Below are 72,089 nucleotides of genomic sequence, written 5' to 3'. Positions count from 1 at the left end.
CATGGCCTATTGGCCCTGTTTCGCTATGCAACAGGGGAATTGAAGATAAAGCACAGAGAGGGAATGAAGCATCTATTAGTGAAAACGAGTGTTTGAAATGGCTTGATTCCAAGAAACCCAATTCTGTTATCTACATATGTTTTGGAAGTATGGTCAACTTCAATGCATCTCAGCTTATAGAGATTGCAAGGGCTCTCGAAGCTTCCAAACAGGAATTCATTTGGGCAGTGAGGAGAGACAAGAAAAATCAAGAAGATGAAGAAGATTGGTTACCTAAAGGATTTGAAGAAAGAATGGGGGGGACAGGACTCATAATAAGAGGTTGGGCTCCACAAGTGTTGATTCTAGATCATGAAGCTATAGGAGGATTTTTGACTCATTGTGGATGGGGTTCTGTACTTGAAGCTATAACTTCAGGGAAGCCAATGGTGACATGGCCAGTATTCGCCGATCATTTCTACAACGAGAAGTTGGTGAGTGAGGTTTTACAGATTGGGATAGGTGTGGGCGTTAAGGAATGGGTTCTTTGTGCATGGAGAACATTTTAAAAGCGAAGATATAGAGACGGCAATTATCGAGGTCATGGTGAGTGGCCAAGGTAAGAAATGAGGAGAAGAGCAAGGAAGCTTGGAGAAATGGCAAGAAAAGTCATGAAGAAGGTGGATCCACATACTCTAATTTGAATGATTTGGTTGAAGAGTTGAGGACTCCTGTGCATCGCCCTAAGATAAGGGCAATAAAAACATAATAATCAACATTTACAACTAAATCAAGTATATATCGGTTTCACTATTTTATTTTTATTGTGACTTGCATTTATAGTTCTTGCAATTTATTTTTTTAAAAACAAATATTACAATAAGTCAAATTATTTATTGTTTACTTATAGTATATAATTAAATTTCGAGCTCAAAGTATCATTACACAATTATTTATGTTAAAAAAATTATGCAATTATATTCATTTATAAAAATTTTCAAAATGAATAAATTATGGCAATATTAGGTTGGTTGAGATAAAAAGTAATTTTTACTTTAAAAGTTAAAAAAACCATTATTTACACATTTAACATGGATTTTTCAACATAAAAATAAAAATTATTTTTTTATAAAAATTACTAATAATCTATTTATTTATCTATAATTTATAATGTGTTAAAAATATATATAATACTATGAATAAGTGAATGAACTTGGGAGGAACAAAAACTTCCTTTTATGTTTATATTATTTATAATATATATATATATATATATATATATATATATATATATATATATATATATATATATATATATATTAACTAATATAAGAAAATTGACATTATAGTGCTATATTAAAACTATTTCGACATCTATTAAAGATACTATTTTATAATATATACTCTTAATTCTATAATAAAAAGTACATATTAATTATATATATAAATACTTAAAATTATAAAATTTATTACTATTTCTCTTCTTCATCTTTCCTTTTCATTATATTCAATGATATTTAATTTACTTGTATCTTTGCGTTTCATTCATATTTCTATTTATATTGCATTCTTATACTATATTTTATTAATTATATTTATTCTAATTTTATTTTAATTTGTATTAAATTTTTTATATTTATAAAAAGAGTTTGATCAATCATATTTTGATTTGAATTAATCCATTAATTCTAATTCTATTTAATTTGTATCAATCCTATTTTAATTTGATTAAACTATTAATTATAATTCTATTTTAATTTGTATTCAAATAACATGTCTAACATGTCTATAAAAATATCTCTTTTGCTAGTTTTTATGCTTAATTTTCTATATTTTAAAGCAATTATAGCATTAAAAATCAAGTTTTATCAACAATATCAAAAAATAAAAAATCAATTTTAGTAACTTACTAAAATTGATCGTTAATAGCAATAATTTTATAACCAATTTATAATTTTAGTTTTTCTAAACTTAAATAGTTAATTTTTAAAAATTTAATAACCTATTTAAAATCAATTGTTATTAACAATTATTTTACAATGATTGTTAAATCGATTGCTAATTTATATTAAAAAAAATAAACTTGAATATTCGATTAGCGATTAAGAAATTGATTGCTAAAATTAGTTGTTATTAATAACATATTTAAAAAATCATTTGCTAACATAGGGAATCAGTTTCTAAATTAAGAATTATTTTAACTCACTCCAACATTTAGCAACTGATTTGTAATCTATTACAGAAATTAATTGCTATTAGCAACAGATAAAAGTTGATTGGTTGCTAACAGTTACTAAATTTAGAGCCTTTTTTTTTTTCAAAGGTTTCAAATTTGCAATCAATTTTTTTGTCGATTAAAAGCCTTTTTTTTTTAAATTTGTAACCGATTTGTGAATTGATTGCTAATAGTATTAAATTTTTGTAACTTAATGAAATCGGTTGTAATTAGTAATTGATTTTGCAACCAATAGGGAATCAATTGCAAAATTTCCTCCAGAAGTTCCCACCCAACTAATTTTTACAACCGATCGAAATTGATTATTATTAGCAGCCGATTTTACAACTGATTGCGAATCGGTTACAAAATTTTCTGTCAAAAAATTTTTGTCTAATTCTTTTAAAAAAAATTAGCAATTGACAATCCATTGCAAAAATAGATTGCTAATTCACAAATATAAATCACTACTTATTTTCTTTTTTCATTACTCTTTTTTTTTTTTTTCTCTCTTTCTTCTCTTTTCTCTCATTTTTTTAATTATTTTTTACTTTCTTATCTATTTTCTCATTCATTATCTTTTTTTTTCCTTATTTTTCTTCTTCATCAACTTTTTTTTTTCATCTATTATCTTTTTCATCATTTTTTTCTTGCTTATTTTTCTTCTTCTTCTTCTTTTTCTTTCTTATCTAATTTCTTTTTCATCCTCTTTTTTTTCTTAATTATATTTTTTATTTTTTTTATTATAATTTATTTTTTGTTTGCATATTTTTTTTAGTAAATTATTTTTAGTAATAATTAATTTTTTCTTAATTTTTGTTATAGTATATATATGTCAATTTTTTTACTAATTTGTCTTACAAATTTGCTTTTATATTTAATTTTTTATTATTATTTTGACTAATAATTATTAATAGTAATTTGTTTTTATAATATTTTTATATTAATTTTGTAGTACTAATCTTTCATTAATAAATTAATATTTTAGATAATTTTTAGAATAATTATTGAGAATTTTTATTTATTGTTTGAACATTTATTTTTTTTTTTAAATTATAGCAACTGACTTACAAAGCAGTTACAAAATTGTTAAACTAAAGGTACCATTTTTTTTACAATTGATTATGTATTGATTACTATTTAGCAATTGATTTTAGTTGCTAAATCGATTGTTAGTAGCAACAGGTAATTTTTAATAAAAAAATTTTATTTTTTAAAATTTAATTATTTTAATAATTGATTTGGTTTTTGATTGCTATTTGATTTATCAACCAATCTCATTGTAATCGATTTGGTTGTTTGCTAATCCACTTTTTCTAGCAAATTTATTGTGCAATGTAAAATTTAAATTTTAACTTTTTATTTATTTTTACCGATTATGTTAATTACACAATAATTTAGATTTTTTTAATATCAATAATGCATGAATGAGGAAGTGAACTTGTGAACAAACAAAAAATATTCTTATATACTTATATTATTTATAAAAAATATATTAACTAATTAAATTAAAATTTTGATACTATTTTAAAAGTAATTCTACTTATAAAGAATAAATCGATTTGTAAGTCTATAAACCTAATCCTAAAAACAAAAAGTTCATATTCAATTTCTTATATTTATAAAAAAAATAATAAAATTATAAAATCTATTACTATTTTTCTTATTCACCTTTCCTTTTTATTATATTTAATTTAATTTTACCTTTATATTTCCTTCCTCATTAGTATTTTCTATTTATAGTACATTCTTAAGTATATTATACGTTGATAATCATGTTTATTTTAATTCTATTTTAATCCTATTTTAATTTGGTTAAACTATTAATTATAATTCAATTTTAATTTGTATTCAAATAATATGCCTATAAAATATCTCTTTATTAATTTTATGACTAATTTTCATTATTATCTTTAAGCAATATTATAATATTAAAAATCAAGTTTTATAAACCATTTATTGTGCAAGGTAAAATTTTAATTTTCAATTTTTTAGTTATTTTTATCTGTTGAGTTAATTGCGTAATTTTTTTTCTTTTTTCTTTTTTTTTTTTTTTTAATCTTCATCATATACATTAGCATGATTCCAATTGTGCTATATGTAACTAGAAGACTTTTTTTTTTGTCTTTATATTTTTACTAGCGAAATACAATGTAATGCGGTAGTATATATATAGAGAGAGCAAAAGAACTAGAAGAAAATTTATACTAGATTTAATTAGATTATTAAATTATTATTAATTTAAAAAATATAATTTTTTAATTAAAAAAATTTTAATATTGCTATTTAAAATATTAAAATTTTAAAATATTAGCAATAAATTTTAATAAAATAAGTTGATTTTTGCTCTTAAATCAATCGCTTTAATAGCTATAAGATTTTTTTTTAATAGCCATAAGTTATTCTTTGTTTATAATAATAATAATAATAATAATAATAATAATTATTATTATTATTATTAAATCATTTTAAAATAATAAAAATAAAATAATATTAAAATAAATTAAAATTTATTAAATAGATAAAAGGAAGGAAAAAAAATTATTTTCCTGATTAATGGAAAAACTAAATCATTTTTAAGGAAAATAACTTCCTATTTTTAAAAGACAAAGAAATCAATTTTTATTTTTAAATTTTAATAATTTTATTGAAATGTGAAAAACACTTGTACATATATAATATAAATACATATCATTAATTAAACTTTGCAACCAAATAATGGAAATATTTTCATGGAAAACAAATTTTTAGAAAACATATTTCATAAAAAAAACATTTTTTCCATATATAATTATTTCCCACAAAACAAATGGGGCATGAAATTAAAGTTTTTTTCCGAAGTTTTTAGTGATTTTCACAATATAAATCTGATACATTTTAAAAATTTAAAATAGTTTTTTATTTTCAATGAAATTGAATCTAGTTTATTGATAAATTAAGAGGCTTCCATCTTTACCTTATTAAGTGGGATTATTAGAGAAACTTATTTACATCTGATTTATTATGGATTCAAAATATAAATATTTAGATTCTATTTATTTAATATATGAGTTAAAATATTATGTTTTAGGTTTACGAGAGTAAAGTTTAGATTAAAATTTCTCCAATTATTTAAATCTAAAATACATTATGTTGAGGCAAAAATTTCTTAAATTATCAAAACTTAAATAACAAATAAAAATGAAAATACTTCTTTCCTTCAACGAGATTCTAATTACGTTTTATAGAAATATAAAATATTTACAGCTAGTACTTAACATATGGGTCTTTTTATATATTTATGTCTTATATTTATAATAAATGAATTATATAATTTTCCCTATTATGGAAGGGGTGGGTAAGAATTTCCACTTCAAGAAGAACGTATCCAATTTAGTACTTGCCATAAAAGCTAGCTTGAAATCGCACATAGAAATATAGAACCAACTGGCCATATATGCCCAAGAGCCTGCATGTAAATAACACCTTCATTTGAGTACATTTGGTCATACCAGCATAGAAAAACAAAATCATATCAAACAAAATGCTTCATCTTCATTGATCATTCTCTGTCTCTCTTCTTCTACAGCACCAAGTCGTCTCGGCATTAATCAATCAATGGATAGTTCGGGTCATCAGCTGCATATTTTTGTCTTTCCCTACATGGCTCATGGCCATATGATTCCAACAGTGGATCTGGCCAAGCTATTTGCTTTGCGAGGCCTAAAGGCTACCATTATCACCACTCCCCTCAATGCACCTCTTATCTCCAAAACTATCCGAAGAACTAAAGGTTTGGGTGTCGACATTGATATTCGAACCCTTAAATTCCCTTCCGTGGAGGCTGGACTACCAGAAGGATGTGAAAACGTGGATTCTATCACTTCCCATGATAATGGTAGTTTCGAATTGATTTTCAGGTTTAACAAGGCGACAACCATGCTCCAAGAACCTCTTGAAATGCTCCTGCAAGAGTGCCAACCTGATTGCCTTGTTGCTGATTTGCTCTTTCCATGGGCTACCGATGTCTGCCAAATTTGGGATTCCAAGGTTAGTGTTTAAAGGCACTTGTTTCTTTTCTTTATGCACCTTAGAATGTATCAGGCTGTATGAGCCGCAGAAGAAAGTCTCCTCGGATTCAGAACCCTTTGTCCTGACTAATGTTCCCGGCGAGATAAAGCTAACAAGAAAACAACTTCCAGATGGTTTGAGACAAGACTTTGATACTGACTATAGCAAATTAATGAGTGAAATTGTAGAATCAGAGTTAAAGAGTTTTGGGATCGTTGTCAACAGCCTTCTATGAGGTCGAGCCACCTTACGTTGATTATTACAGGAAGGTCTTAGGCGTATGGGCATGGCCTATTGGCCCTGCTTTCGCTATGCAACAGGGGAATTGAAGATAAAGCACGAGAGGGAATGAAGCATCTATTAGTGAAAACGAGTGTTTGAAATGGCTTGATTCCAAGAAACCCAATTCTGTTATCTACATATGTTTTGGAAGTATGGTCAACTTCAATGCATCTCAGCTTATAGAGATTGCAAGGGCTCTCGAAGCTTCCAAACAGGAATTCATTTGGGCAGTGAGGAGAGACAAGAAAAATCAAGAAGATGAAGAAGATTGGTTACCTAAAGGATTTGAAGAAAGAATGGGGGGGACAGGACTCATAATAAGAGGTTGGGCTCCACAAGTGTTGATTCTAGATCATGAAGCTATAGGAGGATTTTTGACTCATTGTGGATGGGGTTCTGTACTTGAAGCTATAACTTCAGGGAAGCCAATGGTGACATGGCCAGTATTCGCTGATCATTTCTACAACGAGAAGTTGGTGAGTGAGGTTTTACAGATTGGGATAGGTGTGGGCGTTAAGGAATGTGTTCATGTTCATGGAGAACATGTTAAAAGCAAAGCTATAGAGACGGCAATTACCGAGGTCATGGTGAGTGGCCAAGCAGTAGATATGAGGAGAAGAGCAAGGAAGCTTGGAGATATGGCAAGAAAATGTGTTGAAGAAGGTGGATCCACATACTCTAATTTGAATGATTTGGTTGAAGAGTTGAGGACTCCCAGGCATCGCCCCTAAGATAAGGGCAATAAAAACATAATAATCAACATTTACAACGAAACTGTTATATATCGGTTTCACTATTTTATTTTTATTGTGACTTGCATTTATAGTTCTTGCAATTTATTTTTTTTTAAAAAAACAAATATTACAATAAGTCCAATTATTTATGGTTTACTTATAGTATATAATTAAATTTCGAGCTCAAAGTATCATTACACAATTATTTATGTTAAAAAATTATGCAATTATATTCATTTATAAAAATTTTCAAAATGAATAAATTATGGCAATATTAGGTTGGTTGAGATAAAAAGTAATTTTTACTTTAAAAGTTAAAAAAACCATTATTTACACATTTAACATGGATTTTTCAACATAAAAATAAAAATTATTTTTTTATAAAAATTACTAATAATCTATTTATTATCTATAATTTATTATGTGTTAAAAATATCTATAATACTCTGAATAAGTGACTTAACTTGTGCGGAACAAACAATTCCTTTTTTGTTTATATTATTTATAATATATATATATATATATATATATATATATATATATATATATATATATATATATATATATATTAACTAATATAAGTAAATTGACATTTTAGTCCTATTTTAAAAATAGTTCTACTTATATTAAAAATTCAATTTTATAATATATAATCTTAATTCTATAATAAAAAAGTACATATTAATTATATATATAAATACTTAAAATTATAAAATTTATTACTATTTCTCTTCTTCATCTTTCCTTTTTCATTATATTCAATTATATTTAATTTACTTGTATCTTTGCGTTTCATTCATATTTCTATTTATATTGCATTCTTATACTATATTTTATTAATTATATTTATTCTAATTTTATTTTAATTTGTATTAAATTTTTTATATTTATAAAAAGAGTTTGATCAATCATATTTTGATTTGAATTAATCCATTAATTCTAATTCTATTTAATTTGTATCAATCCTATTTTAATTTGATTAAACTATTAATTATAATTCTATTTTAATTTGTATTCAAATAACATGTCTAACATGTCTATAAAAATATCTCTTTTGCTAGTTTTTATGCTTAATTTTCTCTATATTTTAAAGCAATTATAGCATTAAAAATCAAGTTTTATCAACAATATCAAAAAAGAAAAAATCAATTTTAGTAACTTACTAAAATTGATCGTTAATAGCAATAATTTTATAACCAATTTATAATTTTAGTTTTTCTAAACTTAAATAGTTAATTTTTAAAAATTTAATAACCTATTTAAAATCAATTGTTATTAACAATTATTTTACAATGATTGTTAAATCGATTGCTAATTTATATTAAAAAAAATAAACTTGAATATTCGATTAGCGATTAAGAAATTGATTGCTAAAATTAGTTGTTATTAATAACATATTTAAAAAATCATTTGCTAACATAGGGAATCAGTTTCTAAATTAAGAATTATTTTAACTCACTCCAACATTTAGCAACTGATTTGTAATCTATTACAGAAATTAATTGCTATTAGCAACAGATAAAAGTTGATTGTTTGCTAACATTTACTAAATTTATAGCCTTTTTTTTTCAAAGGTTTCAAATTTGCAATCAATTTTTTGTCGATTAAAAGCCTTTTTTTAAATTTGTAACCGATTTGTGAATTGATTGCTAATAGTATTAAATTTTTGTAACTTAATGAAATCGGTTGTAATTAGTAATTGATTTTGCAACCAATAGGGAATCAATTGCAAAATTTCCAGAAGTTCCCACCCAACTAATTTTTACAACCGATCGAAATTGATTATTATTAGCAGCCGATTTTACAACCGACATGACGGTTACAAAATTTTCTCACAAAAATTTTTGTCTAATTCTTTTAAAAAAAATTAGCAATTGACAATCCATTGCAAAAATAGATTGCTAATTCACAAATATAAATCACTACTTATTTTCTTTTTTCATTACTCTTTTTTTTTTTTCTCTCTTTCTTCTCTTTTCTCTCATTTTTTTAATTATTTTTTACTTTCTTATCTATTTTCTCATTCATTATCTTTTTTTTTTCCTTATTTTTCTTCTTCATCAACTTTTTTTTTTCATCTATTATCTTTTTCATCATTTTTTTCTTGCTTATTTTTCTTCTTCTTCTTCTTTTCTGTCTTATCTAATTTCTTTTTCATCCTCTTTTTTTTCTTAATTATATTTTTTATTTTTTTTATTATAATTTATTTTTTGTTTGCATATTTTTTTTAGTAAATTATTTTTAGTAATAATTAATTTTTTCTTAATTTTTGTTATAGTATATATATGTCAATTTTTTTACTAATTTGTCTTACAAATTTGCTTTTATATTTAATTTTTTATTATTATTTTGACTAATAATTATTAATAGTAATTTGTTTTTATAATATTTTTATATTAATTTTGTAGTACTAATCTTTCATTAATAAATTAATATTTTAGATAATTTTTAGAATAATTATTGAGAATTTTTATTTATTGTTTGAACTTTTTTTTTTTTTAAATTATAGCAACTGACTTACAAAGCAGTTACAAAATTGTTAAACTAAAGGTACCATTTTTTTTACAATTGATTATGTATTGATTACTATTTAGCAATTGATTTTAGTTGCTAAATCGATTGTTAGTAGCAACAGGTAATTTTTAATAAAAAATTTTATTTTTTAAAATTTAATTATTTTAATAATTGATTTGGTTTTTGATTGCTATTTGATTTATCAACCAATCTCATTGTAATCGATTTGGTTGTTTGCTAATCCACTTTTTCTAGCAAATTTATTGTGCAATGTAAAATTTAAATTTTAACTTTTTATTTATTTTTACCGATTATGTTAATTACACAATAATTTAGATTTTTAATATCAATAATGCATGAATGAGGAAGTGAACTTGTGAACAAACAAAAAATATTCTTATATACTTATATTATTTATAAAAAATATATTAACTAATTAAATTAAAATTTTGATACTATTTTAAAAGTAATTCTACTTATAAAGAAAAAATCGATTTGTAATTCTATAATCCTAATCCTAAAAACAAAAAGTTCATATTCAATTTCTTATATTTATAAAAAAAATAATAAAATTATAAAATCTATTACTATTTTTCTTATTCACCTTTCCTTTTTATTATATTTAATTTAATTTTACCTTTATATTTCCTTCCTCATTAGTATTTTCTATTTATAGTACATTCTTAAGTATATTATACGTTGATAATCATGTTTATTTTAATTCTATTTTAATCCTATTTTAATTTGGTTAAACTATTAATTATAATTCAATTTTAATTTGTATTCAAATAATATGCCTATAAAATATCTCTTTATTAATTTTATGACTAATTTTCATTATTATCTTTAAGCAATATTATAATATTAAAAATCAAGTTTTATAAACCATTTATTGTGCAAGGTAAAATTTTAATTTTCAATTTTTTAGTTATTTTTATCTGTTGAGTTAATTGCGTAATTTTTTTTTTTTTTTTTTTTTTTTATCTTCATCATATACGTTAGCATGATTCCAATTGTGTTATATGTAACTAGAAGACTTTTTTTTTGTCTTTATATTTTTACTAGCGAAATACAGTGTAATGCACGGTAGTATATATATAGAGAGAGCAAAAGAACTAGAAGAAAATTTATACTAGATTTAATTAGATTATTAAATTATTATTAATTTAAAAAATATAATTTTTTAATTAAAAAAATTTTAATATTGCTATTTAAAATATTAAAATTTTAAAATATTAGCAATAAATTTTAATAAAATAAGTTGATTTTTGCTCTTAAATCAATCGCTTTAATAGCTATAAGATTTTTTTTTAATAGCCATAAGTTATTCTTTGTTTATAATAATAATAATAATTATTATTATTATTATTATTATTATTAAATTATTTTAAAATAATATTAAAATAAATTAAAATTTATTAAATAGATAAAAGGAAGGAAAAAAAATTTTTAAGTATTGATTTTTCTTCAAAGTAAACATGGATCTTAATTTTACTACCATTAATATTTTCAAATTAAAAATTATAGAATATGATAATGTGTAATAATTATATTTAGTAATTATATGTTATAGCTATTTAGAAAATACATAAAAAAATTTAATGTTGATTTTTATTTTTTTTAAAAAAATTAAAAATTAATAAATATACATTACCTTTAATAATTAGAGATGTTTAAAAGAAAATTCAATCATTAGTTTCTCACAAAAATTCAAACATCCCTTATACTTGGTATAATCACAAAAATTCAATTTCTCATCTTAAATTTGTTTTACAAAAATAGAAATCACCACATTATCAGGAAGCCAAAATAGAATATATACAAAGTTAGCATATGTGTTTGTTGGGTATGATTAAAAAATTAGTCTAATTAACTCTTAATTTTTTTTATCTTTAATTAAATTGAGCTTTTTATATATTTGTAATAATTAAATAATAAAAGTAATAGCTACTTACTATAGTATTAAAGTGTAATAATTAAATAATTTATAACTTATATATTCATAATTAAGGAATTAATAATTTAATCATAATTTAAATAAATTATATAATTAATTAATAAAAAATAGAGAGAATTTAATAAAATTACTTGGCATATATATATATATATATATAAAATTTAAAACTTTTTCTAAATAATACTAAAACAATATAACAAGATTAATATTAACCAAAGTAATAATATTAATTATTTATTAATTATACAACAAAAAATATTAAAAAATAATGAAAATTGAATATTAATATAAATTTCTTGTTTACTATGACTGAAAATAAAATTTTATTTCATTTTTCCATAATTCATTTTATATATATATATATATATATATATATAATTGAAAATATATTTTTATTAAATATACATTAAAATTAGATAAATAAAAATAAAACATTAAAGTAAATTAAAATTAATTAAATATATAAAAAATAGAGAAAATGTAAAGTATTTAACTCCATGTGATTACTTTTATAGTATAATTTTAAATTATTTTATTAAATTTAAGATATATAATTATTAAATTTTTATGATCAAATGAAATACTTAAAAATTTGAGAATCATTAAATAAAAATTTTATAAAAATATTAAAATATATCTAATATTTTTAATTAGTCATGAAAATTATAGTAACAATGGTAATAATAAAGATATTTAAAAGAAAATTAGAAAGAGAATTAAATAAAAAATAAAATTAAATATTTAACATAAAATATAATAATTATTATAATTATAAAATATAATAATTTCTAAATAGTAAGTTCTATGTGGCAAAATTAAGAAAAAATATGTTTATATGGCTAACCCTTCTCTTAGAATATAACGTGGCAACACTAAGTGAAAATCTTCCTACTTATATATATATATATATATATATATATATATATATATATATATATATATATATATATATATATATATATATATTATTGAATAAATGAATTTAATTTCTAAATTTTAATAATTAAGTTTATTAATTTACATTAATAATAAATAAATTGATTAAATAATTTTATAAAATCCATAAAATAAATATATTATTAAAAATATAAATATTTAAATTTAAATTTATTAAAAATGTATAAAATTTTTACTTCAACTGCGCGCCAAAAATTCAAATTTCCTTTCTTTCGTGTCAACCAAACATCTAATTTTAAAGTCAAAATCTCTTTTAAAAATTTTAAAATATCATTAAAAAATATATAAGCATTATTAAAATTATAGATAATATTTTATATGTAAAATAAATAATGAAAGCCACTAAAATAATTAAAATTTTAAATTTAATTTTCCTTATAGATATGAGATTAAAATAATATTATAATGGAGAAACAAAGAAAATCTAAAGCCATTTCTTATAATTTAAATTTTAAATATATGGCTTATATATATATATATATATATATATATATATATATATATATATATATATATATATATATATATATATATATATATATAATTTGAATAATATCTGTAAATTTTTTAATATTACTTTAAAAAATTTTAAAACAGATTTTGATATTAAGATTTAGTTGATTAATGAAAAGAAAGGACAATTTGAATTTTATTTTTTTTATTTAGTTAAAAAAAGGAATTTTTATATATTTTTTCGCACTGTTTCAATTGATTTTATTTTTCTTTGTAACTTTTTTTATACTCTTTTTTTTTTTTCCTAAGCAGCTACCATATACATATTTCAACTATAATTAAAACCAAATTGTCATTAAAAAAATGACATAATTAAAAAATTCAAAAAATGTTTAGAATTTTTTTATCATTAAGCCTTTCAAAATTAATCATTTTTTTTTAATTTACTTTGAAGATATCAAAGTCAACTTATGCACATTAAGACTCCGTTTGTTTCTTGCCTAGAATATATTTTTTATATTTTTTAATATTTAAGACACTCAGGAAAATGAGTCAATAAAAAATATTTTCCTGATTAATGGAAAAACTAAATCATTTTTAAGGAAAATAACTTCCTATTTTTAAAAGACAAAGAAATCATTTTTTATTTTTTAAATTTTAATAATTTTATTGAAATGTGAAAAATACTTGTACATATATAATATAAATACATATCATTAATTAAACTTTGCAACCAAATAATGGAAATATTTTCATGGAAAACAAATTTTTAGAAAACATATTTCATAAAAAAACATTTTTTCCATATATAAATTATTTCCCACAAAACAAATGGGGCATGAGATTAAAGTTTTTTTCTGAAGTTTTTAGTGATTTTCACAATATAAATCTGATACATTTTAAAATTTTAAAATAGTTTTTTTTATTTTCAATGAAATTGAATCTAGTTTATTGATAAATTAAGAGGCTTCCATCTTTACCTTATTAAGTGGGATTATTAGAGAAACTTATTTACATTTGATTTGTTATGGATTCAAAATATAAATATTTAGATTCTATTTATTTAATATATGAGTTAAATATTATGTTTTAGGTTTACGAGAGTAAAGTTTAGATTAAAATTTCTCCAATTATTTAAATCTAAAATACATTATGTTGAGGCAAAAATTTCTTAAATTATCAAAACTTAAATAACAAATAAAAATGAAAATACTTCTTTCCTTCAACGAGATTCTAATTACGTTTTTATAGAAATATAAAATATTTACAGCTAGTACTTAACATATAGGTCTTTTTATATATTTATGTCTTATATTTATAATAAATGAATTATATAATTTTCCCTATTATGGAAGGGGTGGGTAAGAATTTCCACTTCAAGAAGAACGTATCCAATTTAGTACTAGCCATAAAAGCTAGCTTGAAATCGCACATAGAAATATATACAACCAACTGGCCATATATGACCAAAAGCCTGCATGTAAATAACACCTTCATGTGAGTACATTTGGTCATACCAGCATAGAAAAACAAAATCATATCAAACAAAATCCTTCATCTTCATTGATCATTCTCTGTCTCTCTTCTTCTACAGCACCAAGTCTTCTCGGAATTAATCAATCAATGGATAGTTCGGGTCATCAGCTGCATATTTTTGTCTTTCCCTACATGGCTCATGGCCATATGATTCCAACAGTGGATCTGGCCAAGCTATTTGCTTTGCGAGGCCTAAAGGCTACCATTATCACCACTCCTCTCAATGCACCTCTTATCTCCAAAACTATCCAAAGAACTAAAGGTTTGGGTGTCGACATTGATATTCGAACCCTTAAATTCCCTTCCGTGGAGGCTGGACTACCAGAAGGATGTGAAAACGTGGATTCTGTCACTTCCCATGATAATGGTAGTTTCGAATTGATTTTCAGGTTTAACAAGGCGACAACCATGCTCCAAGAACCTCTTGAAATGCTCCTCCAAGAGTGCCAACCTGATTGCCTTGTTGCTGATTTGCTCTTTCCATGGGCTACCGATGCTGCTGCCAAATTTGGGATTCCAAGGTTAGTGTTCAAAGGCACTTGTTTCTTTTCCTTATGCACCTTAGAATGTATCAGGCTGTATGAGCCGCAGAAGAAAGTCTCCTCGGATTCAGAACCCTTTGTCCTGACTAATGTTCCCGGCGAGATAAAGCTGACAAGAAAACAACTTCCAGATGGTTTGAGACAAGACTTTGATACTGACTATAGCAAATTAATGAGTTAAATTGTAGAATCAGAGTTAAAGAGTTTTGGGATCGTTGTCAACAGCTTCTATGAGGTCGAGCCAGCTTACGTTGATTATTACAGGAAGGTCTTAGGCAGAAGGGCATGGCCTATTATTGGCCGCTTTCGCTATGCAACAGGGGAATTGAAGATAAAGCACAGAGAGGGAATGAAGCATCTATTAGTGAAAACGAGTGTTTGAAATGGCTTGATTCCAAGAAACCCAATTCTGTTATCTACATATGTTTTGGAAGTATGGTCAACTTCAATGCATCTCAGCTTATAGAGATTGCAAGGGCTCTCGAAGCTTCCAAACAGGAATTCATTTGGGCAGTGAGGAGAGACAAGAAAAATCAAGAAGATGAAGAAGATTGGTTACCTAAAGGATTTGAAGAAAGAATGGGGGGGACAGGACTCATAATAAGAGGTTGGGCTCCACAAGTGTTGATTCTTGATCATGAAGCTATAGGAGGATTTTTGACTCATTGTGGATGGGGTTCTGTACTTGAAGCTATAACTTCAGGGAAGCCAATGGTGACATGGCCAGTATTCGCTGATCATTTCTACAACGAGAAGTTGGTGAGTGAGGTTTTACAGATTGGGGTAGGTGTGGGCGTTAAGGAATGGGTTGCCGTGCATGGAGAACATGTTAAAAGCGAAGCCATAGAGACGGCAATTACTGAGGTCATGGTGAGTGGCCAAGCAGAAGAAATGAGGAGAAGAGCAAGGAAGCTTGGAGAAATGGCAAGAAAAGCTGTTGAAGAAGGTGGATCCACATACTTTAATTTGAATGATTTGGTTGAAGAGTTGAGGACTCCCAGGCATCGCCCCTAAGATAAGGGCAATAAAAACATAATAATCAACATTTACAACGAAACTGTTATATATCGGTTTCACTATTTTATTTTTATTGTGACTTGCATTTATAGTTCTTGCAATTTATTTTTTTTTTTTAAAAAACAAATATTACAATAAGTCCAATTAGTTATGGTTTACTTAAAGTATATAATTAAATTTCGAGCTCAAAGTATCATTACACAATTATTTATGTTAAAAAATTATACAATTATATTCATTTATAAAAATTTTCGAAATGAATAAATTATGGCAATATTAGGTTGGTTGAGATAAAAAGTAATTTTTACTTTAAAAGTTAAAAAAAAAAAGAAACCATTATTTACACATTTAACATGCATTTTTCAACATAAAAATAAAAATTATTTTTTTTTATAAAAAATTACTAATAATCTATTTATTTATCTATAATTTATAATGTATTAAAAATATATATAATACTATGAATAAGTGAATGAACTTGGGTGGAACAAAATTTCCTTATATGTTTATATTATATATATATATATATATTAACTAATATAAGTAAATTGAAATTTTAGTCCAATTTTAAAAATAGTTCTACTTATATTAAAAATTCAATTTTATAATTTATAATCTTAATTCTATAATAAAAAAGTACATATTAATTATATATATAAATACTTAAAATTATAAAATTTATTACTATTTCCCTTCTTCATCTTTCCTTTTTCATTATATTCAATTATATTTAATTTACTTGTATCTTTGCGTTTCATTCATATTTCTATTTATATTGCATTCTTATACTATATTTTATTAATTATATTTATTCTAATTTTATTTTAATTTGTATTAAATTTTTTATATTTATAAAAAGAGTTTGATCAATCATATTTTGATTTGAATTAATCCATTAATTCTAATTCTATTTAATTTGTATCAATCCTATTTTAATTTAATTAAACTATTAATTATAATTCTATTTTAATTTGTATTCAAATAACATGTCTAACATGTCTATAAAAATATCTCTTTTGCTAGTTTTTATGCTTAATTTTCACTATATTTTAAAGCAATTATAGCATTAAAAATCAAGTTTTATCAACAATATCAAAAAAGAAAAAATCAGTTTTTGTAACTTGCTAAAATTGATTGTTAATAACAATGATTTTATAACCAATTTATAATTTTAGTTTTTCTAAACTTAAATAGTTAATTTTTAAAAATTTAACAACCTATTTAAAATCAATTGTTATTAACAATTATTTTACAATGATTGTTAAATCGATTGTTAATCGATATTCAAAAAAATAAACTTGAATATTCGATTAGCGATTAAGAAATTGATTACTAAAATCAGTTGTTATTAATAACAGATTTAAAAAATTATTTGCTAATATAGGGAATCAGTTGCTAAATTAAGAACTATTTTAACTAAATCCAAAATTTAGCAACTGATTTATAATCTATTAAATAAATTAATTGTTATTAGCAACAGATAAAAGTTGATTGGTTGCTAACAGTTGCTAAAATTAGAGCCTTTTTTTTAAAGGTTTCAAATTTGCAATCAATTTTTTGTCGATTAAAAGCCTTCTTTTTTTTAATTTATAACCGATTTGTGAATTGATTGCTAATAGTAATAAATTTTTGTAAGTTAATGAAATCGGTTGTAATTAGTAACTGATTTTACAACCAATAGGGAATTAATTGCAAAATTTTCCCCAAAAGTTCCTACTAACTAATTTTTACAATCGATCGAAATTGATTGTTATTAGCAGCGATTTTACAACTAATTGTGAATCGGATACAAAATTTTCTCACAAAAATTTTTGTCTAATTCTTTTAAAAAAATTAGCAATTAACAATCCATTGCAACAATAGATTACTAATTCACAAATATAAATCACTACTTATTTTCTTTTTCTATTACTCTTTTTTTTTTTCTCTCTTTCTTCTCTTTTCCCTCATTTTTTTAATCATTTTTTACTTTCTTATCTATTTTCTCATTCATCATCTTTTTTTTTTCTTATTTTTCTTCTTCATCAACTTTTTTTTTCTCATCTATTATCTTTTTCATCATTTTTTTCTTTCTTATTTTTCTTCTTCTTCTTCTTTTTCTTTCTCATCTAATTTCTTTTTCATCCTCTTTTTTTTCTTAATTATATTTTTTATTTTTTTATTATAATTTATTTTTTGTTTGCATATTTTTTTAGTAAATTATTTTTAGTAATAATTAATTTTTTTCTTAATTTTTGTTATAGTATATATATATGTCAATTTTTTTTACTAATTTGTCTTACAAATTTATTTTTATATTTAATTTTTTATTATTATTTTGACTAATAATTATTAATAGTAATTTGTTTTTATAATTTTTTTATATTAATTTGGTAGTACTAATCTTTCATTAATAAATTAATATTTTAGATAATTTTTAGAATAATTATTGAGAATTTTTATTTATTATTTGAACATTTAATTTTTTTTAAATTATAGCAACCGACTTACAAAATAGTTATAAATTGTTAAACTAAAGGTACCATTTTTTTTATAATTGATTATGTATTGATTACTATTTAGCAATTGATTTTAGTTGCTAAATCGATTGTTAGTAGCAACAGGTAATTTTTAATAAAAAATTTAATTATTTTAATAATTAATTTGATTTTTTATTGCTATTTGATTTATCAACCAATCTCATTGTAATCGATTTGATTGTTTGCTAATCCACTTTTTCTAGTAAATTTATTGTGCAATGTAAAATTTAAATTTTAACTTTTTATTTATTTTTACCGATTATGTTAATTACACAATAATTTAGATTTTTTTAATATCAATAATGCATGAATGAGGAAGTGAACTTGTGAACAAACAAAAAATATCCTTATATACTTATATTATTTATAAAAAATATATTAACTAATTAAATTAAAATTTTGATACTATTTTAAAAGTAATTCTACTTATAGAGAAAAAATCAATTTGTAATTCTATAATCCTAATCCTAAAAACAAAAAGTTCATATTCAATTTCTTATATTTATAAAAAAAATAATAAAATTATAAAATCTATTACTATTTTTCTTATTCACCTTTCCTTTTTATTATATTTAATTTAATTTTACCTTTATATTTCCTTCCTTATTAGTATTTTCTATTTATAGTACATTCTTAAGTATATTATACGTTGATAATCATGTTTATTTTAATTCTATTTTAATCCTATTTTAATTTGGTTAAACTATTAATTATAATTCAATTTTAATTTGTATTCAAATAATATGCCTATAAAATATCTCTTTATTAATTTTATGACTAATTTTCATTATTATCTTTAAGCAATATTATAATATTAAAAATCAAGTTTTATAAACCATTTATTGTGCAAGGTAAAATTTTAATTTTCAATTTTTTAGTTATTTTTATCTGTTGAGTTAATTGCGTAATTTTTTTTCTTTTTTCTTTTTTTTTTTTTTTTAATCTTCATCATATACATTAGCATGATTCCAATTGTGCTATATGTAACTAGAAGACTTTTTTTTTTGTCTTTATATTTTTACTAGCGAAATACAGTGTAATGCACGGTAGTATATATATAGAGAGAGCAAAAGAACTAGAAGAAAATTTATACTAGATTTAATTAGATTATTAAATTATTATTAATTTAAAAAATATAATTTTTTAATTAAAAAAATTTTAATATTGCTATTTAAAATATTAAAATTTTAAAATATTAGCAATAAATTTTAATAAAATAAGTTGATTTTTGCTCTTAAATCAATCGCTTTAATAGCTATAAGATTTTTTTTTAATAGCCATAAGTTATTCTTTGTTTATAATAATAATAATAATAATAATAATAATTATTATTATTATTATTATTATTAAATCATTTTAAAATAATAAAAATAAAATAATATTAAAATAAATTAAAATTTATTAAATAGATAAAAGGAAGGAAAAAAAATTATTTTCCTGATTAATGGAAAAACTAAATCATTTTTAAGGAAAATAACTTCCTATTTTTAAAAGACAAAGAAATCAATTTTTATTTTTTAAATTTTAATAATTTTATTGAAATGTGAAAAACACTTGTACATATATAATATAAATACATATCATTAATTAAACTTTGCAACCAAATAATGGAAATATTTTCATGGAAAACAAATTTTTAGAAAACATATTTCATAAAAAAAAACATTTTTTCCATATATAATTATTTCCCACAAAACAAATGGGGCATGAAATTAAAGTTTTTTTCCGAAGTTTTTAGTGATTTTCACAATATAAATCTGATACATTTTAAAAATTTAAAATAGTTTTTTTATTTTCAATGAAATTGAATCTAGTTTATTGATAAATTAAGAGGCTTCCATCTTTACCTTATTAAGTGGGATTATTAGAGAAACTTATTTACATCTGATTTATTATGGATTCAAAATATAAATATTTAGATTCTATTTATTTAATATATGAGTTAAAATATTATGTTTTAGGTTTATTTAGAGTAAAGTTTAGATTAAAATTTCTCCAATTATTTAAATCTAAAATACATTATGTTGAGGCAAAAATTTCTTAAATTATCAAAACTTAAATAACAAATAAAAATGAAAATACTTCTTTCCTTCAACGAGATTCTAATTACGTTTTATAGAAATATAAAATATTTACAGCTAGTACTTAACATATGGGTCTTTTTATATATTTATGTCTTATATTTATAATAAATGAATTATATAATTTTCCCTATTATGGAAGGGGTGGGTAAGAATTTCCACTTCAAGAAGAACGTATCCAATTTAGTACTTGCCATAAAAGCTAGCTTGAAATCGCACATAGAAATATAGAACCAACTGGCCATATATGCCCAAGAGCCTGCATGTAAATAACACCTTCATTTGAGTACATTTGGTCATACCAGCATAGAAAAACAAAATCATATCAAACAAAATGCTTCATCTTCATTGATCATTCTCTGTCTCTCTTCTTCTACAGCACCAAGTCGTCTCGGCATTAATCAATCAATGGATAGTTCGGGTCATCAGCTGCATATTTTTGTCTTTCCCTACATGGCTCATGGCCATATGATTCCAACAGTGGATCTGGCCAAGCTATTTGCTTTGCGAGGCCTAAAGGCTACCATTATCACCACTCCCCTCAATGCACCTCTTATCTCCAAACCTATCCGAAGAACTAAAGGTTTGGGTGTCGACATTGATATTCGAACCCTTAAATTCCCTTCCGTGGAGGCTGGACTACCAGAAGGATGTGAAAACGTGGATTCTATCACTTCCCATGATAATGGTAGTTTCGAATTGATTTTCAGGTTTAACAAGGCGACAACCATGCTCCAAGAACCTCTTGAAATGCTCCTGCAAGAGTGCCAACCTGATTGCCTTGTTGCTGATTTGCTCTTTCCATGGGCTACCGATGCTGCTGCCAAATTTGGGATTCCAAGGTTAGTGTTTAAAGGCACTTGTTTCTTTTCTTTATGCACCTTAGAATGTATCAAGCTGTATGAGCCGCAGAAGAAAGTCTCCTCGGATTCAGAACCCTTTGTCCTGACTAATGTTCCCGGCGAGATAAAGCTAACAAGAAAACAACTTCCAGATGGTTTAAGACAAGACTTTGATACTGACTATAGCAAATTAATGAGTGAAATTGTAGAATCAGAGTTAAAGAGTTTTGGGATCGTTGTCAACAGCTTCTATGAGGTCGAGCCAGCTTACGTTGATTATTACAGGAAGGTCTTAGGCAGAAGGGCATGGCCTATTGGCCCTGTTTCGCTATGCAACAGGGGAATTGAAGATAAAGCACAGAGAGGGAATGAAGCATCTATTAGTGAAAACGAGTGTTTGAAATGGCTTGATTCCAAGAAACCCAATTCTGTTATCTACATATGTTTTGGAAGTATGGTCAACTTCAATGCATCTCAGCTTATAGAGATTGCAAGGGCTCTCGAAGCTTCCAAACAGGAATTCATTTGGGCAGTGAGGAGAGACAAGAAAAATCAAGAAGATGAAGAAGATTGGTTACCTAAAGGATTTGAAGAAAGAATGGGGGGGACAGGACTCATAATAAGAGGTTGGGCTCCACAAGTGTTGATTCTAGATCATGAAGCTATAGGAGGATTTTTGACTCATTGTGGATGGGGTTCTGTACTTGAAGCTATAACTTCAGGGAAGCCAATGGTGACATGGCCAGTATTCGCTGATCATTTCTACAACGAGAAGTTGGTGAGTGAGGTTTTACAGATTGGGATAGGTGTGGGCGTTAAGGAATGGGTTGCTGTGCATGGAGAACATGTTAAAAGCGAAGCTATAGAGACGGCAATTACTGAGGTCATGGTGAGTGGCCAAGCAGAAGAAATGAGGAGAAGAGCAAGGAAGCTTGGAGAAATGGCAAGAAAAGCTGTTGTAGAATGTGGATCGAAATACTCTAATTTGAATGATTTGGTTGAAGAGTTGAGGACTCCTGCACGCCCTAAGAGAAGGGCAATAAAAACATAATAATCAACATTTACAACGTAACTGTTATATATCGGTTTCACTATTTTATTTTTATTGTGACTTGCATTTATAGTTCTTGCAATTTATTTTTTTTTAAAAAAACAAATATTACAATAAGTCCAATTATTTATGGTTTACTTATAGTATATAATTAAATTTCGAGCTCAAAGTATCATTACACAATTATTTATGTTAAAAAAATTATGCAATTATATTCATTTATAAAAATTTTCAAAATGAATAAATTATGGCAATATTAGGTTGGTTGAGATAAAAAGTAATTTTTACTTTAAAAGTTAAAAAAAAAAACCATTATTTACACATTTAACATGGATTTTTCAACATAAAAATAAAAATTATTTTTTTTTATAAAAAATTACTAATAATCTATTTATTTATCTATAATTTATAATGTGTTAAAAATATATATAATACTATGAATAAGTGAATGAACTTGGGCGGAACACAAACTATCCGTTTTGTTTATATTATTTATAATATATATATATATATATATATATATATATATATATATATATATATATATATATATATATATATATATATATATATATTAACTAATATAAGTAAATTGACATTTTAGTCCTATTTTAAAAATAGTTCTACTTATATTAAAAATTCAATTTTATAATATATAATCTTAATTCTATAATAAAAAAGTACATATTAATTATATATATAAATACTTAAAATTATAAAATTTATTACTATTTCTCTTCTTCATCTTTCCTTTTTCATTATATTCAATTATATTTAATTTACTTGTATCTTTGCGTTTCATTCATATTTCTATTTATATTGCATTCTTATACTATATTTTATTAATTATATTTATTCTAATTTTATTTTAATTTGTATTAAATTTTTTATATTTATAAAAAGAGTTTGATCAATCATATTTTGATTTGAATTAATCCATTAATTCTAATTCTATTTAATTTGTATCAATCCTATTTTAATTTGATTAAACTATTAATTATAATTCTATTTTAATTTGTATTCAAATAACATGTCTAACATGTCTATAAAAATATCTCTTTTGCTTGTTTTTATGCTTAATTTTCACTATATTTTAAAGCAATTATAGCATTAAAAATCAAGTTTTATCAACAATATCAAAAAAGAAAAAATCAATTTTAGTAACTTACTAAAATTGATCGTTAATAGCAATAATTTTATAACCAATTTATAATTTTAGTTTTTCTAAACTTAAATTGTTAATTTTTAAAAATTTAATAACCTATTTAAAATCAATTGTTATTAACAATTATTTTACAATGATTGTTAAATCGATTGCTAATTGATATTAAAAAAAATAAACTTGAATATTCGATTAGCGATTAAGAAATTGATTGCTAAAATTAGTTGTTATTAATAACATATTTAAAAAATCATTTGCTAACATAGGGAATCAGTTTCTAAATTAAGAATTATTTTAACTCACTCCAACATTTAGCAACTGATTTGTAATCTATTACAGAAATTAATTGCTATTAGCAACAGATAAAAGTTGATTGGTTGCTAACAGTTACTAAATTTAGAGCCTTTTTTTTTTAAAGGTTTCAAATTTGCAATCAATTTTTTTGTCGATTAAAAGCCTTTTTTTTTTAAATTTGTAACCGATTTGTGAATTGATTGCTAATAGTATTAAATTTTTGTAACTTAATGAAATCGGTTGTAATTAGTAATTGATTTTGCAACCAATAGGGAATCAATTGCAAAATTTCCTCCAAAAGTTCCCACCCAACTAATTTTTACAACCGATCGAAATTGATTATTATTAGCAGCCGATTTTACAACCGACATGAATCGGTTACAAAATTTTCTGTCAAAAAATTTTTGTCTAATTCTTTTAAAAAAAATTAGCAATTGACAATCCATTGCAAAAATAGATTGCTAATTCACAAATATAAATCACTACTTATTTTCTTTTTTCATTACTCTTTTTTTTTTTTTCTCTCTTTCTTCTCTTTTCTCTCATTTTTTTAATTATTTTTTACTTTCTTATCTATTTTCTCATTCATTATCTTTTTTTTTTCCTTATTTTTCTTCTTCATCAACTTTTTTTTTTCATCTATTATCTTTTTCATCATTTTTTTCTTGCTTATTTTTCTTCTTCTTCTTCTTTTTCTTTCTTATCTAATTTCTTTTTCATCCTCTTTTTTTTCTTAATTATATTTTTTATTTTTTTTATTATAATTTATTTTTTGTTTGCATATTTTTTTTAGTAAATTATTTTTAGTAATAATTAATTTTTTCTTAATTTTTGTTATAGTATATATATGTCAATTTTTTTACTAATTTGTCTTACAAATTTGCTTTTATATTTAATTTTTTATTATTATTTTGACTAATAATTATTAATAGTAATTTGTTTTTATAATATTTTTATATTAATTTTGTAGTACTAATCTTTCATTAATAAATTAATATTTTAGATAATTTTTAGAATAATTATTGAGAATTTTTATTTATTGTTTGAACATTTATTTTTTTTTTTAAATTATAGCAACTGACTTACAAAGCAGTTACAAAATTGTTAAACTAAAGGTACCATTTTTTTTACAATTGATTATGTATTGATTACTATTTAGCAATTGATTTTAGTTGCTAAATCGATTGTTAGTAGCAACAGGTAATTTTTAATAAAAAAATTTTATTTTTTAAAAAATTTAATTATTTTAATAATTGATTTGGTTTTTGATTGCTATTTGATTTATCAACCAATCTCATTGTAATCGATTTGGTTGTTTGCTAATCCACTTTTTCTAGCAAATTTATTGTGCAATGTAAAATTTAAATTTTAACTTTTTATTTATTTTTACCGATTATGTTAATTACACAATAATTTAGATTTTTTTAATATCAATAATGCATGAATGAGGAAGTGAACTTGTGAACAAACAAAAAATATTCTTATATACTTATATTATTTATAAAAAATATATTAACTAATTAAATTAAAATTTTGATACTATTTTAAAAGTAATTCTACTTATAAAGAAAAAATCGATTTGTAATTCTATAATCCTAATCCTAAAAACAAAAAGTTCATATTCAATTTCTTATATTTATAAAAAAAATAATAAAATTATAAAATCTATTACTATTTTTCTTATTCACCTTTCCTTTTTATTATATTTAATTTAATTTTACCTTTATATTTCCTTCCTCATTAGTATTTTCTATTTATAGTACATTCTTAAGTATATTATACGTTGATAATCATGTTTATTTTAATTCTATTTTAATCCTATTTTAATTTGGTTAAACTATTAATTATAATTCAATTTTAATTTGTATTCAAATAATATGCCTATAAAATATCTCTTTATTAATTTTATGACTAATTTTCATTATTATCTTTAAGCAATATTATAATATTAAAAATCAAGTTTTATAAACCATTTATTGTGCAAGGTAAAATTTTAATTTTCAATTTTTTAGTTATTTTTATCTGTTGAGTTAATTGCGTAATTTTTTTTCTTTTTTCTTTTTTTTTTTTTTAATCTTCATCATATACATTAGCATGATTCCAATTGTGCTATATGTAACTAGAAGACTTTTTTTTTTGTCTTTATATTTTTACTAGCGAAATACAGTGTAATGCACGGTAGTATATATATAGAGAGAGCAAAAGAACTAGAAGAAAATTTATACTAGATTTAATTAGATTATTAAATTATTATTAATTTAAAAAATATAATTTTTTAATTAAAAAAATTTTAATATTGCTATTTAAAATATTAAAATTTTAAAATATTAGCAATAAATTTTAATAAAATAAGTTGATTTTTGCTCTTAAATCAATCGCTTTAATAGCTATAAGATTTTTTTTTAATAGCCATAAGTTATTCTTTGTTTATAATAATAATAATAATAATAATAATAATAATAATTATTATTATTATTATTAAATCATTTTAAAATAATAAAAATAAAATAATATTAAAATAAATTAAAATTTATTAAATAGATAAAAGGAAGGAAAAAAAATTATTTTCCTGATTAATGGAAAAACTAAATCATTTTTAAGGAAAATAACTTCCTATTTTTAAAAGACAAAGAAATCAATTTTTATTTTTTAAATTTTAATAATTTTATTGAAATGTGAAAAACACTTGTACATATATAATATAAACACATATCATTAATTAAACTTTGCAACCAAATAATGGAAATATTTTCATGGAAAACAAATTTTTAGAAAACATATTTCATAAAAAAAAACATTTTTTCCATATATAATTATTTCCCACAAAACAAATGGGGCATGAAATTAAAGTTTTTTTCCGAAGTTTTTAGTGATTTTCACAATATAAATCTGATACATTTTAAAAATTTTAAATAGTTTTTTTATTTTCAATGAAATTGAATCTAGTTTATTGATAAATTAAGAGGCTTCCATCTTTACCTTATTAAGTGGGATTATTAGAGAAACTTATTTACATCTGATTTATTATGGATTCAAAATATAAATATTTAGATTCTATTTATTTAATATATGAGTTAAAATATTATGTTTTAGGTTTACGAGAGTAAAGTTTAGATTAAAATTTCTCCAATTATTTAAATCTAAAATACATTATGTTGAGGCAAAAATTTCTTAAATTATCAAAACTTAAATAACAAATAAAAATGAAAATACTTCTTTCCTTCAACGAGATTCTAATTACGTTTTATAGAAATATAAAATATTTACAGCTAGTACTTAACATATGGGTCTTTTTATACATTTATGTCTTATATTTATAATAAATGAATTATATAATTTTCCCTATTATGGAAGGGGTGGGTAAGAATTTCCACTTCAAGAAGAACGTATCCAATTTAGTACTTGCCATAAAAGCTAGCTTGAAATCGCACATAGAAATATACAACCAACTGACCATATATGCCCAAGAGCCTGCATGTAAATAACACCTTCATTTGAGTACATTTGGTCATACCAGCATAGAAAAACAAAATCATATCAAACAAAATGCTTCATCTTCATTGATCATTCTCTGTCTCTCTTCTTCTACAGCACCAAGTCGTCTCGGCATTAATCAATCAATGGATAGTTCGGGTCATCAGCTGCATATTTTTGTCTTTCCCTACATGGCTCATGGCCATATGATTCCAACAGTGGATCTGGCCAAGCTATTTGCTTTGCGAGGCCTAAAGGCTACCATTATCACCACTCCCCTCAATGCACCTCTTATCTCCAAAACTATCCGAAGAACTAAAGGTTTGGGTGTCGACATTGATATTCGAACCCTTAAATTCCCTTCCGTGGAGGCTGGACTACCAGAAGGATGTGAAAACGTGGATTCTATCACTTCCCATGATAATGGTAGTTTCGAATTGATTTTCAGGTTTAACAAGGCGACAACCATGCTCCAAGAACCTCTTGAAATGCTCCCGCAAGAGTGCCAACCTGATTGCCTTGTTGCCGATTTGCTCTTTCCATGGGCTACCGATGTCGCCAAATTTGGGATTCCAAGGTTAGTGTTTAAAGGCACTTGTTTCTTTTCTTTATGCACCTTAGAATGTATCAGGCTGTATGAGCCGCAGAAGAAAGTCTCCTCGGATTCAGAACCCTTTGTCCTGACTAATGTTCCCGGCGAGATAAAGCTAACAAGAAAACAACTTCCAGATGGTTTGAGACAAGACTTTGATACTGACTATAGCAAATTAATGAGTGAAATTGTAGAATCAGAGTTAAAGAGTTTTGGGATCGTTGTCAACAGCTTCTATGAGGTCGAGCCACCTTACGTTGATTATTACAGAAGGTCTTAGGCGTATGGGCATGGTTTATTGGCCCTGCTTTCGCTATGCAACAGGAATTGAAGATAAAGCACGAGAGGGAATGAAGCATCTATTAGTGAAAACGAGTGTTTGAAATGGCTTGATTCCAAGAAACCCAATTCTGTTATCTACATATGTTTTGGAAGTATGGTCAACTTCAATGCATCTCAGCTTATAGAGATTGCAAGGGCTCTCGAAGCTTCCAAACAGGAATTCATTTGGGCAGTGAGGAGAGACAAGAAAATCAAGAAGATGAAGAAGATTGGTTACCTAAAGGATTTGAAGAAAGAATGGGGGGGACAGGACTCATAATAAGAGGTTGGGCTCCACAAGTGTTGATTCTAGATCATGAAGCTATAGGAGGATTTTTGACTCATTGTGGATGGGGTTCTGTACTTGAAGCTATAACTTCAGGGAAGCCAATGGTGACATGGCCAGTATTCGCTGATCATTTCTACAACGAGAAGTTGGTGAGTGAGGTTTTACAGATTGGGATAGGTGTGGGCGTTAAGGAATGGGTTGCTGTGCATGGAGAACATGTTAAAAGCGAAGCTATAGAGACGGCAATTACTGAGGTCATGGTGAGTGGCCAAGCAGAAGAAATGAGGAGAAGAGCAAGGAAGCTTGGAGAAATGGCAAGAAAAGTCATGAAGAAGGTGGATCCACATACTCTAATTTGAATGATTTGGTTGAAGAGTTGAGGACTCCCAGGCATCGCCCCTAAGATAAGGGCAATAAAAACATAATAATCAACATTTACAACGAAACTGTTATATATCGGTTTCACTATTTTATTTTTATTGTGACTTGCATTTATAGTTCTTGCAATTTATTTTTTTTAAAAAAAACAAATATTACAATAAGTCCAATTATTTATGGTTTACTTATAGTATATAATTAAATTTCGAGCTCAAAGTATCATTACACAATTATTTATGTTAAAAAAATTATGCAATTATATTCATTTATAAAAATTTTCAAAATGAATAAATTATGGCAATATTAGGTTGGTTGAGATAAAAAGTAATTTTTACTTTAAAAGTTAAAAAAACCATTATTTACACATTTAACATGGATTTTTCAACATAAAAATAAAAATTATTTTTTTATAAAAATTACTAATAATCTATTTATTTATCTATAATTTATAATGTGTTAAAAATATATATAATACTATGAATAAGTGAATGAACTTGGGAGGAACAAACTCTTACTTTTATGTTTATATTATTTATAATATATATATATATATATATATATATATATATATATATATATATATATATATATATATATATATATATATTAACTAATATAAGTAAATTGACATTTTAGTCCTATTTTAAAAATAGTTCTACTTATATTAAAAATTCAATTTTATAATATATAATCTTAATTCTATAATAAAAAAGTACATATTAATTATATATATAAATACTTAAAATTATAAAATTTATTACTATTTCTCTTCTTCTTCTTTCCTTTATCATTATATTCAATTATATTTAATTTACTTGTATCTTTGCGTTTCATTCATATTTCTATTTATATTGCATTCTTATACTATATTTTATTAATTATATTTATTCTAATTTTATTTTAATTTGTATTAAATTTTTTATATTTATAAAAAGAGTTTGATCAATCATATTTTGATTTGAATTAATCCATTAATTCTAATTCTATTTAATTTGTATCAATCCTATTTTAATTTGATTAAACTATTAATTATAATTCTATTTTAATTTGTATTCAAATAACATGTCTAACATGTCTATAAAAATATCTCTTTTGCTAGTTTTTATGCTTAATTTTCTCTATATTTTAAAGCAATTATAGCATTAAAAATCAAGTTTTATCAACAATATCAAAAAAGAAAAAATCAATTTTAGTAACTTACTAAAATTGATCGTTAATAGCAATAATTTTATAACCAATTTATAATTTTAGTTTTTCTAAACTTAAATAGTTAATTTTTAAAAATTTAATAACCTATTTAAAATCAATTGTTATTAACAATTATTTTACAATGATTGTTAAATCGATTGCTAATTTATATTAAAAAAAATAAACTTGAATATTCGATTAGCGATTAAGAAATTGATTGCTAAAATTAGTTGTTATTAATAACATATTTAAAAAATCATTTGCTAACATAGGGAATCAGTTTCTAAATTAAGAATTATTTTAACTCACTCCAACATTTAGCAACTGATTTGTAATCTATTACAGAAATTAATTGCTATTAGCAACAGATAAAAGTTGATTGGTTGCTAACAGTTACTAAATTTAGAGCCTTTTTTTTTTTCAAAGGTTTCAAATTTGCAATCAATTTTTTTGTCGATTAAAAGCCTTTTTTTTTTAAATTTGTAACCGATTTGTGAATTGATTGCTAATAGTATTAAATTTTTGTAACTTAATGAAATCGGTTGTAATTAGTAATTGATTTTGCAACCAATAGGGAATCAATTGCAAAATTTCCTCCAAAAGTTCCCACCCAACTAATTTTTACAACCGATCGAAATTGATTATTATTAGCAGCCGATTTTACAACTGATTGCGAATCGGTTACAAAATTTTCACAAAAATTTTTGTCTAATTCTTTTAAAAAAAATTAGCAATTGACAATCCATTGCAAAAATAGATTGCTAATTCACAAATATAAATCACTACTTATTTTCTTTTTTCATTACTCTTTTTTTTTTTTTCTCTCTTTCTTCTCTTTTCTCTCATTTTTTTAATTATTTTTTACTTTCTTATCTATTTTCTCATTCATTATCTTTTTTTTTTCCTTATTTTTCTTCTTCATCAACTTTTTTTTTTCATCTATTATCTTTTTCATCATTTTTTTCTTGCTTATTTTTCTTCTTCTTCTTCTTTTTCTTTCTTATCTAATTTCTTTTTCATCCTCTTTTTTTTCTTAATTATATTTTTTATTTTTTTTATTATAATTTATTTTTTGTTTGCATATTTTTTTTAGTAAATTATTTTTAGTAATAATTAATTTTTTCTTAATTTTTGTTATAGTATATATATGTCAATTTTTTTACTAATTTGTCTTACAAATTTGCTTTTATATTTAATTTTTTATTATTATTTTGACTAATAATTATTAATAGTAATTTGTTTTTATAATATTTTTATATTAATTTTGTAGTACTAATCTTTCATTAATAAATTAATATTTTAGATAATTTTTAGAATAATTATTGAGAATTTTTATTTATTATTTAAACATTTAATTTTTTTTTAAATTATAGCAACCGACTTACAAAGCAGTTATAAAATTGTTAAACTAAAGGTACCATTTTTTTTTACAATTGATTATGTATTGATTACTATTTAGCAATTGATTTTAGTTGCTAAATCGATTGTTAGTAGCAACAGGTAATTTTTAATAAAAAAATTTTATTTTTTAAAAAATTTAATTATTTTAATAATTGATTTGGTTTTTGATTGCTATTTGATTTATCAACCAATCTCATTGTAATCGATTTGGTTGTTTGCTAATCCACTTTTTCTAGCAAATTTATTGTGCAATGTAAAATTTAAATTTTAACTTTTTATTTATTTTTACCGATTATGTTAATTACACAATAATTTAGATTTTTTTAATATCAATAATGCATGAATGAGGAAGTGAACTTGTGAACAAACAAAAAATATTCTTATATACTTATATTATTTATAAAAAATATATTAACTAATTAAATTAAAATTTTGATACTATTTTAAAAGTAATTCTACTTATAAAGAAAAAATCGATTTGTAATTCTATAATCCTAATCCTAAAAACAAAAAGTTCATATTCAATTTCTTATATTTATAAAAAAAATAATAAAATTATAAAATCTATTACTATTTTTCTTATTCACCTTTCCTTTTTATTATATTTAATTTAATTTTACCTTTATATTTCCTTCCTCATTAGTATTTTCTATTTATAGTACATTCTTAAGTATATTATACGTTGATAATCATGTTTATTTTAATTCTATTTTAATTTGTATTAATCCTATTTTAATTTGGTTAAACTATTAATTATAATTCAATTTTAATTTGTATTCAAATAATATGCCTATAAAATATCTCTTTATTAATTTTATGACTAATTTTCATTATTATCTTTAAGCAATATTATAATATTAAAAATCAAGTTTTATAAACCATTTATTGTGCAAGGTAAAATTTTAATTTTCAATTTTTTAGTTATTTTTATCTGTTGAGTTAATTGCGTAATTTTTTTTTTTTTTTTTTTTTTATCTTCATCATATACGTTAGCATGATTCCAATTGTGTTATATGTAACTAGAAGACTTTTTTTTTGTCTTTATATTTTTACTAGCGAAATACAGTGTAATGCACGGTAGTATATATATAGAGAGAGCAAAAGAACTAGAAGAAAATTTATACTAGATTTAATTAGATTATTAAATTATTATTAATTTAAAAAATATAATTTTTTAATTAAAAAAATTTTAATATTGCTATTTAAAATATTAAAATTTTAAAATATTAGCAATAAATTTTAATAAAATAAGTTGATTTTTGCTCTTAAATCAATCGCTTTAATAGCTATAAGATTTTTTTTTAATAGCCATAAGTTATTCTTTGTTTATAATAATAATAATAATAATAATTATTATTATTATTATTATTATTAAATTATTTTAAAATAATATTAAAATAAATTAAAATTTATTAAATAGATAAAAGGAAGGAAAAAAAATTTTTAAGTATTGATTTTTCTTCAAAGTAAACATGGATCTTAATTTTACTACCATTAATATTTTCAAATTAAAAATTATAGAATATGATAATGTGTAATAATTATATTTAGTAATTATATGTTATAGCTATTTAGAAAATACATAAAAAAATTTAATGTTGATTTTTATTTTTTTTAAAAAAATTAAAAATTAATAAATATACATTACCTTTAATAATTAGAGATGTTTAAAAGAAAATTCAATCATTAGTTTCTCACAAAAATTCAAACATCCCTTATACTTGGTATAATCACAAAAATTCAATTTCTCATCTTAAATTTGTTTTACAAAAATAGAAATCACCACATTATCAGGAAGCCAAAATAGAATATATACAAAGTTAGCATATGTGTTTGTTGGGTATGATTAATAAATTAGTCTAATTAACTCTTAATTTTTTTTATCTTTAATTAAATTGAGCTTTTTATATATTTGTAATAATTAAATAATAAAAGTAATAGCTACTTACTATAGTATTAAAGTGTAATAATTAAATAATTTATAACTTATATATTCATAATTAAGGAATTAATAATTTAATCATAATTTAAATAAATTATATAATTAATTAATAAAAAATAGAGAGAATTTAATAAAATTACTTGGCATATATATATATATATATATATATATATATATAAAATTTAAAACTTTTTCTAAATAATACTAAAACAATATAACAAGATTAATATTAACCAAAGTAATAATATTAATTATTTATTAATTATACAACAAAAAATATTAAAAAATAATGAAAATTGAATATTAATATAAATTTCTTGTTTACTATGACTGAAAATAAAATTTTATTTCATTTTTCCATAATTCATTTTATATATATATATATATATATATATATATAATTGAAAATATATTTTTATTAAATATACACTAAAATTAGATAAATAAAAATAAAACATTAAAGTAAATTAAAATTAATTAAATATATAAAAAATAGAGAAAATGTAAAGTATTTAACTCCATGTGATTACTTTTATAGTATAATTTTAAATTATTTTATTAAATTTAAGATATATAATTATTAAATTTTTATGATCAAATGAAATACTTAAAAATTTGAGAATCATTAAATAAAAATTTTATAAAAATATTAAAATATATCTAATATTTTTAATTGGTCATGAAAATTATAGTAACAATGGTAATAATAAAGATATTTAAAAGAAAATTAGAAAGAGAATTAAATAAAAAATAAAATTAAATATTTAACATAAAAGATAATAATTATTATAATTATAAAATATAATAATTTCTAAATAGTAAGTTCTATGTGGCAAAATTAAGAAAAAATATGTTTACATGGCTAGCCCTTTTCTTAGAATATCACGTGGCAACACTAAGTGAAAATCTTTCTATATATATATATATATTTTATTGAATAAATAAATTTAATTTCTAAATTTTAATAATTAAGTTTATTAATTTACATTAATAATAAATAAATTGATTAAATAATTTTATAAAATCCATAAAATAAATATATTATTAAAAAAATATAAATATTTAAATTTAAATTTATTAAAAAATGTATAAAATTTTTCACTTCAACTGCGCGCCAAAAAAAATTCAAATTTCCCTTTCTTTCTTGTCAACCAAACATCTAATTTTAAAGTCAAAATCTCTTTTAAAAATTTTAAAATATCATTAAAAAATATATAAGCATTATTAAAATTATAGATAATATTTTATATGTAAAATAAATAATGAAAGCCACTAAAATAATTAAAAATTTAAATTTAATTTTCCTTATAGATATGAGATTAAAATAATATTATAATGGAGAAACAAAGAAAATCTAAAGCCATTTCTTATAATTTAAATTTTAAATATATGGCTTATATATATATAAATATAATTTGAATAATATCTGTAAATTTTTTAATATTACTTTAAAAAATTTTAAAACAGATTTTGAGATTAAGATTTAGTTGATTAATGAAAAGAAAGGACAATTTGAATTTTATTTTTTTTATTTAGTTAAAATAAAGGAATTTTTATATATTTTTTCGCACTGTTTCAATTGATTTTATTTTTCTTTGTAACTTTTTTTATACTCTTTTTTTTTTCTTCCTAAGCAGCTACCATATACATATTTCAACTATAATTAAAACCAAATTGTCAATAAAAAAATGACATAATTAAAAAATTCAAAAAATGTTTAGAATTTTTTTATCATTAAGCCTTTCAAAATTAATCATTTTTTTTTTAATTTACTTTGAAGATATCAAAGTCAACTTATGCACATTAAGACTCCGTTTGTTTCATGTCTAGAAAATATTTTTTATATTTTTTAATATTTAAGACACTCAGAAAAATGAGTCAATAAAAAATATTTTCCTGATTAATGGAAAAACTAAATCATTTTTAAGGAAAATAACTTCCTATTTTTAAAAGACAAAGAAATCAATTTTTATTTTTTAAATTTTAATAATTTTATTGAAATGTGAAAAACACTTGTACATATATAATATAAATACATATCATTAATTAAACTTTGCAACCAAATAATGGAAATATTTTCATGGAAAACAAATTTTTAGAAAACATATTTCATAAAAAAAACATTTTTTCCATATATAATTATTTCCCACAAAACAAATGGGGCATGAAATTAAAGTTTTTTTCCGAAGTTTTTAGTGATTTTCACAATATAAATCTGATACATTTTAAAAATTTAAAATAGTTTTTTTATTTTCAATGAAATTGAATCTAGTTTATTGATAAATTAAGAGGCTTCCATCTTTACCTTATTAAGTGGGATTATTAGAGAAACTTATTTACATCTGATTTATTATGGATTCAAAATATAAATATTTAGATTCTATTTATTTAATATATGAGTTAAAATATTATGTTTTAGGTTTACGAGAGTAAAGTTTAGATTAAAATTTCTCCAATTATTTAAATCTAAAATACATTATGTTGAGGCAAAAATTTCTTAAATTATCAAAACTTAAATAACAAATAAAAATGAAAATACTTCTTTCCTTCAACGAGATTCTAATTACGTTTTATAGAAATATAAAATATTTACAGCTAGTACTTAACATATGGGTCTTTTTATATATTTATGTCTTATATTTATAATAAATGAATTATATAATTTTCCCTATTATGGAAGGGGTGGGTAAGAATTTCCACTTCAAGAAGAACGTATCCAATTTAGTACTTGCCATAAAAGCTAGCTTGAAATCGCACATAGAAATATAGAACCAACTGGCCATATATGCCCAAGAGCACGCATGTAAATAACACCTTCATTTGAGTACATTTGGTCATACCAAAGATAGAAAAACAAAATCATATCAAACAAAATGCTTCATCTTCATTGATCATTCTCTGTCTCTCTTCTTCTACAAAGACCAAGTCGTCTCGGCATTAATCAATCAATGGATAGTTCGGTCATCAGTGCATATTTTTGTCTTTCCCTACATGGCTCATGGCCATATGATTCCAACAGTGGATCCGCCAAGCTATTTGCTTTGCGAGGCCTAAAGGCTACCATTATCACCACTCCCTCACTGCACCTCTTATCTCCCAAACTATCCAAAGAACTAAAGGTTTGGGTGTCGACATTGATATTCGAACCCTTAAATTCCCTTCCGTGGAGGCTGGACTACCAGAAGGATGTGAAAACGTGGATTCTATCACTTCCCATGATAATGGTAGTTTCGAATTGATTTTCAGGTTTAACAAGGCGACAACCATGCTCCAAGAACCTCTTGAAATGCTCTGCAAGAGTGCCAACCTGATTGCCTTGTTGCCGATTTGCTCTTTCCATGGGCTACCGATGTCGCCAAATTTGGGATTCCAAGGTTAGTGTTTAAAGGCACTTGTTTCTTTTCTTTATGCACCTTAGAATGTATCAGTCAGTATGAGCCGCAGAAGAAAGTCTCCTGATTCGTAACCCTTTGTCCCGACTAATGTTCCGTGAGATAAAGCTAACAAGAAAACAACTTCCAGATGGTTTGAGACAAGACTTTGATAATCGACTATAGCAAATTAATGAGTGAAATTGTAGAATCAGAGTTAAAGAGTTTTGGGATCGTTGTCAACGGCTTCTATGAGGTCGAGCCACTTTACGTTGATTATTACAGAAGGTCTTAGTGTATGGGCATGGTTTATTGGCCTGTTTCGCTATGCAACAGGGGAATTGAAGATAAAGCACAGAGAGGGAATGAAGCATCTATTAGTGAAAACGAGTGTTTGAAATGGCTTGATTCCAAGAAACCCAATTCGTTATCTACATATGTTTTGGAAGTATGGTCAACTTCAATGCATCTCACTTATAGAGATTGCAAGGGCTCTCAAGCTTCCAAACAGAATTCATTTGGGCGTGAGGAGAGACAAGAAAATCAAGAAGATGAAGAAGATTGGTTACCTAAAGGATTTGAAGAAAGAATGGGGGACAGGACTCATAATAAGAGGTTGGGCTCCACAAGTGTTGATTCTAGATCATGAAGCTATAGGAGGATTTTTGACTCATTGTGGATGGGGTTCTCAGACTTGAAGCTATAACCAGTGGAAGCCAATGGTGACATGGCCAGATTCGCGATCATTTCTACAACGAGAAGTTGGTGAGTGAGGTTTCTGATTGGGATAGGTGTGGGCGTTAAGGAATGGGTTGCTGTGCATGGAGAACATGTTAAAAGCGAAGCTATAGAGACGGCAATTACTGAGGTCATGGTGAGTGGCCAAGCAGAAGAAATGAGGAGAAGAGCAAGGAAGCTTGGAGAAATGGCAAGAAAAGTCATGAAGAAGGTGGATCCACATACTCTAATTTGAATGATTTGGTTGAAGAGTTGAGGACTCCTGCATCGCCCCTAAGATAAGGGCAATAAAAACATAATAATCAACATTTACAACGAAACTGTTATATATCGGTTTCACTATTTTATTTTTATTGTGACTTGCATTTATAGTTCTTGCAATTTATTTTTTTAAAAAAAAATAAATATTACAATAAGTCCAATTATTTATGGTTTACTTATAGTATATAATTAAATTTCGAGCTCAAAGTATCATTACACAATTATTTATGTTAAAAAAATTATGCAATTATATTCATTTATAAAAATTTTCAAAATGAATAAATTATGGCAATATTAGGTTGGTTGAGATAAAAAGTAATTTTTACTTTAAAAGTTAAAAAAAAAACCATTATTTACACATTTAACATGGATTTTTCAACATAAAAATAAAAATTATTTTTTTTATAAAAAATTACTAATAATCTATTTATTTATCTATAATTTATAATGTGTTAAAAATATATATAATACTATGAATAAGTGAATGAACTTGGGAGGAACAAAAACTTCCTTTTATGTTTATATTATTTATAATATATATATATATATATATATATATATATATATATATATATATATATATATATTAACTAATATAAGTAAATTGACATTTTAGTCCTATTTTAAAAATAGTTCTACTTATATTAAAAATTCAATTTTATAATATATAATCTTAATTCTATAATAAAAAAGTACATATTAATTATATATATAAATACTTAAAATTATAAAATTTATTACTATTTCTCTTCTTCATCTTTCCTTTTTCATTATATTCAATTATATTTAATTTACTTGTATCTTTGCGTTTCATTCATATTTCTATTTATATTGCATTCTTATACTATATTTTATTAATTATATTTATTCTAATTTTATTTTAATTTGTATTAAATTTTTTATATTTATAAAAAGAGTTTGATCAATCATATTTTGATTTGAATTAATCCATTAATTCTAATTCTATTTAATTTGTATCAATCCTATTTTAATTTGATTAAACTATTAATTATAATTCTATTTTAATTTGTATTCAAATAACATGTCTAACATGTCTATAAAAATATCTCTTTTGCTAGTTTTTATGCTTAATTTTCACTATATTTTAAAGCAATTATAGCATTAAAAATCAAGTTTTATCAACAATATCAAAAAAGAAAAAATCAATTTTAGTAACTTACTAAAATTGATCGTTAATAGCAATAATTTTATAACCAATTTATAATTTTAGTTTTTCTAAACTTAAATAGTTAATTTTTAAAAATTTAATAACCTATTTAAAATCAATTGTTATTAACAATTATTTTACAATGATTGTTAAATCGATTGCTAATTGATATTAAAAAAAATAAACTTGAATATTCGATTAGCAATTAAGAAATTGATTGCTAAAATTAGTTGTTATTAATAACATATTTAAAAAATCATTTGCTAACATAGGGAATCAGTTTCTAAATTAAGAATTATTTTAACTCACTCCAACATTTAGCAACTGATTTGTAATCTATTACAGAAATTAATTGCTATTAGCAACAGATAAAAGTTGATTGGTTGCTAACAGTTACTAAATTTAGAGCCTTTTTTTTTTAAAGGTTTCAAATTTGCAATCAATTTTTTTGTCGATTAAAAGCCTTTTTTTTTTTAAATTTGTAACCGATTTGTGAATTGATTGCTAATAATATTAAATTTTTGTAACTTAATGAAATCGGTTGTAATTAGTAATTGATTTTGCAACCAATAGGGAATCAATTGCAAAATTTCCTCCAAAAGTTCCCACCCAACTAATTTTTACAACCGATCGAAATTGATTATTATTAGCAGCCGATTTTACAACTGATTGCGAATCGGTTACAAAATTTTCTGTCAAAAAATTTTTGTCTAATTCTTTTAAAAAAAATTAGCAATTGACAATCCATTGCAAAAATAGATTGCTAATTCACAAATATAAATCACTACTTATTTTCTTTTTTCATTACTCTTTTTTTTTTCTCTCTCTCTTTCTTCTCTTTTCTCTCATTTTTTTAATTATTTTTTACTTTCTTATCTATTTTCTCATTCATTATCTTTTTTTTTTCCTTATTTTTCTTCTTCATCAACTTTTTTTTTTCATCTATTATCTTTTTCATCATTTTTTTCTTGCTTATTTTTCTTCTTCTTCTTCTTTTTCTTTCTTATCTAACTGACAATTTCAATCTCATGAAATCTCAATGCAAATCAACTTCTAATACTTATAAATGCATCAATCAACATCACTAAATCAATTTATATACATTAAAGTCATCAAAATCCATCACTTACCATGGGTACCGAAAATTCACTCCCCTCATAACTCACCAATTTCTTTTAATTTCTTACAAATTTCACTTCATCTTAACCTTAACTCAAGGATTAATAAAGTGAGAAAGGAAGATTAGGTAACTTATTAAACTTCCCTTCTACCTCTTCTTATTACTATCAATGGCTTCCTTATGGAGTGGGGATGATTTTTAATGAAGGGGGCTAAGGGTTTTAGTGAGGAAATGAGGAGAAATCCAAGCTCAAAGCTTGGACAAAAATGGTGGAAGGAGAGAACCCATGGAGCCGGCAAGGAGAGAGAGAAGAGAAAGAAGAAGGCTTGGGTTGGTGGCTTTTGTCTTCTTATGTCTATATATATATATTTTTTTGTATACTTTAATTTTTAAAATGCCATAAGTCTTTTTATTTTCTTTTTTTCTTCTTTCTTTTCTCATTTTCTACTAATAAAATTTATAATTTTAATTTATTTTAATTATTTTCATTCTCTCAAATTTTTAATTTGATATTTAGGTCAAAATTCACCTATGGAGTGAAATGACCAAAATACCCTTTGTAGTGCTCATCGAGTTATTTTTATTTTTTTATACCAATTAATAAATTCTCTTAATTTTATTTTATTTTCTCTAAATTTTTCCTATATTTTCTTAATATCTATTCCATCAATTTATGCCTCCTCACTATAGTTTAAGTGTAGTCCAGATATTTTAACTGTCCGAACAGACATTAGTCATCAGAACAGTAGAATGTACGGACTACCTACGGTGAGGGCGTTACATTCTGTCAGTATCATACTCCACCTTACATACCACAGAAGATCCACAAACTTATCTGCATACTCATCCATACTCATTCTATTTGTCTGTCTCAACTGCACAAACTCTGCCACCTTCAACTCCCTAAAGCTTTCTGGGAAGGCCCAATTGATAGATTTTACCACAAACTGAGACTAGGTCATGTTGTTAACCTTATCAGCAATATAAGCCTTGTACCATTTCTTTGCCTTCTTACATTTCAAGGTAAAACCGACCATCTGAATGGCCCTACTGTCACTGGCACCTAATTCATCTACTATCATTTTGATTGCCTTCACATACTTGAAAGGATCATCTCCTTCCTTGTATTTAGGTGATCGAGCTTCAAGTAGTCTGTCATCTTTGCCTTACCTCTACCACTTATCCCAGTCTATTATGTTAGAATTGTTAAAGCTATAGGAGGCAGTGGTGGTACTTGCTCTCCTATAACTCCCTCCATGGGGTTCTGAGTACCTATGATGGTTAAAGAGCTATGGGAGTATTATTGGGGAGGATACATGGGATACAAGTTGAACTACAAAAAGTAAGATGGGTAGGGCATGAAGAAGGGATACTAGGGGTAGCCCGCAAATTTGAGGTTTCTAAAACTTCCCTATTATGGATAACCGTATCCGAACCCATAATCAGATCCTTGCTAAGGTGGGGACACAGATTTTGACTCATCTCCTACCTCAACAAAACTATCTTCTCCCATTCTTCCCATGCCTAAAGACTTAAGATTCTCATATTATTGTGGAAGACTATGAGAAACCCTTTGTACATCTATTAACATTCTAGGTGCAGTATAGGTTTCCTTGTTAACCTCAAAAGACCTTTTAAGGCCTCTTGAAGATTCTTCCCTTCCACTTCTGCTTACTCTTTCCCTGGCAATAGGGTTAGTGGATGTGCTCCAACACCCTCATTCTCAAGTGGGGCACCAGTCAACCTAGTGGATTGTTTTGAACCTTGCATTTTTTGAAAGCAAACAAGAAGTATTAAGCACACATAAAGTTCATGTGGAGTCACATGAACACACATCATATCATCAAACATATCATGTAGCATGTAACAAATAGGGACTCAACCCTACTGGACATGTATTTCCCTAACTGTGGTAGTGAACATACTTCCTTTTTATACTTATCCTAGCCCTTTACTAGCATCTAAGTCCACTCATCTAACCTAGAGCACTAATATTAACTTTATAATGACTCAACCCAGACACCATTATCAACGCTAGGGATTGGGTCAGTTTAAGGTTGCCGAAACTCGTCACAAGCCTAAAAACCTATTAAACATAAACATATCCCTGTATCTCACAATCCAAGTGTATTCCAAACCATTACACTTTATTTTTCTCATTCATAAATAACATAGAAATGGCTTACAATTTGAACATTTACATACATAAAATCATTAAAGTGTAATTAGTTCATATATACATAATTACATCACTTATACTTAAGATAAAACATTTATCAAGAACTTGAATACCAGTACAGTAACTATTCCTTTACATATTATATGACTACTAACATGCAACATACATATAAACACTCTATAGCTAGTCCTACTGTTTAAGCTCCAAAGGACTCTTTTACTCTTACACTCCTACACCAGGGGTTAGGGGAAAGGGGCGAACTTGCACAAGCACAGTGAATAAACTAAGCAACATCAATTAATTATAGCATTCATTTTATACGTATGTAATGCATCATCTAAATGATTTTCACATCATAAACATTCCACATATGATGGACTTGTCACTAGTGATTTCCCAGATCCAATATGCCAAGCTTATACAAAGGCTCCTTAAGACTTTCGCTTAATATCCCCAATATGCTCAGCTCATATAGAAGCTCCTTAGGACTTTTGCTTAAAAGTAGTGTGTCAAGGGGTTATTCGGGCTCACCTAGTCTTACCACCACAAATCATGCATGATCACATCATAAACATAACATATATATAACATAAGGGAACCAGTGGGTCATCCAAATTCCATCATGCATCAACAACAATTATGCAAAAATATAATATATTCATGCTTTAGATACATACACCCTAGTAAAAAATGAAATGATGCATGTGGATGATCATGAATTTCATTTAACGAATTGATATTTATTAGGGTTAGAGTTGCTCACCTCTTGTAGCCTATCAAACACCTAACACGAATGGTAGCTAGCCTTGGATCCTTAGCTTCCCGAATCTCTCAAGTCTGATCCTATAAACACTGAAACCTAAGGAGTTATTTGAAGCTCTAGGACTCTATACACATATCAAACATCTCTAATCTAGGCCCTTAAAAACTATAAAATCATGTTTTGGAACCATAGAACTAAAGGAGAATTAAGGTTGGTATAACCAAGTTTCGGGCAATAGCCACTACGGCGGTTGCTAAACCTAGAATTTTTTCCAGATTCTTTCTTAATAAACTACATGCTTTGGCTATTGAAACAATGGTTTTCAACAGCTGAATCTCGGAATTTCTAGAATTTCTAAGTAAAAAACTAGCAGAAATTCTCCCCCAAAACCTCCAAAACATGCCATAAGGCTCCAAGACACAATTCAAATATATAAACACATTCCTAAGGCCTAAAACAACTTGAATCCATGCTCCAACCTCACGTCCAACAATTAAAAGCTAGGATTCAAGGTTCAAACAAGCTTCTATTATCACAAAAACAAGAAATCCTTTGGTTCAACTAAGGCAACTAACCATTCTAAGTCTATAAGAACTTAGACTTGACATAAAGTAAGAACAACACCTCATTTAACAACCAAATACCAAAACACAGCAAGGAAAATCATACTTTTCATCTAAAATCTCAACATACAACTCTTTTCCCCAAATAAAAAACTTACAACCATGTAAAAATCACTTGCAATTCAAAAACCAACAACCTAATACACTTAGGCATACTTGCATTCTTCTAAAAGACCAAAAAAAAAAGAGAAATTATCTCTTTCCCTTGAAATGGAGAAGGAAGTGAAATGATGATTCCATCTTCAATCCACTTTCACTAAGATTCCCCGAAGAAGAATCAAACTTCAAAGCATGTTATGGCTAAGAAAACCTCTTCAAACCCAACCTTGCATGTCACCAAAGATTGGGAGAAAGAGAGAAAAGAGAGTTTGAGTTCCTTTTTGGCACAAACACATTGTTGGCCCTTTATGTCCTCACTGTCAAGGGACTTTCAGCTGTCGAAAGTCATAATTCTGAGTGTCAAAGTCTATTTTGTCTAAAAAGGATTTGAACAGAAAAAAGGAACTTTGACTGTTGAAAGTCTATACTTCGGCTACTGAAATTTCTTCTGTCTAAACAAACATTTAAAAACTTTTAAGGATGAAAACCTTTAAAATAATTTCATTTTTTAATAGATTTTGAAAACATCATATATACAAACACACTTTCCTCCCCTTATCTATGGGGTCTTCGAATTCGCCAGAATATTCTATCTCCGACCGAAATTCTGACATCGAGAAAAATAGGTGTTACAATGAGGATAACTCTAGTCCTCATTTTAGGGGACGATAATCATCCCCAAAAATAAGAATGATTCTCATCCCTGAAAATAGGGACAATTCTCTAAAGTAGTCCCCTAGAAAAAATGGAGATACTAGCTAAGAGGACAAATATTGGAGATGATTTTTGTTATCTCTAAATTTTAGGAGACAATTTTAAAGGTTTTAGGGGATAATTTTATAGTCCCCTAATCTAGGTTTTAGAGGGCAAATGTTTTTTTTTTATTTTATTTTGATGTACTTAATCTATTTTTTTGGTGGATAAAGAAACTATAGTATTTGAGAGAAATTATAATTCATAATCTCATTTGAGACTCAGAAGATTTTTCGTTCTCGTAAAAATATATTATATATATATATATATGATCTAAATAAATGAAATAAAATAAAATCAATCATCCGCCAATAAAAAATAATTATAAAAATAGAGATATACAAACTATAGTCGATAGGTATTCTATTAGTTATCTGTCTGCTATCAATTTTGCTTATCAAATATATCTGTTTAAATCTCTATAAATTATCAATTACAATTAAAAGATGAGTCAAACACCCATTTAGTTAAAGTCATCAAGTTGTTTTATTTTTCCTTTTAGTTGAAATACTTGTACTGATACTCGTCTCATTTGTTTTAATATTAAAACCACTAATTCGTTATTGGTCCAATTTAACATATTTTTGAGCGATTTGAAGAAGTGAAAGATGATACAAAGCTGAATTGCGGAAGCCTGAGACGAGAAATCCGAAAGGCAAAAGTCAATAGATCAAATTAATCCTGTCCTCCATTAGTCTTCAACGTTAATTGCGTTATAGTCAACGCAAATGACTGAAATCAACGAGCACGCATAGTATTACTTTTGCACTAACTGCCATAACTGAAAAATCCCCGTGAAATGCGGTTTGAGACATTTCCTCCTTAAAAGTAAATTTAATTCTGTTTGTTTTTAAAAAAATTATTATTTTTCACCTATTTTTATTTATTATATTTAAAATTTTCTTTTATTAAAAATTATATGTTATATTTAAAAGATTAAGAAGTATTAATTTTTTTTTTAATTTTATCCCTTATCTCTACTTAGATATATTAAGTACTTGCTAAATATTTTTACTATGCACAAATTTAATAAAAATTAATTTTTTATATTAAATTTAAATTTAAATTTTTTACTTTTTATTAAAATTATTTTTAATATTTTTTTAAATTTATCATTAAAATTTATAACATATAACTATAATGCTCTCATTTAATACTTTATTTTTAATATTTACATATTCAATATAATTTTTTAATCAAATGACACTTTTTGATCACTTTTATAAATTAGTAATCATATAATAAATTAATGGTCAATTTAATGTAATTTATTATTTTATTATTTTAAAATAATTAATTTAACATATTTGTTAAAGAAAAAAAATTATAGCATTAATACAATAATTTTAATCAGGAAACCAATCTCTCCTTAAAAAGTTTCACGTGACAACTATTAGAGAAAATTTGGTCTTCTTTATAATGTAGAATAGATTTATTCGAGTAATTAAGTGAGAAAAAAGCTAATTTAGTCAATTACAAGTATGCTTTATAAAAATATATTATCTAATTATTTCCTTAATAACTGTACAAAGTCCAAGTGCGATAGATAAAAATGGATGGATGGAGCACATAGTGAAATTGATGTATAAATAATGATTTTATTACAATCATTAATTGTGATATACATGAGTTCCATCATATCAATAGTTATTATGAAATCATTATATGTACATTGATTTCACCCGTTGTCATCCCATTACCAACCTAAACGATGATTTTTAAATTGGCTCGATTGTTGAACCCATAACAACCCAAACTAAGGGTCATTACCAGCGCTAAGGATCTGGTCAACTTAAAGCTGCTGAAATCCATAGCAAGCCTAAAACCTATAAAACATACACATATTCTTGTATCTTGCCATCTAAGCATACTCCAACCATTACACTTTAGTCTTTTCATACATTCATAACATAAAAATAGTTCATAATTTGAACCTTAACATACATAAGCTCTAAAGTGTAATGGTTCAACATGCATACTCCAAACAAGGGGTTAACATTACACATACATCATCATACTTAAAAAATATTATATAACTCTAATTTTCTTTAATTACCAGCACAATACTATCCATTCATATTTTACATGTCCATCTACCCATACATCACAGATAAAGGAAAAGGCTAAAGCTACCCCTGTTGCTCTCTCTTCAAAGAGCTCTTCTAATCCTGCAGCTCTACATCTGGGGGTTAGGAGAAAGGGGTAAGCTTACACAAGTTCAGTAAGTAAACTAACCAATATTAATTATATCATTTAATTCATACCTATGCAATGCATCATTCACATGGATTTTCACATCATAGACATTTTACGTAGGATGGACATGTCACCAATAACTCTCCAAGTCCAATGTGCCCGCTCATATAGAGGCTTCTCAGGACTTTCACTTAAAACATGACATGTGTTAGACACTTGGGGTAACTTATAGATCTTATGGATCCATGGGATTTACTTATGGATCCATGACATATATAACATAACATAATCATAAACATGGGGGGAGTAAGTGGATCATCCAACATCCATCAATGCACCAATAACAATTATGCAACATCTTCATGTTCTAGATACATACATCCTAAATAAATATGACAAGATGCATAAAGATGATCATAAATTAAATTTAAAAGTTTACATTTTATTAAGGTTAGAGTTACTTACCTCTTGAAGTCTATCAACCACCTAACTCGAACGGTAGCTATCCTCAGATCCTTAACTTTTCGAGTCCCTCAAGCCTAACCCTATAAAATCGATTCCTAGAGTGTTATACAAGGTTCTAAAACTTTATACATATCATAAACATCTTATTCTAGGCCCTTAAAAACCATGAAACCATATTTTGGAACCTTAGGAAAGAAGAGAGAAAAAGTTAGGCAAAACCTACTTCAGCTATCAAAGTCTTAGGCTTTAGACAACCATTTTATCCAATGCTAAATGCAGTTGCTGAAGTCTTAGACTTTAGCTGCCAGACCTAAAAAATTTTCAGATTTTTTAAGAAATTATATGCTTTGACAGTCGAACCTTTGGCTTTCGACAGCCAAACCTGAGAATTTCTAAAATTTCCAAGTTGAAAACCTGTAGAATCCTTCTCTCAAAAACCTTAAAACTCATTCTAAAGTTTCAAAACACAATCCAAACACATATACACATCTCTAGAGCCTAAAATAACTTGAAAATATGCTTTGTACCCACATACATTAATAAAAAATTCAAATCCTAGGTTTTTCCCAAGCCCAACATAACATATTCATGGATTTCTTCAAATCTATCAAGGGAAACTAGCCATTTAAGGCCCATATCACTTAAACATAACTATTCTAATAAGAAAACACCCAATTTCAATATAAAATCACAAAACCCTAATCCTAACATGCATAAACTTCTCAAAGCTCATCTTAAAAGCAACTTTACACGAAATTGAAGTTAAAAAAACGTAATACCTTATCAACTTTCTTAGATTTACTTATTAGATCAAGAAGAAAAGAATTTTACCTCTTTTCTTAGAGCTTAGAGGTGAGAGAACCAAAACCCCAAAGCTTGAATCTACTTTTCCAAACTTCTAAATGGAAGAATCCACCTCAAGATCTTGAAAAACCTTAAGAAAATCTCTTCAAAGAGCTCCTTGTATGCCCCAGTAGTTGAGAGAGAGAGATCAAGTGTTTTGGGTAGAAAAATAAGCTTTGGTCTCTTTTATTCCCTTAAGAGTCAAGGGATTTTTAGATGCCAAAAGCCATGCTTTTGGCTTTCATAGTCCGTTCTGTCCAAATGGGCATTTAAATCATAAAAAGGGCTTAGGCTGTTGAAGTTCCTTCTATCCAAAATAAACACTTAAAAACTTTTAGGGATAAAACTTTTAAAACATTTTTTATTTTTAAATGCATTTTAAACATCTCAAACACACATACATAAACATATTTTTACATCTTACCGCCATTCTCTTATCAGTAAAGTTTTGATTTTTACCAAAATATTTCGTCAAGGACAAATATTCTGACATTGAAAAATGGAGGGTATTACATTCTCCCCCCTAAAAAACATTCATCCTCAAATATAAAAAAAAAAAAACACATAAAAACATAGCTTAACATAAGATAACATAACATACCTAGAAAAGGTGGGTGTATTGTTGTATCATGGAATCATGGGTTTCCCACGTGCACTTATTCATGTTGTGGCGATTACATACAACCTTGACCATAGATATCTCCTTGCTCCTAAGCTTCCTTATTTGACCATCCACAATCCAAATAGGTTGTTTAACATAAGAAAGATCTTCCAAGATTTTTATGTCTGGTTCACTTATAACCCTGTTTGGCTCTAACACGAACTTCCTTGACATAGAAACATGGAACACCAGATGGATTCTCTCCATTTCCAGTGGCAAGGCTAACTTATAAAATATATTTCTAACTCTTTACAGCACTTCATATGGTTCAATGTACCTTGGAGCTAGTTTGCCTCTCTTTTCAAATTGGATGACACCCTTCATTGCAGATACCTTCAGATGCACCATGTCCCCTTCTTGAAAAACCAATTCTCTTCTATGGAGATCTAGGTAATTCTTCTGTCTACCAGCTATTGTCTTAACCTTGCCCTAATTAAAGACATGGCTTAATTGGTGATTTTCACTAACTCCATTTTTGCTAAAGCTCTTTCACCTACTTCTTCTCAACATATGGGAGACCTATACTTTCTCTTCTACAGAGCTTCATATGGTACCATTCCGATGCTAGAGTGATAGCTATTGTTGTATGCAAACTCAACTAAGGAAAGGTACTTTTTCCACAATCCTCCAAAGTCAAGTACACACATTCTTAGCATATCCTCTAAAGTTTGTATCGCCTTTTTTAACTGTCCATCTGTCTAAGGATGAAAAGTTATGCTGAAGTCTAACCTAGTGCCTAACTTATTTTGAAGATAGTGCTAAAACCTTAATGTGAACTGTAGTCCTTTATTGGAGAATATTGTCACTGGAGCTCCATGCAACCTTATTATCATTGCCACTTACACCTAAGCCAACTTATCCACATAATAGTTAGATCTAGTAGGAATGAAGTGAGTAGTCTTGGTCAACCTATCCACTATAACCGATATCGAGTCATGTCTATTGAAGACCACTGGTAACCCCACAATAAAATCCATAGCCACATTTTCCCATTTCCACTCTAGAATAGGTAGTGGGTTAAGCATTTCTACTGGCTTTTGATGCTCAAGCTTCACTCTCTGATAAACCTCACAAGCAAACACAAATTGTATAATCTCCTTCTTCATGGAAGGCCACCAATACACCTTTTTTAGATCTTGATACATTTTAGTGGCTCTAGGGTACACACTATACCTAGCTTTATGAGCTTCTATTATAATGTTTCTCTTGAGTTGGATGTCATTTGGTACACACAACCTATTGCCATACCTTAACACTCCTTTTCAATAGAAACAAAACTCACTAATCTTACCCTTCTATACCACTTTTACAATCTTTACCAACTCAAGGTCTTCATACTATTTCTCTGCTATTTGCTTTAGCTACACTGATGTCATCTTCATCTGAGCTATCCAAGTATCTTTAGCTAATAACTCTAGCTACAATCCTTCTCCAATCAGCTGGTGCAACTCTTTCAAGATAGGCCACCTTTTTATGGATATATGAGCCAAAATGCCAAATGATTTCCTACTGAGGTCATCTGTAACAAAATTTGCCTTTCCTAGATGGTACTGGATTGTACAATCATAGTCACTGAGTAGTTTTACCCATTTTCTCTATTTGAGATTTAGCTTTTTCTGTTCGAAGATGTACTGGAGACTTTTGTAGTCTGTGAAGATCTCACATTTTACTCCATAAAGGTAGTGTCTCCACATCTTATAGACTATGGCTGCCATCTCCAAGTCATGAGTAGGATAATTAGCTTTATGCTTCTTTAATTGTCTTGAAGTATCAGCTATTACTCTGCCATTCTGCATAAGAACATACCCCAAACCCATACTAGAGGCATTATAGTAAATCGTGAAATATTCATTGCCTATAGGCAGAGCCAGTACTGGTGCTAAAATTAGACACTCCTTAAGCTACTGAAAGCTCTCCTCACATTCATCACTCCATTCAAACTTCTTATTCTTTTGAGTTAACCTAGTTATTGAAGTAGCTATCTTGGAGAAATCAGGAACAAATCTCCTATCATAGCCTGCCAAACCTAAGAAACTCTTGATCTCAATCACTGTAATCAGCCTCAGCCAATCTGCTAGTGCTTCAACCTTCTTAAGATCTACTTTAATTCCATTTTCTTACACTATATGCCCTAAGAAGGATATACTATTTAGCCAAAACTCATACTTAGAGAACTTAGCATACAACTAGTGTTCCCTCAATGTTTAAAGAACCATTCTTAGATATTGTGCATGCTCTTTAGGACTTCTGAAGTACACTAGTATGTCATCAATAATGACGATCACAAAGTGATCTAGATAAGACCTAAATACCCTATTTATAAGATCCATGAATGCAATTAGGAATTTATTAACCCAAATGGTATCATAAGAAACTCATAATGCCCGTATCTGGTCTATAAAGCAGTCTTTAAAATGTCTGACTCCTCAATCCTCAACTGGTCATATCTGGACCTCAAATCTATCTTTGAAAAATAGCTAGCTCCAGCTAGCTGATTAAACACCTCATCAATATGGTTGTTCTTTATAGTAACCTCATGCAACTGCCTATAGTCAATGCACAACCTCAAGGATCCATCCTTCTTCTTTGCAAATAGTATTGGAGCACCCCAAGGAGAGGTACTCGATCAGATGTATCCCTTATCCATTAATTCTTGCAACTGTTCTTTTAACTCTTTCAACTCTGCAGGAGCCATCTTATAGGGAGGAATAGATATGGGCCTAGTACTAGGCACTAGATCAAATCTATCTCCCTCTCAGGTGGCAAACTAGGTAATTCCTTTAGAAACACTTTTGGAAACTTTTTTACCATAGGAGCTGATCCTGGTCTACTTCTGATCTCCATAACCTCTTTAACATGGGTTAGGAACCCTCTACATCCTTTTTGGAGCATCTTTTTGGCTTACATTACAGAGATGATCCCTTTCACTGATGATATCTAATCTCCCTGAAAAGCTACCTCTGACCCATCATGTCCTCTAAACCTTACTACCTTGTTCCTATAATCTAAGGAGGCATAATTAGCTAAAAGCCAATCTATTCCTAGAATGACATCTAAATCCGTCAATTTTAGGACCACCAGGTCAACTAGAAAGCATTTATCCTCCACCATTTTTGGACAGGCGTAACAAATCATCTTCGCCACTGAAGGATCATACTTGGGTCCACTAATAAGCAATGGACATTGTAGACTCGAGAATACTAAATCCAATCTTAGAACTACGTCAAGGTTAACAAAAGAATGAAATGCACTAAGATCAATCAAAACATGTGCATTGAAACTTCCAATGCAAAGGTTACTTGACACCATAGTGTTAGAGGCATTAGCTTCTTATTGTGTCATGGTAAAGATCTGTGCCAGTACTGTCAAACCACTCCCTTGTAAGCTTATCACAGAGGAAAAAGAACCTTGCTTTTTACCCTATCCCCTTCCTAATGAAGGACCCATGAAAGTCTGTCTCACTGCTAGTTGAACCACATTGCCTGACTTAGTCTACTGCTGTGAAGCCACACTTTCCATATTAGGACACTCTTCAGACATCTGCCCCTCTTGACCACACCTGTAACATTGGGAGTTTCCAAACCTACAGTTTCTTCGATGAGGCTTTCCACATCTGACACAACTAGAGGAATCTGATCCCGAACTAGATCCGCTTCCCATCTCGAAGCCTGACTTGAATATGTTCCAAAACTTATTCTTCTTTTGCTTCTTGCCAAACTTCCCTCCTTTATCTTTCTTAATCCCGGATGAAGAAATAGTCTTGGTTAAGTGATTGAACCTCCCTACATCTATAGCCATAGGAATTATAAATTGTTCGGCTTTGTACTTTTCAGCTCCAGACTCCCCTTAATAATAGCCTCAGCCTCCATCTTTCTTATAGCATCTACTATAGAATGGAAACTATGGGTTTCTGTGGCCATAATCAATTAGGAGTATCTAAAGTGCAACCTCTGAGTGTACCTGTTCACCTTTTTCTTATCTGTATCATACTCTTGCCCTCACCTTTTTCTTATCTGTATCATACTCTTGCCCTCACCTTTTTCTTATCTGTATCATACTCTTGCCCCACATACTACAGAAGATCAACAAACTTGCCTGTATACTCATCAACACTCATATTAGCAGTTTATTTCATTTGCTCAAACTCTGCCATCTTTAATTCCTTAGAGCTTTCTACGATAGCCCAATTAGTAAACTCTACCACAAACTAAGACCAGGTCATACTGTCGACCCCGTTAATAACATATGACTTATACCATTCCTTCATCTTTTTACATTTTAGTAAAGATGACCATCTCAATGGCCCTACTATCACTAGCGTCTAATTCATTAACTATCGTTTTAACTGCCTTAACATACTTAAAAGGATCATCTCCTTCCTTGTACTTGGGAGCATCTAGCTTTAAGTAATATGTCATCTTTGCCTTAGCTTGACCACTTATCGTGGCCTCTTGTGCAGTAACTATGGGGCTTACAAAGGGTGGTGGTGGTACTTGCTCTCTTATAACTCTCTCCATGGGATTTTGAGTTCCCATGGTGGTTGAAGAACTTTGGGGGTGCTGTTGTGGATGGTACATGAGATATGGGTTGTGCGGTGAGAAATAAGGCGTGTAATGCATGAAAGGCGAATATTCGGGGTAGCCTGCAAACCCAGGGTTTCCAAAACTTCCCTATTAAGGATATTGATATCCAAACCCATACTCTGGTCCTGGCTGTGGAGGAGATACAAACTCTAACCCATCTCTTCCTTCCACAAAACTATCTTCTCCCACTCTCCCTATGCATGCATACTGAGGATTCTCATGTTGTTGGGAGAAGCCATGAGAACTCCTTTGTGAATCTACAAACATTTTGGGTGCATGTGCAATCTCCTTGCTAACTTTAAAGAACCTTCTAGGACCTCTTAAAGATTCTCCCCTTTCACTTCTGCTTGCTCTCTTCCTAACAATAGGGTTAGCGGGTAGTGCTCCAATACCCTCATTTTCAGGTGGAGAATCAGGCAACCTAGCGAACCATCCTGAACCTCGCATTTCTAAAAGCAAATAAGAAGTGCTGAGCACATAAAAAGTTCATGTTGAGTCACATGAATGCACAACATATCATCAATCATAGCGTACATATAACATACAACAAGAAATCATACAGGGACTTAACCCTAAGTGACATGTATTTCCCTAACTGTGCTAGTTAACATACTTCCTTTCACCTTTATTCTACACTTTTACTAACATCTAAGTCCACTCATCTAACCTAGAGCTTTGATACCAACTTTGTAATGACTCAAATAGGGTCATTATTGACGCTAAAGATGGGGTCAACTTAAGGTTGTTGAACCAGTAGCAAGCCTAAAACTTGTAAAACATACATATATTCCCATATCTCGCCATCTAAGCATACTTCAAACTATTACACTTTAGTATTTTCATACATTCATAACATAAAAATGGTTCATAATTTGAACCTTAACACGCACAAGCTCTAAAGTGTAATGGTTTAACATGCATACTCCCAAAAAGGTTAACATTACACATACATCATCATACTTAAAAAATATTACATAGCTTAAATTTTCTTTAATTACCAGCACAGTACTATCCATTCACATTTTACATATCCATCTACCCATATATCACACATAAAGGAAAAGGGCAAAGCTACCTCTATTGCTCTTTATTCAAAGAACTCTTCTAGTCCTGCAGTCCTACACTAGGCATTAGGGGAAAGGGGTAAGCTTATACAAACTCAGTGAGTAAACTAACCAACATTAATTATATCATTTATTTTATACATATGCAATGCATCATTCACATGGGTTTTCACATCATAAACATTTCACGTAGGATGGACATGTCACCAGTAACTCCTCAAATTCGATGTGCCGGGCTCAATCAGAGGCTTCTTAAGACTTTTGCTTAAAATATGACATGTGTCATGCACCTAGGGTAACTTATAGATCTCCCCTGATGGGGCATCATAAAGATCTCTCCATGGGATTTACTTATGGATCCATAGCATATATAACATAATATAGTCATAAACATGGGGGGAGTCAGTGGGTCATCCAACATCCATCAATGCACCAACAACAATTGTGCAATTATGCAACATCTTTGTGTTCTAGATACATACATCCTAAATAAATATGACCTAATGCATGAGGATGATCATAAATTAAATTTAAAAAGTTTACATTTTATTAAGGTTAGAGTGACTCACCTCTTGAAGCCTATCAACTGCCTAACTCAAACGGTAGCTATCCTTGGATCCTTAACTATCAGAGTCCCTCAAGCTCGATCCTGTAAAATTGAACCCCAAAGTGTTATACAAGGTTTTAAAATTCTATGAATATCATAAACATCATATTCTAGCCCCTTAGGAATCATGAAACCATGTTTTGGAACCTTAGGAAAGAAGGGAGAAAAAGTCAAGCAGAACCTACTTTGGCTACTAAAGTCTCAGGCCCTTTTGTCCAGTGCTGATAACGGCTGCCAAAGTCTTGGACTTCAACTACCGAACTTAGAAATTTTTTAGATTTTTTGAGAAACTGCATGCTTCGACTGTCGAACATTTGGCTTTTGGCAGCAGAATCTAGGAATTTCTAAAATTCCCAAGTTGAAAACTTGTAGAATCCTTCTACCAAAAGCCTCAAAACTCACCCTAAATTTCCAAAACACAATCCAAACACATATACACATCTCTAGAGCCTAAAACAACTTGAAAACATGCCTGATACCCATATACATTAATAAAAAATTTAAATCCTAGGTTTTCCCCAAACCTAACATAACATATTCATGGATTTCTTCAAATCCATCAAGGAAAACTGGCCATTTAAGGGCCATAACACTTAAACATAGCTATTCTAATAACAAAACACACAATCTCATCATAAAATCACAAAACCCTAACCCTAACATGCATAAACATCTCAAAACTCATCTTAAAAGTAACTTTACATGAAATTGAAGTTAGAGAAACCTAATTCCTTATCAACTTTCTTATGTCTACCTATTAGATCAAGAAGAAAATAATGTTACCTCTTTTCTTAGAACTTAGAGGTGAGGGAACCAAAATCCCAAAGCTTGAATCTACTCTTCCAAATCGCTAAATGGAAGAATCCACCTCCAAATCTTAAAAAAAACCCAAGGAAATCTCTTCAAAGAGCTTCTTGTATGCCCTAGTAGTTGAGAGAGAGAGAGAGAGAGAGAGAGAGAGAGAGAGAGAGAAAACCCAAGCGTTTAGGGCAGAAAAATGAGCTTTGGTCCCTTTTATACCCTTGATAGTCGAGGGATTTTTAGCTACTAAAAGCCATGCTTTCGGCTGTAGGAGTTTGTTCTATCGAAATGGGCATTTAAACTATGAAAAAGACTTTGGCTACCGAAAGTTCATCCTTTGGCTGTCGAAGTTCCTTTTGCCCAAAACAAACAGTTAAAAACTTTTAGAGGATAAAACCTTTAAATCATTTTTCATTTTCAAATAAATTTTAAACATCTCAAACACACAAACATAAACATATTTTCACATCTTACTGCCATTTTCTTGTCAGTGAAGTTTTGATTTTCATCAAAATATTCTATCAAGGACAGATATTTCGACATTAAAAAATGGCGAGTATTACATTCTTTTCCCTTAAAGAACATTCATCCTCGAATGTTAAAACAAACACATAAAAACATAATGTAACATAATATAACATACCTAGAAAAGGTGGAGTAATACTTTACAATGGAATCAAGACTCTATTACCAACAGATTTAGCATTCGTTGCTAAAATTTATTGCAAATCACCATTGTGAAAAACATTTCAATATAAAATTAGCTCTATTAGCAAAAGATTTGCAAATTTGTTGCTAATTTTGCAAAGGACTTATAAAATCCATTTCTATTAGCAACAAATTTATTAATCTATTACTATTTTCAAAAATTAAAAAAAAATGATTTTATAAATTTTTTTAACGATCATTAAAATTGTTTTCTCAAACTAGTAACGAATTGTAAATTCATTACTAATTTTACAGGGGGAAAATTCCGCTATTAAAAATTCAAAAGTATATATAATTGTACTTAGTAACAGATTCCGAAATCCATTGCTTTGCTAATTTTAGGAGGGAAAAATCTTTTTATTAAAAATTCAAAAATGTATATAGTTATACTTAGCAACGGATCATGAAATTCATTACTAATTAGCAACAAATTTCAGAATCCGTTGCTATTTTTAGGGGGAAAATAAATTTTAGCATTTAAATTTAGTAACGGATTTAGATTCCATTGCTAATTCACATATATTTTTCTTCATACCACATTTCCCTTTCTCATATAATGTATTCAATTATTTTCTTCTCTTAATTCCAATATTTCTTCTCTCTTCTTTCATTTTCTTCCTAATTCTATAATTTTTTTCTTACTGTGCTTCCATTCTCTTCAGTTTATATTTATTTTCTATTAACAATTTCTTCCCTTTTATTTCCTTTTCTTCCTAAATCTCTAATTTTTCTTTATCTTCTTTTATTTTCTTCTCAAATCTCTAATTCTTTTTCTTTCTTTTCTTTTATTTTCTTCCATTTTATTTCATTTTATATAATTAATTTCTTTCCTTTTCTTTCATTTTTTCCGTTTTCTCCCAAATTCTCTCGTCATTTTCTCACTTTTCCTTTTATTTTCTTGCATTTTCTTCACTTTTCTTCCATTCTATCTTATTTTCTTCTATCATTTATCTCATTTTCTTCACTTTTATTATTTTCCTTTTATTTTCCATTTTTATTAATATAATTTTCCCTTAATTCATTTTTGCGCCATATTTTTTTTGAAATAATACTTTTTACTCTCATTATAATGGACCTGTAATAACTATTAGTGAAATTTATGTATCAATTAAAATTTTAATTTTTAATGTTAAAATTAAAAATCTATAATATTAAATAACAACCAAATTAGCAACAAATTAAAAATGGTTGCAATTAACAATGAAAGTCCATTATGAAATTAGTTGCAAATAACAATTGATTATTTTTTGCCAATTTTCTATTTCTTTAAAATTATTTAAATTAATAGCGAAAAACTTTGTCTATTGCTATTAGCAATGGAATTATCCGTTAATAAATTCGTTACTAATAGCAATGAAAGTTTAAATCTATTAAGTAAATTAGCATCGAGACTCGTTGCAACAGATAAAAATTAGTTACAAATCTATTGCTAAGTCAGAATTTTATTGATTAGCAATAGCAAATATTCATTGTTGATCCGCATTTTTCCTATAATGTCTCCCCTCAATTTATTTTTATATCTCTATCTCTGTTTGACAAATAAAATTTTACTAAGATTAAATTCAATTGATTCCTTTTTGTCGATTCTCATGTTTGGAAATCTAATAGGTTAAATAATTCAATTTTTTTAACTAAAAAGAAAATCGTTTTAAAAAAATGAAAATTATGTAGAAAATAATATAATTGCATGAGAATTGAATTGAATTTTTTGTTTTCAAATGAAGTCCATGTCTCTCGCCAATAATAATGCTATAACAATCTTATCTTTCTTTATCCAAGCAACCATTATTATTATTTTTTTTTAGTAGGGGATTGGGTGAGCAGAGACTTGAACCTGGGTCTACCAAGTAGGAGATATGCCTTTAGTTAAGTTAGAGATAGAAAATCTTTGTTGAGAGGGCCAAGTCAAGTACATCAATAAAATTATTTTGACACATACATGCATAGTAAATAAAATATGTGTAAATATAAATCACAAAATTACAAAAAAAAATTGGGGCAAATTGCACATATCGTCCCTCAACTTAGGTGATTATTCCATTTTAGTCACTCAGCTATCTACTTTGTTAAAATAAAATCCCTTAATTTTAGTTTTGTTTCAGAAAAAGTCCTTTTTGCAGGTTTCCAGATTCATTTTCTTTTATTTTTTAACTAGTACTAAATCAGTATTTAATCAAAATAAATCTATAAATTATTATTTATTATTTTTATATAAAAATTAAAGTATTGATAAAATATCATATATTAATAAAATATTATTTAAATTTATTATATTATTATTTTTCCATGTTGTTATAAATTATTTTAATTAATAACAAATAGCATAAATATAGTTAAGAATTTTTTTTGATGAATTTAGTTAAAATAAAATAATTTTATTGATAATAATTATTAGTTAATTTAATAGAAAGAGAAAAAGAAGGAAAAAAGGGTAAAAGGGTAATTTTACTCTTTTTAATATGGAAAATTCTGTTGTTGTACGTTAGGAGGGCTTTTTCTAAAATAAAACTAAAGTTAAGGAATTTTATTTAACAAATTTAAGTTAAGTGATTAAAATAAAATAACTACATAAGTTGAGAGACGGTTGGCATAATTTATCTAGAAAAATTAAAACAAAATCTCGATAATAAATATAAATATTACACAATTATAGTTTTGATTACTATATAACTTCATAATATAAATAATATTATTTTAAAAATTAAAAATCAGTCAATATAAAATATATTAAAATCCTTACATAAAATTCATAGATTCGAAGCCAGAAAATAAATTTAAATTTCAACTAGCTAAATTATATGACATACATAAGATTAAAAAAATATTAAATTAAATAGATATAAAAAAATTAGAGATTAGTAAAATAACAAAGTAAATATATCATATAAAAATAAATGTACGTTAAAATTGATCAATCCAAAATTTATATGAGAGTCGAAATTACTAATTTTATTTATTTATATATATATATACTCAACTCAACTAAGCTTTTATCCCAAAAATTTGGGGTCGGCCATATGGATTCGCTTTCTCCACTCTAAATGATTTTGGATTAAATCCTCAGAAATTTGTAATATTTCTAGGTCATGTTGCACTACTCTTCTCTAAGTCAATTTAGGTCTAGCCCTTTTTTTTTCTATCCTCTAATCTAATGTGCTCTACTTGTCTAACTGGAGCCTACGTATGTCTACGCTTCACATGACCAAACCACCTCAATCTTCCTTCTCTCAACTTATTCTCAATTGGCACCACTCATACCTTTTCTCTAATACTCTCATTACAGACTTTATCTAGTCTAGTATGGCCACTCATCCACCTTAACATTCTCATCTCTTTAACTCTTATCTTAGACGCATATGACTCCTTCAGTGCCCAACACTCACTACCATATAACATAGCCGATCGTATGACTGTACGGTAAAATTTTCCTTTCAACTTATTAGAAATCTTGCGATCACATAAACTCTCGTGGCACGTCTCCACTTCAACCATCCGGCTTTAATCCTATGACTAACATCCTCCTCACATCCCCCATCTACTTGAAGGACTGAGTCGAGATATTTAAAGTGATTACTTTGGGACAGTTCCACTCCATCCAAACTAACTCCTTTCCTATCACCAGTTTTGCCTTCACTGAACTTGCAATGCATGTATTCTGTCTTCGTTCTACTTAACTTAAAGTCCTTTGACTTTAGAGTACTTCTTCAAAGCTTTAGCTTTCTATTGACTCCTTCTCGCGTCTCATCTATCAGAATAACATCATCCGCAAATATTATACACCAAGGAATACTCTCTTGTATATGTTTCGTCAATTCATCTAAAACTAATGTAAAAAGGTAAGGGCTTATAGCTGATCCTTGGTATAATCCAATTGAGATAGGAAATTCTCTTGTGTCCCCTCCCACTGTGGGCACAATAGTAATTGCTCCTTCATATATATCTTTCAATATTTGTATGTACCTAATAGATACTCTCTTTTGTTCTAACACACTCCATAAGACATCTCTTGGAACACTATTATAAGCCTTCTCCAAAATAATAAAAACCATGTGTAGATCTTTCTTCATATCTCTATATTTCTCCATCAAGCTTCTAATGAGAAAGATCGCTTCCATAGTTGAACGACCGGGCATGAAGCCAAATTGATTAAGAGAGATAGAAGTATCATGACGTAGTCGATGCTCCATAACTTTCTCCCACAACTTCATAGTATGGCTCATGCGTTCAATTCCCCTATAGTTCGAGCAACTCTGTATGTTTCCCTTATTTTTAAAAATAGGTACTAAAATACTCCTCCTCCATTCATCGAGCATTTTCTTTGAGTTTAGAATCCTATTAAATAATTTAGTTAACCATGGCACTCCCATATCTCCCAAATACTTCTACACTTCAATTGGTATTTCATCGAATTCACAGGCTTTACCCACTTTCATTCTCTTAAGTGCTTTCTTTACTTCCAAAGATCTAATTCTTCTAGTATAATTCACATTCTTTTCTATTGTTCTATAGTCTATCTTCACGCTATTACCATTTTGACTATTATTAAAGAGATCATTAAAATAATTTCTCTATCTTTCTTTAATGTCCTCATCTTTCACCAACACTTTTCCTTCTTTATCCTTAATGCACCTAACTTGATTGAGATCTTGACATTTCCTTTCTCTCCTCCTTGCTAATCTATAAATATCTTTCTCCCCTTCTTTAGTTCTAAGTTTCTCATATAACTTTTCAAAGGCCTGTGTTCTTACTTGACTAACTGCCTCTTTTGCCTCTTTCTTTGCTATCTTGTACTGTTCATATGCCTCATTATTATCACATTTAGGTAATTTCTTATACCATTCTCTTTTTCTCTTCACTGCCTTTTGTACTTACTCATTCCACTATCATTTCTCTTTTGAGGGTGGTCCATGTCCTTTAGACTCTCCAAGTACTTTTCTAGCTACTTCTCTAATTTTTGATGCCATCTGTATCCACATATCATTGGCCTCCATATCCAGCTTCCATGCTTCGGACTCAAGAAGCTCATTTTTGAACTTCACTTGCTTTACTCCTTTGAACTCCAACCACTTTGTTCGAGCTACACTATTTCTTCTGACCTTACTTGAATTGTTCCTAAACTTGATATCCAAGACCACTAACCGATTTTGACTTATTAAAGCCTCTCCTGGAATGACCTTGCAATCCTTGCATAGAGCTCTATTTGTCTTCCTGGTTAAGAGTAGGTCGATTTGGCTTCTATGTTGCCCACTTTTGAAAGTCACTAAATGTGACTCTCTTTTTATAAAATAGGTATTTGTTAGTATTAGGTCGTATGTCATAGCAAAATCCAGGATGTTTTTTCCCTCCTCATTTCGATTGCCAAAACCAAAACCTCCATGAACATTCTCATAACCTTGCCTATCACTTCTTACATGACCATTCAAATCTCCACCAATGAAAACATTATCTTCATTCGGTATGTTTTGCATTAAATCATCCATATTTTCTCAAAACCTTTGTTTACTCTCACTATCTAGTCCTATTTGTGGGGCATAAGCACTAACTATATTTATTGCTTTTCCTTCTAGTACTAGCTTTACTAGTATAATTCTATCTCATACTCTTTTCACAGCTATTACAGTGTCTTTCAATGTTCTGTCTATGATTATGCCCACTCCTTATTTCTCTTCTTTCCGGTAAACCACAGTTTATACCCGGAATTACCCACTTCCTTGCTTTTCTCTCCTACCCATTTAGTCTCCTGAATGCAAGCAAAATTCACCCTTCTCCTTTCTAAGGTATCCACAAGCTCTATTAATTTTCCTGCAAGTGATCCAACATTCCAAGTACCAACCCTGATCCTCCTCCTATCGTATTCCTTCCTAATTGGTCTCCTTCTATGATATCTTCTGTTGTTTTCCATGTCTATCTTGTGTTCTGTTCCACTATCTGTTCTACTATCTATCCTATAGACTAATTTCTTTACCCACACCCATCCATGATGTGGGAACCCTTGCTCACTTAACACCACATTCGGGCGCCGGCATAGTGCGTCGCTTTCAGTGAACGCCCTACACCCTTGCATATTTCTCACTACACCTGGGCTCCGATGTAGCGCATCGTAAGTAGATGACGCCCCAACGTTTATGCTGATTGTCACCTACCGCAACCCTCCTCCTTTATCTGGGCTTAGGACCGGCTAAGTGCAAACTACTTAGGCGGAGTTATTTTTTTATATATATATATATACAAAAGAATTTTAATTTGAATGAAATAAAGGAGGGAAAGCAAAATAAGAGGAAAGATAAAAGAAAAGAAATTATATTTACCCATGGAGAGGGCAAAAATAAAAAAAAAATAGAAGATTAATTTTAATTTATAAATATAAAAATTTGAATAATTAATTTTAATTGAATTTTTGTACTTATTCAATGACAACCAAATAGTTTTAATAGTTAAATTTAGATCATAACATATAAATTATAAATCATTATAGACTAATAGAAAATTTGAGAGGGCCAACTAAAGAAAAATTATTACATTTATTTAATATTTTTTTTATAAATATTTAGAAAATTAATAAAAAATAAAAGGAAATAATTAATAAAAATTAAATATAAATACATTTATGAAAATATTTTAAAACTTTTGGGGGCATGACCACCCCGAAGCCCCCTTGGCTCCAACTCTGCCTCTAGCCATTTAAGCAAGCTAGGCGACCATAATTTTCTTATATGGCCAAAGCAATATGTTTTAACTGGCAAATAAAATATTCTAATAAATGGAAAGAAACTTTGAATTATGGATCACGACGGTTCCTTTCAATATGGACCTATTCATGCTTACAGCCAACATTCATTTTGTGAAGAAACTAATCACTTTGCTTATATATAATTTAATTTATTTAATATAATATATTGCTTAAAATAAATATCTCTCTTTATAAAGAAAAAATAAGAACATTTATTATTTGCCTTTTTTTTTAAATTTAAAAAAGGACTGCAAACCCAAAAAGCCAACAAAATGCTCCATAACCTCAATCATTCATCAGGTGATTCAAGCAAGACGTACATGATTTGATCAATCCTCCTTTTATAAGATGTTTTTTGAGGTTGAGTTAGATTGAATTTATTTTATTAATAATGATGAAATAAAAATTAATATAAAATTAGTTTTAATATTTAAAATGCATTAAAAATATTTAGTTCTTTTTATAAGACTATTAAAATCTTGTTTATAAAAATTTCATATTTTTTTCTATTTATAGTTGAATATATAAAAAAAAATTGTATAAAAGAAATTAATTATAATTATCACAATCGACAACGCCCACTTAATAATATTGGCGGAAGATGGTTAGGAATGATAACCAACAGATTGGGAGTGGAGATTAACATCTCGTTTAGATTGAATGCAATATAATTTATTAATATATTATATCGTACTGTATTATATTGTATGATTTTTATTGTTAACGTATTTACAAAAATAGTATGATGTAAGATGATTTAATAATATTTTTTTATTTGATTATATAGTATAGTATAATAAAATAAATATGAAAATTATTAAAATACTTTTATTATTGTTTTAAATATATAAATAATCATTGTATAAAATAGGAATATAAAAATTTAAAACCACCTCAAATCACTGATTAAGTGGTTTGAAAACTTATGGTAAAATGATGTTACATAACTACCATTTTACGATTTAGAATAACACACCATTCTTTAGGAATAATCTAAACAAACAGAAAGTATAACCATACCATATAATATGAAACCATGATAAATTTTCATCTAAATAAGGGGTAAGTGGGAACTTTTACACTAGGGAGTGGGGCAAGACGGATTTTGGCATGGAGATTTTCTATTTTCTTTATTTTTTTATTTTAATTTATTATTACATAATATAAATTTATTTACTAAAAAATTAAATTGTAAGTTAGAAATATAAACTTATAATCTTAATAATAAACATATATTTTTATTAAAATTATAATATTTAAGTATTTAAATTTATTAAAATAAATTAATTTTTAATAATAATAATAATAATAATAATATATTATGCTAGATAAGTTTTGAAGATTCAAAGAAGACTTTCTCCCCCATCTTGGTCCGGCACAATATCAGGGACAAGGCTATGGTGTGTGAGCCCTCTTAGACTGCAGATGCATTTTCATCCTGAGGATGATTTTACATCTTTTCTCTTCTTTATGTTGAGGGAGTATGAGGTGGAGTACATATTGAGTACTTTCTATGTTATCATGATTTATTTCGAGTACTTGATCTGTAGCTCACCTTATTTCTTTGAGCGTTTCTCATTGCTTTCCAATATGTTTGGAAACTAGAAGAAATTCAATTTAATTGATTTTTATTTTAATTGTCATTTTTGAAAATATAATAATAAATGGAAGAATTTATTTATTTTTACTTAAAAAATTTATTTACTTTAAAAGAAATAGAAATCAAATGAGATTTTATGTAATTATGTGAGAATTTAATTTTTTTTCTTACTCTACATTAAGTCTATTTTTTTTTCAATGAATTTCCATTCTTCTAAGGTATTATTCGGTAATAATTTTTATAGCAATATTTAATATTTTAATCATAATTAAAAATTTAAAATATTATTTCTCTTATTTATATTGTTCAGTAATATAATATTTATAATATTGTTTGGAGGTTAAAAGAGTGGTTCATGAAAAACTACACATTCAAGCTTTTAAAGGTTGAAAGAGTATTTTGACTAAAATTAATAAGATGATGTAACTATTTTTATATTTAATTGCTAATTTAATTATTATTTTTTATAAATACTTTTATTATAAATTATTATATAAATTATTAATACTTAATATTTAATAATTAATAATTAATAAAATAATTTTTTACTATTAATACAGTAAATAATTATTAAAATAATTAATATTAAAAATACGTGCAAATGTTATAACATTTCATAAATAAAGTAATCTTGTCTTTGATTTTACATTTTAGACTGGATATATTACAACTCTTATAATTATTTTTCTATATGGAAAATCTTTGCTCTTCTGGCAAGAATTAATTAATTAATTAATTCTAAAATGAAAATCCCTACCCCATCCAGCATGCAAATTTTTATATGTGCTTTAAATAAATATTAAGAATATCAAAATTCATCATAGATTTTGCCTGTGAATATAATCATCAAGTATCCCTTTTTTTTGCCAAGAATTATCAGGTATCTTGCATTTAATGAAATAATGAATCTGTCGTATGTGAAATAAACAAAGAATGATCTGGTGGACAGGTCCAGGCTCCACGCAAATGCCGTACTGATTTCGGTTTGTCTGTCTTTTCAAACGTCCGTTTGTCTCCTAATTTTTTTAATTATTTTTTCAAATTAATTTGTTTGCAAGTCTTCCGTCTTCCTTTATGACGTTGCCCCACAATGCCGTTCTCCGTTCATGACTTTGCATTATAGGGCAATTTTTATAGTTCGTATATAAATTTTGTGATGTGTTTTTCTTTATTATTTTTTTAATTTTAATTTATTATTATAAAAATTTTCTATTTTAATTTTATTTTATAACTTTTTTATAATTATTATTTAAAAAATAATAAAATTATCTTATTATTTTTTTTCACACTAAATAATACCGCTCATTTCAATTATTATTTATATTTAATATAAAAATAATAATACTATCATAATAATATATTTCTTGAAAATACTGAAGGTTTATCTTTAATTAAAAACTAATAAAATTATATTTATAAATATTACATTGTAGCTTAAAGATATATTTTAATTTAAAAATTTACTATTATTTATTAGAGAAATTTTTTATAATATAAAATTAAAATATAAAATTTTTTTAATAATAAATTAAAATTAAAAAACATTGAAATAAAAATAAAATACAAAATAAAGTTCAAAGAATAGAACTTTGGATCAGAGCTTCGGAGTAGCTAATGAAATCTAAACCTAATTTTATAAAAATACTGCATAATTATTGTTTAGCTGATATACATAATTTTTATTTATATATATTAATAATAAAATAAATATAGTATAATAAAAATTATATATTTATTTAAATAAAAAATAAAAAAATAAAATATATTAATAATTATATATCTATTTAAATAATAAAATAAATTATATAATAAATACTATTATTAATCATTTTATATATTATATTTTTCTAATTAAATAATTGCATTTGTTTCATCCAGTGTAAGGTATTCAATAGCTTGCAATACTTAAAAAGGAAATACTCGTTGAGATATTATATGAATTAATTTAAAGAATAAAAAGTTATTTACTTCAATATGATACTTTAAAGAAAATTTTAAAAATACCATTTTATATAGATCTCAGAATATTTATTCATTGTTGTGTTAAAATTAAGACTAATTGAATAAAAAAATCTAAATATTTATGTTAATTTAAGATTTTATTTAAATATTTTAATTTTGAACTAATTAATTATTTAAACTTTTTCGATTTAAAAAAAATATATAGTTAAAATTAAAATTTAATTAATTAATTGACAATAATACACTTAAACTATATATTTATAGAAACTTCACAGAACACTTAAATTTTATTTCACAAATTTTCTAGGATCAAAATCAAAATTTTCTCGAATAGAATTTTAATTTTGGCCAAAATTTTTTTTATATTAAAATGTTTAAATTATTAATTTAAAATTAAAACGTTTTGAAAGAAAATTGATTTTTTTTATTCAAAAAGTTTAAAATATTATTTATTAAGATGATAATGGATAGAGTATTTCCTAAAATTATTTAAAAATTAAATTCTATTAATAATTTAATATTCGAATCCATTTCAAACTCGATTAAAATTTATTTTCAATTGCTTAAACACATCTCAAGCTCAATTATTATATAAAAAATATTAGAATATACTTAATTTTAGATTTTTTATTAAAATTATTTTAAAATTTTAATAATTTTATAAATTATTAAAATTTTATTTATTTAAAATATAATATATATAAAAAATTCATAAATATTATTATAAAATTTTTTTTATGTTTAATTAGTTATATATAATAACATATTTAGATAATTAATACATAATATATAAAACTTAATATAAATATTAATTTTTATATTTAAATTTATTTCAAACACAACTATACAATATTTATTTGATCGAATTCAATACCAATAAATACTTATCCCCTAGCAAGAGTTACAACATCACGAAGGTGGCAGTATAATCATTCATTTTATATAAATACAAGCAATTAAATATTAATAAACTTTAAACTTGAAAGAATCAAAATTATTCCATCTCGTTTAAAAAAAAAAAAAAAAGCTTGAAGGTGTTTCAATTGTAGCATTCATTCTCTCCCGAAAAATGAAACTCCTTCCTAATTTCCCCAGACCCCACACAGCCCCACGGCCGACCTTTTACACTCTCCTCAATCTCCTCCGCAGATTCATCTGTCCCTTCCTCCTCTGTAACTTCCAATTTTCAAAAATACAAATATCAAACACCTTCACTTCAAAACTTCAAACCCATCTCTCTCTCTCTCTCTCTCTCTCTCTCTCAGAAAAATGAAGACCAACTCCAACACTAAGCTCATCCTCCTCCACCCTTCCATTCACAAATCACCTTCCTCTCATCGCCTCTGGTTGCTCTTCTTCGTCACTTTATTTACCTTAGCTTTCACTCTCACTCTCTTCTCCTCCACCATTCCCTCCGTCACCACCGCCGCTTCCACGTCCTCTTCTTCCTCCTCCTCCTCCTCCTCCTCCCTTCCACTCTCTGTCGCAACTGCCTTACTCCACTATGCTTCCACAACCAACACCAGTACTCCTCACATGTCCTCTGCTGAGCTCTCCGCCATTGCCACCGCTCTCAACCACTGCTCTCCTTGTAATTTCCTCGTTTTTGGTCTAACCCATGAAACCCTTTTGTGGAAATCTATCAATTTCTATGGCCACACAATCTTCCTCGACGAGAGTGAGTACTACGTGTCGAATTTCGAGAAGAATCACCCAGAAATCGAAGCCTATGATATACAGTACACCACCAGAGTAAGCGAAATGGCCGACCTTCTCTCCTCTACGAAAGCACAAGTTAAAGGCGAGTGTCGGCCTGTACAGAATTTACTGTTCTCGGATTGCAACCTTGGCATAAACGACATGCCGAATCACATCTATGAAGTTGCCTGGGATGTGATTCTGGTGGATGGGCCTCGTGGGTATTTCGCGGCGGCGCCGGGGAGGATGTCCCCGATATTTACAGCTGCTGTGATGGCGAGTAGCAAGAGAGGAGGTGAGAAGAAGACGCATGTTTTTGTGCATGAGATTGATAGGGAAGTGGAGAGAATTTTTAGCGAGGAGTTCTTATGTGAAGAGAATTTGGTGGAGACGGTGGATTCATTGGGGCATTTTGTGGTGGAGAGAAAAGAAAATGATAACTTTGAGTTTTGTGAAAATTCTACATCATTATCGTCATCGCCATTATCGACGGCAAAACTTGCATCTTTGTCATCTGGAGATGATGCTGATGATGATGATTGAACTGGGTTTTTGATTGCTTGTATCATTACAATTTTTTTTTTAATATAGAAATGTAATTTTATAGGTATAAACTGTGAAAACGGGTTCTTCGAGGCAATGATGAAATGGATTTCTCAAAAACTTACTTTTATGTCTTATCTCGTTTGGTCGCTGAGAAAAAAGTGGGAAAAAGTTTCGAAACAAATATTTGAATATTCAAAATAGATCCCTTAATATGACTTGAGCCAAGGTGTTAATTTCATGCGGTAAGCTGTACGTTCTTTTAATCCTAGATTTTTTTCTCTTTCAAGTTTTTTTTTTTTTTTTAAAAAAAACAAGGTATATAAAAATTTTAAACTGTAATCTTTTGTATTTGTATTATCAGATTAGAAAATAAATATTTTGTTAATATTTTTATATGAATTATTTATCTTCTTTAAACCCAAATGACAAAAATCAATTTTTTTATGTGTATGAACTTTTTTTTGATCATATATAGAGGGGTGTAAATACAAATTAAATTAAAAATTAATCTCTCAAATTTATTAAAAATCAAATGTCAGTATTTTTATTTTCAATATAAAATAAAATAGCAAAATAAATTAGGTCATATGACATAATCAAAATTATAATGTAATTATAATTATATTGCATATATGATTATTTATTTGCTAAAAAATATTTAATGTATTAGAATGATAATTATATAATTTAATCAATTATATTTTAAAATAACGTAATAATTATTACATATAAAAATGGATGTAATTATAATTATTTATTTTAATTTTTTTTTATTTATTGGCAACATTACTACCATCATCACTATCCGTCTATTAATGTTATTACCATCACTACACAAACTTTGTTGTCATTACCACCACTATCATTTTGTTACTACAATCACTATCACCACTACCACCACCACCACTATCACTTGACTATCATTATCATCATTTAGCAGCCACTGTCATCTCTCTACCACCACCACTATGTTAAGCATAGCTCAAGGGTTACTACAATACGTACCAATAAACTATGTTTCCTAACCTCTTATCTCTCTTTAACCCACTGATACCATAAACGTGCTTTGATGAGGTTGTCCACTGATAATTGTCAATAGTGATACCCTTACCACCATCTAGGGTAGCTATACTACCATAACTCACCTTTATGTACTTATGCCTTGCACTAGATAAATATACCTCTTAGCCCCATTCTAACATAAACATAATATTTCTTGGAGTATGTATCCCTATGGCAGACCTTAACACGTCTACTAGCTCAAATTCACATTACCATGTACTCTACAAACACTGAGACACTAAACCAAAGAACTCTTGCACTACTCGAGGAGTAATGCAGAATCTAAAAATAAGGAATTACAGAAGAAGATGAAATAAAATCCTATACTCCACATGTGATAACTCTAGGTACACACTTTTTCATGAATCTAGTGCTTAAGCTCTGATACCAACTTTGTCATGACCCAACTCTATGAGCCGGACCGGCACTAAGAGTTGGATTAGTATAAAGCCCCCAAGCAGTTAGTAAGCCTTATTACTCTCAAACCCATGATGACACCAAATTTAAGGCCCAACATACACAAAAAATAAAATAAAATATTATAAATTTATTCGGGCCATGTTAACCCCATATCTATTAGAAATCCACAACTAGGGGAGCCCAGCTCAACCTTGATACCTAGCATCCACAAGCCATTTAATTTTCATTAACTGATATAATATAAACAAATACATAAATAAATAAACAAAAAAATAAATAAGTAAATAAACACAATAAAAACTACTAACTAAGAAGCACCACAACTTGCGAAGAAAAATATAGAGCATACTCAAAAATAAACTTGCTCCTCGTGTAACCTAGAAAATTATTTGAACAGGATTGAGCATTCAATTCAATATTTATACAAGAAGATAATTTAGAGCTACACATACACTCAGTGTATCACATCAATGCATAAATATGGGAGTTGATCCCCTATACAGCTTTCTTAGTCTAAATCCTACCAGTGAGTTCAACTTAAGCTAGACTTTCCCTTTAAATCCATGTACAGGGGCTAGCGAAAATAACTCAAAGCCGTGCCTCACCCTAACTTTACCATATCTATAAAGATCGGGTGTCAGCAAGACTAGCTCAAGCCCTGACTACCCATCTGAGCCATATCCATCATATACTATATATATATATATATATATATAATACGCACACTGCTCTAATTTATTCTCAAAGCCGCCATCACAAACAAATAATAATAATAATTAAATATATAGCAACCATAATGCCCCTAATATATATTAACTACTTATGTGCATAATTAAATATTTATAAAATACATGAATATATCATACATATAATTAATATTAAAATTACAAAAATAATCAGTATCTAACTCAAAGACTGATTGACTCGATTGCAGCTGGTCTGGTTAGAAGGAGAAAATGGTCGATGCGATCACCTATACAGACACATTGACATCTATCAAATTATTGATAAAATAATTAAATTAAATTTAAGAAGCAAGAATTTAATCTTAAGGTCTGCCGAAATTTCAACAGACCCTCCCCTATAACTAGAAACCCCCTGTATGAAAAATCAACAAAAAACAATACACAGGACCTCAGGCCCACAACAACAACATTACATACCCATTCAGGGCCTACAAGAACCTAATCTAAGTCCAATTATCTAAAATCTAACTTAAGTCCCTAACTCCTCTTGTAACGCCCTCACTTTAGGTAGTCCGTATATTCTACTATTCCAATAACTAACGTCTGTTCGGA

General features: G+C 26.7%; 3 protein-coding genes and 4 pseudogenes across 3 annotated transcripts; all 7 read left to right on the top strand.

Moving 5' to 3' along the window:
- Positions 1-748, top strand: part of LOC131182107 (scopoletin glucosyltransferase-like) — a 1,613-nt pseudogene extending 865 nt beyond the window's left edge.
- Positions 749-5,704: 4,956 nt separating this feature from the next.
- Positions 5,705-7,257, top strand: LOC131182506 (scopoletin glucosyltransferase-like; annotated as a pseudogene).
- Positions 7,258-14,762: 7,505 nt separating this feature from the next.
- Positions 14,763-16,233, top strand: LOC131182505 (scopoletin glucosyltransferase-like; annotated as a pseudogene).
- Positions 16,234-21,171: 4,938 nt separating this feature from the next.
- Positions 21,172-22,729, top strand: LOC131182106 (scopoletin glucosyltransferase-like). Its single transcript, XM_058150756.1, has one exon. It carries the CDS (start codon positions 21,245-21,247, stop codon positions 22,727-22,729), a length of 1,485 nt encoding a protein of 494 aa, XP_058006739.1. The 5' UTR covers positions 21,172-21,244.
- A 4,968-nt stretch (positions 22,730-27,697) lies between these two features.
- Positions 27,698-29,264, top strand: LOC131182504 (scopoletin glucosyltransferase-like; annotated as a pseudogene).
- Positions 29,265-36,443: 7,179 nt separating this feature from the next.
- On the top strand, positions 36,444-38,161 carry LOC110641449 (scopoletin glucosyltransferase). Its single transcript, XM_021793164.2, is given in 14 exon segments — positions 36,444-36,456; positions 36,691-36,792; positions 36,795-36,845; positions 36,848-37,054; positions 37,057-37,225; positions 37,227-37,259; positions 37,261-37,318; positions 37,320-37,563; positions 37,566-37,665; positions 37,667-37,738; positions 37,740-37,880; positions 37,882-37,917; positions 37,919-38,079; positions 38,082-38,161. Coding segments are annotated over 14 exon segments (1,467 nt in total).
- Positions 38,162-68,132: 29,971 nt separating this feature from the next.
- Positions 68,133-69,403, top strand: LOC110665747 (protein IRX15-LIKE-like). Its single transcript, XM_021825992.2, has one exon. It carries the CDS (start codon positions 68,335-68,337, stop codon positions 69,304-69,306), a length of 972 nt encoding a protein of 323 aa, XP_021681684.1. The 5' UTR covers positions 68,133-68,334; the 3' UTR covers positions 69,307-69,403.
- The last annotated feature ends 2,686 nt before the right edge of the window (positions 69,404-72,089 follow it).

The sequence above is a fragment of the Hevea brasiliensis genome, chromosome 8 (assembly GCF_030052815.1).
Source record: "Hevea brasiliensis isolate MT/VB/25A 57/8 chromosome 8, ASM3005281v1, whole genome shotgun sequence".
NCBI lineage: Eukaryota > Viridiplantae > Streptophyta > Magnoliopsida > Malpighiales > Euphorbiaceae > Hevea > Hevea brasiliensis.
Note: the sequence above shows the minus strand (reverse complement) of the source record. Positions and strands in the feature narration are given on the sequence as shown.

What these genes read in the sequence shown, in the direction of transcription:
- LOC131182106 (XM_058150756.1), top strand. Translation starts at nt 21,245, where the DNA reads ATGGATAGTTCGGGTCATCAGCTGCATATTTTTGTCTTTCCCTACATG.
- LOC110665747 (XM_021825992.2), top strand. Translation starts at nt 68,335, where the DNA reads ATGAAGACCAACTCCAACACTAAGCTCATCCTCCTCCACCCTTCCATT.